General features: G+C 37.4%; 4 protein-coding genes across 7 annotated transcripts; 1 reads left to right on the plus strand and 3 right to left on the minus strand.

Moving 5' to 3' along the window:
• The first annotated feature begins 19402 nt into the window (after window positions 1-19402).
• On the plus strand, window positions 19403-39862 carry LOC110791605 (pentatricopeptide repeat-containing protein At4g16390, chloroplastic). 3 transcript variants are annotated; one of them, XR_008920594.1, is made up of 2 exons: window positions 19404-21648; window positions 39313-39862. XR_008920594.1 is itself a non-coding variant. In XM_056828024.1 (1 exon), exon 1 carries the CDS (start codon window positions 19523-19525, stop codon window positions 21590-21592), a length of 2070 nt encoding a protein of 689 aa, XP_056684002.1. In that variant the 5' UTR covers window positions 19403-19522; the 3' UTR covers window positions 21593-21830. The 3 variants fall into 3 exon arrangements, 1 of the variants encoding a protein (XP_056684002.1); XR_008920595.1 differs by lacking the exon at window positions 39313-39862 and adding an exon at window positions 36958-37094; XM_056828024.1 differs by lacking the exon at window positions 39313-39862 and having other exon boundaries at window positions 19403-21830.
• On the minus strand, window positions 34872-40139 carry LOC110791606 (microtubule-associated protein 70-5). The gene is made up of 10 exons (XM_021996360.2): window positions 39992-40139; window positions 37399-37484; window positions 37206-37271; window positions 36932-37102; window positions 36528-36854; window positions 36267-36413; window positions 36109-36180; window positions 35535-36038; window positions 35307-35455; window positions 34872-35209 (listed from the first exon to the last, which is right to left on the minus strand). The coding sequence occupies exons 1-10, from the start codon at window positions 40050-40052 to the stop codon at window positions 35194-35196; spliced, it is 1599 nt and encodes a 532-aa protein (XP_021852052.1). The 5' UTR covers window positions 40053-40139; the 3' UTR covers window positions 34872-35193.
• A 15516-nt stretch (window positions 40140-55655) lies between these two features.
• LOC110791604 (two-pore potassium channel 1) lies at window positions 55656-58384 on the minus strand. Of its 2 annotated transcripts, XM_056829272.1 has the most exons (4): window positions 58184-58384; window positions 56437-57119; window positions 56098-56319; window positions 55656-55996 (listed from the first exon to the last, which is right to left on the minus strand). In XM_056829272.1, exons 2-4 carry the CDS (start codon window positions 57024-57026, stop codon window positions 55852-55854), a joined length of 957 nt encoding a protein of 318 aa, XP_056685250.1. In that variant the 5' UTR covers window positions 57027-57119; window positions 58184-58384; the 3' UTR covers window positions 55656-55851. The 2 variants fall into 2 exon arrangements, with proteins under 2 accessions (XP_056685250.1, XP_021852050.2); XM_021996358.2 differs by having other exon boundaries at window positions 56098-57119; window positions 58184-58383.
• Window positions 58385-70083: 11699 nt separating this feature from the next.
• Window positions 70084-70692, minus strand: LOC130461650 (uncharacterized). The gene has a single exon (XM_056829809.1). It carries the CDS (start codon window positions 70690-70692, stop codon window positions 70084-70086), a length of 609 nt encoding a protein of 202 aa, XP_056685787.1.
• Between the last annotated feature and the right edge of the window lie 1397 nt (window positions 70693-72089).

Genomic DNA, 72089 nt, shown 5'->3' on the forward strand with positions numbered 1-72089 from the left:
TTTGGGGGTTTTGTTAATTGCTACATTTTAGAAAGAAAATTATAGTTTACTACCTTATAAGTTTGGTTTGTTTGACTAACACTACTATTTGACGTTTTTCGTTAATGTTTTCCATCTTTGAACTCCACTACAACAGTTATTAAATATGGCAAACGAACAAAACAACAAATGAACAGAGATATTTAAAAGAATAGAAGAAAAACACGACGAAAAACATTAACGGAAAACGTCAAATGGTAGTGTTAGTCAAACAACCAAACTTATAAGGTAGTTAAATTAAAAAAAGGTTTTTATAAGGTAGAAATTCACCAACAAGCGGATAGTGCAGGGGCGTGCACGTAGATCTACGTGCACCTGTACCAAAACGCAAAAACATTAAAACAAAATGCATAAAACAAAAATAACACAAAAATCGAAAAAGAACGTAATAAACTAAACAGAAAGAACATAATAGAGTAAACGAAAAGAACATTAACCAAAACCTGAAAAGAACACTAATGTTAAAAAACTAACGAAAAGGTACAAAAATGAAAAGAACACATTCTCTCTCCTGATAAACTAAAAAGAACAAATATTTTTCAAAAAGAACATCATGTAAAAAATGCAACAGAAAAGCAAAAAACATCAAGTATCGATAATATTATAAAAAATAAAAATAAAAAACGGTAAAAAAAGTTAAAAAGAGCACAAAATAATTAAAAAAAAGAACAACAACTTTTTTGTTAAAACACAAAGAAAAAAATAAAATTAAATAAAATAATAAAAACTCAAAATTAAAAAAAAAAACGACAACAAAAAAAGGAAAAAAGAACAACATTTTCTTTTTCCTTATCAAATAAAAGGACATAATGAAAATGACGAACATAACAACATCTTTATGTTCTTTTACTAGTTGTATTTGTTCTTTTTTAATCATTTAGCGTACTAATTAAAAAGACGAAAACGAAGATATTTGGATGCACTTAAAACTAGATTTATATTTTTATTTAAAGGTAGTTTTGTTCTTATCCCATGCACCAGATCTATGTTCTTTTATTAAGTGTTATTTGTTCTATTCAAACGATTTTATATTCTAATTAAAAAGAAGAAACGACAATTTTTTGATGCACTTAAAACTTAATCTTTATTTTTTTTAAAATTAATTTTGTTATTTTGCCACGAATCAGACTATGTTCTTTTTTAAGTGTTAATTAATTTATCTTTTCAAACCATTATATGTTCTAATTAAAATGAAACGACAAAATTTTGAAGAACTTTAAACCGAATCTATGGTACTTTTAATTTATTACTGTTCTTTTCCTATGCTTTACGCGTTCTTATTAAGAAAAGAAGACGAGAATGCAATGAAATTGTTGAACTTAAAACCAGATCTACAATGTTGCTATGTTCGTTTACAAGTGTAGTTTGTTCTTTTAATAAATTGTGTTTTAATGATTTTGGACTTAAAAAACATAAATTTGTTCCTTTTAATTATTTTTTTTATTCTTTTAATAAAAAAAGTACAATAATTGTGTTACGAGTTATTATAATATCTATGTTCTCAATCCTCAGAAAATATCATGCTCTCCTGTGATTCTACTGCTTCGAAAACTATTTTCAACTAAGGATAAACATTCAGAAGGAATTTCAGAGAGAGAATAGGGAGAAAATGTAATTTTTACTCTTTCACCCATTATGTTGAGAGAATATAAATCATCGATCTCCTATTTCACTCTCTAAAATGTATTTCTAAAATTCTTAAATGACTAATAGTTATGATTCATAAGTACGATTAATATATATATATATATATATATATATATATATATATATATATATATATATATATATATATATATATTTATATATATATATATATTTATATATATATATATATATGAAAAAATAGGAATTAGAATCAAAGAAGAACAAGAAAGGAGAAAGGAAAATTCTTAAAAAGTGCATAATGAGAACTGTACACGTGTTTTTATTTTGTTCTTTTAACGAGATATTATAAAAAGAACAAATGAAAGACTAAAAGAACAAATAGATAGATTAAAAGAACAAGTCAAGTACCTTGTCCCACAATAACATATGATTCTGAATCATCATTAGCATCATTCTGTTATGAATTATCGAGCACATTATTTATAATATCTAAAAAAATAATACGTTAACATGTATAATAACAAGAAAAAGAACGCAATCAAAAGAACAAAGGATAAATAAAAAGTAACACGAAAAATAACACAATAAAATAAAAAGAATTAATTATGAAAAGCAAATGAAATTGAAAATAATAAAAAAGAACACAATAAAATAAAAGAACAAATTATGAAACGCAAATGATATATTTTTCTACTATAATGAAATTGTTCTTTTAATACGAGCATATGTTCTTTAAATACGTTAAACTGTTCTTTTCTGGAAAACAAATCGTTATTACATATTCAAAATCTTAAAAATCTTCAAAATCAACGATTTCAACGATATCAGCGTGTTATTACATAATTTGATTCATTAAAATCATCAAAACACGATTATTACAAAATCAAAATCTTTAAAAACACGATTATTACAAAATCAAAATCATCAAAACATACATTTTATTATTACAAAATTGAAAAATTACCTCCCAAAATCTAATTATTATCTGCAAAATTCAGATCTAAAGAAGAAGAATCAATTTAATTGAAGTAGAAAAATCAACGAATTTTTGAGAATTTTCCTTACTTTCTCTCTCTAAAAACTATTTTACAAAACCTAGTTCACACATTCTCTCTCTTTTTCACAGTTTTAATTCAAAACATAAAATCCAGAAGAATATATATCGCAAGAATAATAGCGAATTAAATAAAAACGCGAAAAACATAGGTGAAAAGAACATAGCCTTTAATGTTCTTTTGTTCAAGGGATTGTTCTTTTGTTTTTAGGGAATTGCTCTTTTTTTTCTGGGGATTTAATAAAACATGCGCGTTTTGTGTTTTTTTTTTATTTCGTTTTGTTCCCAATGCACCTAGAGAACGGTGCACTCACCTGCACCATCAAATTTGCGGCAATTCAAAAAAACACTAAACTCAAAGATAGTGTTTCACAAAATTTCCATGCTAACGATAACAAAAAAAAGGAACATTTTGTAATATTAATCCAACCGTTGGCCGATTTTCTTTTGTTAATCCCACCTATGACATATTTTTTAATAATCTCACATTTACTACCCAACGACTTTTATTAGGCTTAAGTGATCGGTGAAAAAACCAACGAGATGGTGATGAATTGATGATAATGACTGAATATATCGAGGGAGAGTACTGCCACGTAGGGACATATTATCGACTACAACAAGTTTATGACCTGTTAGATCCAATAAAATTTACTGAATAGTAGATATAAGATTATTAAAAAATACTCTTCATAGGTAGGTTAAACGGATTTTTCATGAAATGACCACGAGGTTTGCAATAATGCACCAAACACCCCTAATGTTTCCCGAATGCACCAAACACCCCTGACGTAAGCAATAAATATAATAAATGCCCTTTTGGCTGACGGACGTTAACTCTCCGTTAGGCAGTTAATTAGTTAAAACTTAATGCACCAAATACCCCTAAGGTTTGATACAATGCACCAAATACCCCTGAGATTTGTTTTCATTTTTTCCAAAAAACTAGCCGTTAGTTTTGAATAATATAGCCGTTGCCAGCACTGATTTCCCTTACATATACCCCCCATTAACCCATTCCCCCCTTGCAGAACAGCAACAACAACAACAACTAAACCCCAGAACAACAACATCAACAACAAAACCCCCAACACTCCACCCCAATCCCCCACCAGCATCAACAGGACAACAGCAACAACATCAACAAGACAACAGCACAACATCAACAACACAGCAGCAACAACATCAACAATACAGCAGCAACAACATCAACAATACAACAGCAACAACATCAACAATACAACAGCAACAACATCAACAATACAACAGCAACAACAACCAACAGCAGCACCAACATCAACAAGACAACAGCAACAACAACCCCTGTGAACAACACCAACATCAACAAGAAAGCAACTGCACTGCAACAACAACCAAAAACAGCACCAACAATAGCCAGACAGCAACTGCAACTGCAACAACAACAACACAGCAGCAGCACCTCCCCCTCCCCTCCACATTCAACATGAGTTCCTCATCCAATACATCATCATCCTATCTATTTTCCTACATCATTGTTCCAAACAAATGTTGTCCTGTTTGTGCAAACAAATGTGCAATAAAAAGCTCGGAGACATCAAAAAATCCACAGAGGCTATATTACAAGTGTGATCCTTGTAACTATTTTCTGTGGTGCAAAGGCACAGTGGAGCAACCAAATCAACAACACCAGCAACAACAAAGCAACATGGAGTATGAAGGAACATCGGAAGACAACAACAATATGAGTGACGAACTCAAGAAACTGAAAAAGAGAGTGAAAGAGCTCAAAAAATTCAAAGCTAATGCAATTAAAATAGGAATTGCAATGTTTATGTTTCTAATATTTGTAATCAGGAAGTAATGAAGCCAAACCATGATAGTTGTAATGGCACGAGAACCTAAGTTTCATTTATCAATAATAGAGTAACTGATTGTTTCCAAAATAAACCGAACATCAAGTTGTCGGGAACTTTACAAAAACTACCAAAATGTGCCACAACTTAAGCTTGTTTCCAAAATGTGTCATAACTGAACATAAAAATAGAAATGTAAACTAAAACCTAAGCTTACTAGCAGTTAAGCAGCTCTGGCCTTCTTTCCCTTTGATGCAGCAGATGTGGAGCCCTTTCTCTTTCCAGCAGTAGATGTTGAAGCACCACCAGCAGCAGCAGCAGATTCCTTCCTCTGTTTGGCAGTGGAGCCTCCCTTACAGGTTCTTGAGTTGTGCCCAACTTGCTTGCACTTCCCACACTTCACAGCAGTGCTTCTCTTCCCCTTTTTCTTCTCATGAGCACCCCTTCTTCTCTGCTTGGCTGGTCTGCCAGCTGCTCTCTTCATTATTGGGGGAAGAATTCTAGGCAGGTCAAATGTGGGCCATTGTGATGAGTCAGGCATTGGGTGAATGTGTTCTGAGTATGTGAACTTATATGCTGCCCCTTTGAAGTATGGACTGACAAAGTCAGCATGCCTGAGTCTCTGATGGTATATGACCCTAAGAGCATGCTTGCAAGGTATGCCACACCCTTGCCATTTACCACAACCACACACCCCAGCAGTGAGCCTAATTGGGAACTTCACATGACCATCTGTAACCTCAAACTCACCCCCCCAGCATTACTTGCAGAGCAGAACCTTGAGTCAGCACTCCTCTCTTCCAACATCTTAACAGCATATGGTGTCAATTGATCGGGTGCAATATCAACAGCTTTATCAAATCTAGTCCCTATTTTCTTCATGCACCAAGACCTTATTTCTAACATAAAAGAATATAAACACTGAAATCAGACACTTATATCCAAAAAAAACTCGACTCGGACACTTGAACACAAACCCCACTCAGACACTTAACAAAAACTCGACTCGGACACTTGAACACAAACCTAAGTAAATAAGTTCCAATTAAAAAAAATTAGGATAAAATGAGATTGATTAACTTCAAGGAGTGTCATAATAGGAAGATCCCTAAAGGGTTTGGTGCACGTGTTGAAGGATTCCACAAAGTTGGTGGTGTTGTGATCACAACTGACCTCAACATCAAACTTGTGTCTGCACCACTATGATCAGGGACTTTGTCAAGATATGCCACTGCTTCTGGCATGATTTTGAGGATCTTTTCCATTGCTTTGTTGTATACATATGGATTATATGCATCAGCAGCAACCCAGAACAAGTCATGGAAGGGTGTGCCACTGTATCCAGCTTGTCTGCAATTCACATACAGATGCTGAGCACAAACCCTCCTGACTGCTCTTGGGAAAACTTCATAAAGAGCAGCTTCAACACCCTGCAGAACACAGAACACAACAGCATTTCAGTGAGCATGGAACAAAACTGCAAAAACAGGGGGAAAATGCAAAACCAACCAGAAAAGGGATGAGTAATTACCCTCATTCTATCACTAATAAATGTCCAATCATCCCTTTGGCATCCATGTTGAACAAATAAAGCCCTCAAACTTCTGAAGAAATAGGACCATGTGTCCATACTCTCCGTACTCACAATGCTATACGCAAATGGGAAAATCTCATTATTTCCATCAATAGCTACTGCAGTGAGAAGAATCCCCTTATAGTATCCACTCAAATGAGCACCATCAATGCCTATGATAGGCCTACAACCTCCTAAGAAACCCTTCACTTGTGCAGCGAAGGAGAAAAAACAAGCCTTGAAACGGGGCGTCACATTACCCGAATCTGCAGTCCAAGTGACCAAGGCATAGCTCCCGGGATTGGTAGACTTGATCATTTCTGCATATGATGGTAAAAGGGCATATGATTCATCAAACCCACCATAAATTTGCTGCCTCCCAAGGATTCTGACCTTGTACATCAATCGTGACTTCACCACTATCCTATAAGTCTCCAATGCTTTTATCTGAAGCGTCTTAATCGGGATCTCTGGATTCGCTTCAATATCAGGTAATAACTTCTTGCATAGCCATTCAGATGTAACAATGGGATTCTCCTCAAGCCTCCCACATGACTTGTGCTCACTAGATAGGGTTTTAATGGCCCAACTGACCCCATCCAACATCACACAAGCATGAATCTTCCAATTGCATGACTCAACCAGACACACTGCAGTGAATCTGGTTGTATCAGCCTTCTCTACACTCACAGCAAACCCCTCCTGGACACAGAAGTCTCTGAAAACCTCCATGAAATGTGCCTTGCTTTGGAAAATCATCCAAGGTTGTAACTTGATAGTCCCATATGGAATTTCTCCCACAACTTTCCCATTTGCATACAAGTTATCCATCTTGTTACTCCCATCCAAATGCTCCTCAAAGCTCCTCCCAGAATTAACCTCCCCAAGAACATCTAGTTCTTCTTCATCTTCAATTTCTTCATCAATGTAATCATCGGAGTTGAAATCAGCACTGCCACTGTCACTTTGACTCTCCACAAAGTCTCCATCATCACTCACATCATCATCCCACAACTCCTCTTCCTCATCATTGTATGCAGTGGGTGTTCTCACCCTAGAACCAGTAGACCTTACCCCCCCTCTTCCTAGGAACAAACGTACCCGTCTTCTTAGCATGACTTCTTGAATTTCTGAATCCCCTTGCTTTGTTTAACTCAGCCCTGTTAGGTTGTTGTGGTGGTGTCTGATCTGGTTGGTGAGGTGTTTGTTGAGGTGTCTGCTGAGGTGGTTGTTGTGTCTGTTGTGGTTGTGTTTGTGGTGAGACTGGTGGTGGTGATGGAGATCTTGGTGGTGGTGATGGAGATCTTGGTGGTGGTGTTGGCTGCCTTGGTGGAGGTGATGGCTGTCTTGGTGGGGGTGATGGCTGTCTTGGTGGGGGTGATGAAGCAGTTGGTGGTGGTGAGGCAGCATGTTGTTGTTCTGGTTGTGTACTAGGTGGTTGAGAACTTCCCGGGGAGAAGCAATCAGCATTTTGTGAAGTGAAAACCCGTACGTACTCCACACTTAAGTCCTCTACAGAATACACAGGCACCTCAACTGCCACTATGTTTTTCAATTGCTCCTCCATTTCCCTTTGAATCTCAGCCTCCTTTTCTAACCTTCTCCTTTCCTCTTCCCTTTCCCTCTCAAACTCCTCAGCTTTCCTTCTAAGTTCTGCAGCCTCCCTTTCCTTCCTATCCTTTCTTTTCTTAACTGCAAGCCTAAACTGAATTGAAGTTTCCTTCTCATTAGCCTTCTCTATCCATATCTCCACAGTATCCTTACGCAAAAAAACCCCCCAAATTCCCATCAAACCAACATCATTTACCAATTCCACTCTCTTCATCGTGTTAGGATTTTCATAAAACAATCTAAAAACCTCGGGAATCAAAACATCTTGCTTAATGGAATCATCAAATAGATCATCAACCAAATCCATGTAGTTGGTTTCATCAGTATCAACTACTCTCACATCAAAACTACGATCATTGTAGTGACATAACAACCAAATTGCACCCATCCTATACAAACGCAAAAAATACTTCAAAATCATGAACGAAAGCATAAGGAAAACAACAAAGCACAACCACATACAATGTTCTACCATTAACACCCCAAAATTCAACTTATCCCTTATCATGAAAAAATCCTGATTTTAGAAAAACCCTAACCCTAATTAAAGCAAAATTCGCAAAAAAAAAAGCACCCAAACAAGAAACAAATTGAAGGGATCTTACCTTGACACAATTTTGAAGAACGCCCAGCCACAAATTTCAGTACTTTGCTCCTTGCACCTGTTAGGTTATGATACATATGACATTACATAGATCATGCGGAAACAACCATTAACCCAGGACAACATATTATTTACACATAATCATATAGCATAATTTAGATGCATACTCTTTGTTGCGTGCCCTCCCTAGCTGCGCCCGAACCGAACAAGAACAAGTCTTTTAGGACTCCAAGTGTCGTCCCTCCGTAGATAGTCCACAGCACGTCCGGATCCGCCTTAAGATTGACCAACTAGGATCGCCCTTAAGGTACTAGAAAATTTCGGCACTTTATGAGCAAGATGTGTGTTTTAATTTTCTCTCAAAAACTCACTTTTTGAATACTTTGAAACTTGTGTATAAATTATGACCCCTAGGCCTTTATTTATAGAGTTATGGAAAATGAATCGTAATCCTAGTAGGATACGAATTAATTGAAATTAGAATCCTACATGAATTCTATTTAATTAATTTATCCAATTTAGGAATAGAAATTTAATCATACACTGACTCTTGTAGATTCAGGAATCACGCATGAGCACAAACTCACACACACACGGCAGCCACAAGGGCTGCCCATGCGCGTGCGAGCAGCAGCCCCGCGCAGCACGGCCCACGCATCCGTGGCCCTTGGCGCGCGCTGGGCCTGCCTTGCGGTAGGCCTGGGCGCTGCCTTGGCTGGGCTTGTGGCGCGCATGCTTGCTGGGCGATGGCCCCAGCTTCGTGCTGGGCCTTCGTCCGGCAAGCCTCGTCCGATGCTAATTCGTACGATACGCTTCCGTTTAAATTTCCATTTCCGGAATCTATTTCCGATACGAACAATATTTAATATTTCCGATTCCGGAATTAATTTCCGTTTCGAACAAATATTTAATATTTCCGTTTCCGGAATTATTTTCCGATTCCGGTAATATTTCCGATTCTGACAATATTTCCGTTTCCGGCAATATTTCCGATTCTGGTAATATTTCCATTTCCAATAATATTTTCCGATACGTACCATGTTTCCGTTTCCGGCAACATCTACGACTTGGATAATATTCATATTTCCGATACGATCCATATTTCCGTTTCCGGCAATATCATCGTTTCCGGAGTATTCATTTCTTGCCTGTGACGATCTTAGCTCCCACTGAAACCAAGATCCGTCGGTTCCGAATATTCATAGATGGAGTATTTAATGCCATTAAATACTTGATCCGTTTACGTACTATTTGTGTGACCCTACGGGTTCAGTCAAGAGTAAGCTGTGGATTAATATCATTAATTCCACTTGAACTGAAGCGGCCTCTAGCTAGGCATTCAGCTCACTTGATCTCACTGAATTATTAACTTGTTAATTAATACTGAACCGCATTTATTAGACTTTAACATAGAATGCATACTTGGACCAAGGGCATTATTTCCTTCAGTCTCCCACTTGTCCTTAGGGACAAGTGTGCATTTCCTAATTCCTTTGTCGCTCGATGCTTGCTCTTGAACATAAGGTAAGAGTTGTCATCCTTATTATGTCCAGAGGTGTTCCTCGGTTTCAGAGTTCAACTGATCAAATAAACAGATAATCATAGCCTATGATTCATCCGAGCACGGCCATGCATTTCACAGTTTCTAGCTCTCCGAGTGGCCTTGTACAACTTTTAAGCATCTCATCCCGATTTATGGGAGGACAATCCCAATCTTGCGATCTTGAGATTAGACTTCGTTTGATAGGTGATTACCTGAGCGTTGCCTTTATAGCCTCCTTTTACGGTGCGACGGTTGGTCAACGTCAAAGCAACCAGTTCTCAAACAAGTAATCTCAAATCACTCAGGTATTGAGGATTTAGTGTCTAATAATTTAATGAAATTTACTCATGACAGATTTTCATCTCTTACAGTAAAGTTTCATAGGTCTTGTCCGATACTAGTCTTCCCAAAGTAAGTATCTATGCAAATGATTATGACATTGCCATGTCCACATAGTTCAAGAAACAGAACTACTAGTCATCTTGCATTCTAATCGTCTAACGTTTTCTATGCGTCCAATTTTATAGAAAACTCCGATTAGGGACCATTTTCAACCTTTGACATTCAAGTTCACTTGATAGACATTTCTTAGTCACAGGACTGGTCCTGACAGTCTATCTTGAATATATCGTCAAGTTGAAGGGACTCATCATTTAATAAACCACAAATTAAATGGAAAAATGAATTTCTTTCATTTATTGTGAATGATTAACCAATAATGTTTTACAAAGATTTAAACTCTAAAACTTTAAAACATTAAACAGAGACATCAAAGCCATTCTCCAATATGCTTGATTCCCATAGCTGCAGTGTGCGAGTTGTGCTTCGCTTGCGGCAGAGGTTTAGTTAATGGATCTGATATGTTGTCATCAGTTCCAATTTTGCTTATCTCGACTTCTTTTCTTTCAACGAACTCTCGTAGAAGGTGAAATCTACGAAGTACATGCTTGACTCTCTGGTGGTGTCTAGGCTCTTTTGCCTGTGCAATAGCTCCGTTATTATCACAATACAGGGCTATTGGTCCTTTAATGGAGGGGACTACACCAAGTTCTCCTATGAACTTCCTTAGCCATATAGCTTCCTTTGCTGCTTCATGTGCAGCAATGTACTCCGCTTCAGTTGTAGAATCCGCAATGGTGCTTTGCTTAGCACTTTTCCAGCTTACTGCTCCTCCGTTGAGGCAGAAGACAAACCCAGACTGTGATCTGAAATCATCTTTGTCGGTTTGGAAACTTGCGTCCGTATAGCCTTTAACAATTAATTCATCATCTCCACCATAGACCAGGAAGTCATCTTTGTGCCTTTTCAGGTATTTCAGAATGTTCTTGGCAGCAGTCCAATGCGCCTTTCCTGGGTCTGACTGGTATCTGCTCGTAGCACTGAGTGCGTACGCAACATCCGGGCGTGTACATATCATAGCATACATTATTGAACCAATCAATGATGCATATGGAATCCCATTCATTCGTCTACGCTCATCAAGTGTTTTTGGGCACTGAGTCTTGCTTAGAGTCATTCCATGAGACATGGGTAGGTAGCCTCGCTTGGAGTCCGCCATCTTGAACCTATCAAGCACCTTATTGATATAAGTGCTTTGACTAAGTCCAATCATCTTTTTAGATCTATCCCTGTAAATCTTGATGCCCAATATGTACTGTGCTTCTCCTAGATCCTTCATCGAAAAACATTTCCCAAGCCAAATCTTGACAGAGTTCAACATAGGAATGTCATTTCCGATAAGCAATATGTCGTCGACATATAATACTAGGAAAGCAATTTTGCTCCCACTGACCTTCTTGTATACACAAGATTCGTCCGCGTTCTTGATGAAACCAAAGTCACTGACTGCTTCATCAAAACGTATATTCCAGCTCCTGGATGCCTGCTTCAATCCGTAGATTGACTTCTTTAGCTTGCATACCTTTTTAGCATTCTTTGGATCCTCAAAACCTTCAGGCTGTGTCATAAACACAGTTTCTGTTAAAACGCCGTTTAAGAAAGCAGTTTTGACATCCATCTGCCATATTTCGTAATCGTAATATGCAGCGATTGCTAACATTATTCGAATAGACTTTAGCATTGCAACTGGTGAAAAGGTTTCATCGTAATCCACACCGTGGACTTGCCTGTAACCTTTTGCAACCAATCTAGCTTTGAAAACTTCAAGTTTCCCATCCTTGTCCTTTTTCAGTTTGAAAACCTATTTGCTTCCAATGGCTTGGTAGCCATCTGGCAAATCGACCAAATCCCATACTTGGTTTTCAGACATGGAGTCTAATTCAGATTGCATGGCTTCTTGCCATTGCTTGGAGCTAGGGCTCGTCATAGCTTGCTTGTAAGTCGCAGGTTCATCACTTTCAAGTAATAGAACGTCATAGCTCTCGTTCGTCAAAATACCTAAGTACCTTTCCGGTTGAGATCTATATCTTTGCGATCTACGCGGGGTAACATTTCTAGATTGACCATGATTCTCACCAGATTCTTCTAAAGATCTCTGAGTTTCATCCTGAATGTCATCTTGAGCATTCTCTAGAGTTTGTTGTTCGACTCGAATTTCTTCGAGGTCTACTTTTCTCCCACTTGTCATTTTGGAAATGTGATCTTTCTCCAAAAAGACACCATCTCGAGCAACAAACACTTTGTTCTCAGATGTATTGTAGAAGTAATACCCCTTTGTTTCCTTTGGATAGCCCACAAGGATACATTTGTCAGATTTTGGATGAAGTTTGTCTGAAATTAATCGTTTGACGTATACTTCACATCCCCAAATCTTAAGAAAAGACACATTTGGAGGCTTTCCAAACCATAATTCGTATGGAGTCTTTTCGACAGCTTTAGACGGAGCTCTATTTATAGTGAGTGCAGCTGTATTTAGTGCATGTCCCCAAAATTCTAATGGAAGTTCGGCCTGACCCATCATTGACCTGACCATGTCTAGCAAGGTTCTGTTCCTCCGTTCTGACACACCGTTCCATTGTGGTGTTCCAGGAGGAGTCAATTCTGATAGAATTCCACATTCTTTCAGATGGTCATCAAATTCATAGCTCAGATATTCACCGCCTCTATCAGACCGCAGTGCCTTGATCTTCTTGCCTAATTGATTCTCTACTTCACTCTGAAATTCCTTGAATTTGTCAAAGGATTCAGACTTATGCTTCATTAGGTAGACATAACCATACCTACTGAAGTCATCAGTGAAAGTGATAAAGTAGCTGAAACCACCTCTAGCATTTGTACTCATTGGTCCACATACATCTGTATGGATTAAACCCAATAGTTCATTTGCTCTTTCTCCAACTTTAGAGAAAGGTTGCTTTGTCATTTTGCCAAGTAAACATGATTCGCATTTACCATAATCCTCTAAGTCAAATGGTTCTAGAATTCCTTCTCTTTGAAGTCTTTCTAAGCGTTTCAAGTTTATATGGCCTAATCGACAATGCCACAGATAGGTGAGATCTTGAATCATCCTTTTTGGCCTTTTTGGTATTTATGTTATATACTTGTTTGTCGTGATCTAATAAATAAAGTCCATTGACTAATCTAGCAGATCCATAAAACATCTCTTTAAAATAAAACGAACAACTATTGTCTTTTATTATAAAGGAAAATCCCTTAGCATCTAAGCAAGAAACTGAAATGATGTTTTTAGTAAGACTTGGAACATGGAAACATTCTTCCAGTTCCAAAACTAGCCCGGAGGGCAACGACAAATAGTAAGTTCCTACGGCTAATGCAGCAATCCGTGCTCCATTTCCCACTCGTAGGTCGACTTCACCCTTGCTTAACTTTCTACTTCTTCTTAGTCCCTGTGGATTGGAACATAAGTGTGAGCCACAACCTGTATCTAATACCCAAGAAGTTGAATTAGCAAGTATACAGTCTATAACGAAAATACCTGAAGATGGAACGACTGTTCCGTTCTTCTGATCTTCCTTTAGCTTTGGACATTCTCTTTTGTAATGGCCTATTCCATCACAATAAAGACAGCTTGATGTGGACTTGTCCTGCTTTGATTTAGCATTGCCCTTGGACTTTCCACCTTTCTTGAATGGTCTCTTTCTAGCCTTGAGTCAATCTTTGGCTTCACAGTCCAGTACTATTTCAGCCTTTCTGACAAGGTGAATAAATTCTGCAACTGTTTCTTCTCTTGGTTCACTTAGGTATTGTTGCTTGAAGCGACCAAACCCACTGTGTAGTGAATTGAGCAAGACAGAGACTGCCATCCTTTCGCTTATTGGTGTTCCTAGTAGACTTAGGCGATCAAAATATGAACACATAAGATCCACATGGAACCTCAGTGGGACGCCTACCCTCTGTTTAGTGCGAAGGAGCTGAACATGTGTTTCTTGGACCTCCATCCTATAACACCTGTTGGGAGAACTAACCTTTAGACCAGACATTGATTCAATCAACTCATGGACGTTCAGGTCCCTGTCCTCCGTACTTCCACGACAGATATCCCTCAGATTCTTGATGAGCGTAAAAGGTTCATAGGCTACAAACCTTCTAGCCCAATCATCAGGGATATTGTTCAGCATGAGACTCATAACCTTTTTGAGATCCGCATCCCAGGCGTAAAATCTCTAGGGGTCATGTCTCTGGCATAGTAGCTTGGCATGGGATGTGACAGTACATACTCAAGTCCATTGAGTTTGACTATTTCAACTAGCTTAGCTTCCCATTCAAGAAAATTTGTCAGGTTCAGCTTGACCATAAGCTCAGAACCCATGATGATGTTTTGATTGTTGTTTGCCATATTAAAACTACAATTGAAAAGAATAAACAAATAAATAACCATTCACAGTTTCTCTTAATAAACTTAAATTCTAGCATACATGCATAATTCAATGTTTATTAAGCATTTTATTCAAGTTATGTGTTCCGGCAGGTGTGAATAAAATGATTCCAAGATCCTAAAATCATTGAAGAACTAAGCACAGTTTGTCGACTTAATCCTAGAACATTTTAGGTAAGCAAAAGCCTTTTGCTAATAGTCTAGAAACTATTCTTGGTTGATAGGTACGTCTAAGAACTTATTAGGTAAACCTATCGAATTTGCCACGACATAAAAGGACTCCTTACTTATATCGTTGAGTTTCACCAAAACTAACATGTACTCACAATTATTTGTGTACCTTGCCCCTTTAGGACCAATAAGTAACACCTCGCTGAGCGAAAACTATTACTAGATTGATGTAAAGGATATCCAAGCAAGTGTATATTTTGGCATGGCACCTTTTAACTCAATTTTTAAGTTTGGAACTTAAGGCTCTTACTATGTTGGTTAGATTTTAAGTGAACTAAAATCCTTAATCATGCAACATAATCAAGCTTTTGATCTCATGCATTTTAAGACATATTTAAAACAGTAAATAACTTAAAACATGCATAAGATATTTGTGATCTAGTATGGCCCGACTTCATCTTGAAGCTTTGACTTCAAAGTCCGTCTTGAAAATCTCCGTGGGAGGCACCATTTTCTTCAAATAGGATAAGCTATAACTAATTACAACTATTTGATGGTTCGCAGACCATATTTGAATTGAAAAATAACTTTGGTACTTTAGACCAATTACATTCAAATTAATGGTACGCAGACCATATTTTCTATCCTATTTGGGCCATACTAGTCACTTCATAACCTGCAAAACAGTACATATTTAATATATACCATTCACCCATTCATTATCATGAATGGCCCACATAGCTGGTTAGTAAAACACATTATGCATCACGTAAACATTTGCAGCAATTAATCAAGGGCACCAATAATCTACCAATTATTCAGTCCTTATTAATTCTAATCAAGTTGTTTTAACCTTAAGGATTTGTAGACCTAATCAAGAGTTTATGACTAAAAAGCGCTCCCACTTAAACCAATAAATTCATATGCTTTACCAATTTTAAACATAAAAATGTATTTCTAGTCCAACCGGAAACATACAAATTTAATTAAAATTTAAAGCTCATATCAATTTATAATTGAATCCAAAAATTTAATTTAATTTCAGTCGTATTTAAATTAATTTATGATTTTAATTTTAGTAAAATAATTAGAATAAATTCCATTTATTATAATTATAATATTCAAAATTAAAATCCAAAAATTAATTCAAATTATTAATTTTAAAATTAATTAAAATTACGTGAACTGAAATTTTCAAATTAAACATTCAAAACGATCTAATCGTAACGCAAACACCCTACGCGTTGCACGCCCATGGGCCGTACGCACACAGCCATTGCTGGCCATGTGCGCGCAGCCCATGCGCTCGTCGCATAGCTGCTGCTGTCCTATCGCAAGCCTCCGCACAGCGCCCCATCGCACGCGAGCTATCGCTCGCAGTGCGCGCGCGCGAGATCGCTCGTTGGGCGCGCGACATCGCTCGCTGGGCGCGCTGGCTCGCTCGCTGTGCGCGTGAGACATCGCTCGCTGGGGCGCGACATCGCTCGCTGGGCGGGCGACATCGCGCGCTGTGCGCGCGAGCCATCGCTCGCTGGGGCGAGCCATCGCTCGCTGGCGCGCGACACCGCTCGCTGTGCGGGCGACATCGCGCGCTGTGCGCGCGAGTAATGCTGGGCGCAGCGCTCGTGGCACGCGAGCTTGCGCTCGCTGCGCGCGAGGCTGCGCGCCCTTGTGCGAGGCAGCGCGCGTTGTGGCGCAGCTCGCTTGCTGCCCACACGCGACTGCCTTGGCTGGCCCTTCGCCCATGCCCATTCGTTCATTGCTTGTGGCACACGACACAAGGCAGGGCTGCTGCCTTGTGCTCGTGCACTATGCCCTTGCTCATTGCATTCGTGCCGCACGGGCGACGAGCTCCCTTGCTCGTCGTCGCATGCCCGCATTATACAACACCCCTTAAGGGTAACACGAAGCGTCCATTGCTTCGTGCGTGCAAGTTATATGAACGAATCGCATAAAAATTTAAAATTTATATTTAAAATTAATGACAAATTAATAAATATTATTAATTTCATAATTTTAGGGCGAAAAAATCGAAAATTTATTATCCAATTGATTTCCGATTGTTATGGATTCAAGTCTAGGTCATAAAAATTTAAAATTTATCGTAAATTTACAATTTTTATGGTGGTTTTTAATCATAGGTTTCTAATTAAATTACAATTAATTATGAAAATCAAATTAATTCTAAATTATTCTAATTTTCAACAAATTAATCATAATTACAAATTAGATTGCATAATTAACAAGACTAGGCATTCAAACTTGTTAAACATATGCAGTAGGTCAATCAAAAATTCAAGATTTATCAACAAGAATCGCAAATATTTAATTTAACATCTTAAATTTACGAAATTTTGCATTCGAAAAACTAAAACCTTCGAAAAGTCATAGTTAGGCTTCGAATTTGAGAATTCTGGGTTCGGCAGAAAAAAACTATTTTTGTCAAAATTTTAGAATGCCTTTTACATGCGGAATTGACACAAAAATCACTCAATTCGGATGAGTAATGAAGAAACTGCCGAAAAACTGCGTACGTATAATTAAATAAACGCAATTTGCAATTAATTAACAATTACGAAAATTAATCACCCCTTTTAATTCTTGCAAATTTGTAATATTTAACCATGTTCATGCAATTTAGATTATGAAAATAATAAGGGGCTCGTGATACCACTGTTAGGTTATGATACATATGACATTACATAGATCATGCGGAAACAACCATTAACCCAGGACAACATATTATTTACACATAATCATATAGCATAATTTAGATGCATACTCTTTGTTGCGTGCCCTCCCTAGCTGCGCCCGAACCGAACAAGAACAAGTCTTTTAGGACTCCAAGTGTCGTCCCTCCGTAGATAGTCCACAGCACGTCCGGATCCGCCTTAAGATTGACCAACTAGGATCGCCCTTAAGGTACTAGAAAATTTCGGCACTTTATGAGCAAGATGTGTGTTTTAATTTTCTCTCAAAAACTCACTTTTTGAATACTTTGAAACTTGTGTATAAATTATGACCCCTAGGCCTTTATTTATAGAGTTATGGAAAAGGAATCGTAATCCTAGTAGGATACGAATTAATTGAAATTAGAATCCTACATGAATTCTATTTAATTAATTTATCCAATTTAGGAATAGAAATTTAATCATACACTGACTCTTGTAGATTCAGGAATCACGCATGAGCACAAACTCACACACACACGGCAGCCACAAGGGCTGCCCATGCGCGTGCGAGCAGCAGCCCCGCGCAGCACGGCCCACGCATCCGTGGCCCTTGGCGCGCGCTGGGCCTGCCTTGCGGTAGGCCTGGGCGCTGCCTTGGCTGGGCTTGTGGCGCGCATGCTTGCTGGGCGATGGCCCCAGCTTCGTGTTGGGCCTTCGTCCGGCAAGCCTCGTCCGATGCTAATTCGTACGATACGCTTCCGTTTAAATTTCCATTTCCGGAATCTATTTCCGATACGAACAATATTTAATATTTCCGATTCCGGAATTAATTTCCGTTTCGAACAAATATTTAATATTTCCGTTTCCGGAATTATTTTCCGATTCCGGTAATATTTCCGATTCTGACAATATTTCCGTTTCCGGCAATATTTCCGATTCTGGTAATATTTCCATTTCCAATAATATTTTCCGATACGTACCATGTTTCCGTTTCCGGCAACATCTACGACTTGGATAATATTCATATTTCCGATACGATCCATATTTCCGTTTCCGGCAATATCATCGTTTCCGGAGTATTCATTTCTTGCCTGTGACGATCTTAGCTCCCACTGAAACCAAGATCCGTCGGTTCCGAATATTCATAGATGGAGTATTTAATGCCATTAAATACTTGATCCGTTTACGTACTATTTGTGTGACCCTACGGGTTCAGTCAAGAGTAAGCTGTGGATTAATATCATTAATTCCACTTGAACTGAAGCGGCCTCTAGCTAGGCATTCAGCTCACTTGATCTCACTGAATTATTAACTTGTTAATTAATACTGAACCGCATTTATTAGACTTTAACATAGAATGCATACTTGGACCAAGGGCATTATTTCCTTCAGCACCCACTTTTGTAGAACTCGCAAAAATACCAGAATTTTGGACCAAATTGTCGAGCTTTGTGTGGGGATTAAGTTCGACTAACCCTCGCGACTTGGTTTACACAATTCTCTGCGAAAATCTCACTTTATCTCTCTAAGGTTTCTTCTTCAAGTTCACTCTAATGGTGTAAGAAGAACAGAGAAATGTCGAGGAAGGGGAAGTTGGAAAGTTAGGTTTTGATTTTTTTTTTTTCCTGTTATGACGCCATAAGGGGAGAGTAAGGGCAAAAAGGTAAAACATGCCTAACGGAGAGTTAACGTCCGTCAGCCAAAAGGGCATTTATTGTATTTATTGCTTACGTCAGGGGTGTTTGGTGCATTCGGGAAACATTAGGGGTATTTGGTGCATTATTGCAAACCTCGGGGTCATTTCATGAAAAATCCGTAGGTTAAAAGAAAATCGGTGAAAAATTGAATTAATATTATCAAATTTTCCCAAATAAAATGTGCAATAGAACAAAGTAGGTTGTGTACTCCGTAACTTGATAAGACCTCGACTGGGCACGGGCGCACGGCACGTCGGCACAGCAGTTGGTGTTGCAGAGTTGCAGTGGTTTTGAAGTGAGGCGAAGAACACTTCCCAGAAATGGCATCGCATTCATCATATTTGTGTGATTTTCCCTCCAAAATTCATCACCTCACTCCTTTCTCTTCTTCTTCGTCTTCTTCTTCCTTTCGCCTTCCTCTTACTCTGAAGCCCAATTCTACCTCCTCCCATTCCAGGCTCATCCTCGTCAAGTCCTCCCAACTCTCCATAAATGACCCAATTCAAATTCAAACAGGTTCTGTTAACCCAGATGCCCGAAAAAGCTACGTTTGGGTGAACCCCAACAGCCCCAGAGCCGCGCAGCTACGTAAACATTCCTATGAGTCAAGGTACTCTTCTCTCGTTGACATTGCTCATTCTTTAGATTTATGTGATGCTACTCATGAAGATGTGGTTAAAGTCTTGTTTGGTTTGGGAGATAATGTAGTGGAGCAAGACGCTGTCACTGTTCTTAATAATATGAAAAACCCAGACACGGCTTTGTTAGCGCTTCAATTTTTCCAGAGTAAGCTCAAATTAAGCAGAGAGGTCGTGTTATATAATGTTACTTTAAAGGTTTTGAGAAAAACGAGGGAATTAGACATGGCAGAGAAGCTGTTCGACGAAATGCTTCAGAGAGGTATTAAACCTGATAATGTTACTTTTTCTACTATTATTAGCTGTTGTAGGATGTGCAATATGCCACAAAAAGGTGTTGAGTGGTTTGAGAAGATGCCAGCTTTTGGTTGCAATCCTGATGATGTTACATATTCTGCTATGATTGATGCCTATGGAAGGGCTGGCAATGTGGATAGAGCCTTTGCTTTATACGACCGTGCTAGGACTGAGAGGTGGATTATTGATGTTGTGACATTCTCCACCTTGATTAAGATATATGGAAAGACCGGTAATTTTGATGGGTGTTTGAATGTTTATGAGGAGATGAAGGCTCTTGGGGCTAAGCCTAACTTGGTTATATATAATACATTGCTCGATGCTATGGGGCGCGCTAAAAGGCCCTGGCAAGCCAAGAATATTTTTAAGGAGATGACTAACAATGGGATTTCTCCGAGTTGGGGGACTTATGCTGCTCTTTTGCGGGCCTTTTGTCGAGCTCGTTACGGTGATGATGCCATCAAGGTCTATAAAGAAATGAAGGAAAAGGGACTAGAATTCAATGTTATTCTTTATAACTCACTTTTAGCAATGTGTGCTGATCTGGCATATGTTGATGATGCTGTAAAAATCTATGAAGAGATGAAGATTTCCGGGACTTTCCAACCAGATAGCTGGACATTTTCGTCGATGGTTACCATATATTCCTGCAGTGGACAAGTTGCGGAGGCAGAGAATGTGGTAAATGAGATGGTCGAAGCTGGTTTTGAGCCTAACATTTTTGTTTTAACCTCTCTTATCCAATGCTACGGGAAGGCCAATCAAACCGATGATGTAGTGAGGACATTTGACCGGGTGTTGGAATTGGGTATAATTCCGGATGATAGGTTTTGTGGTTGCCTTCTAAATGTTATGACACAAACACCCAAAGAAGAACTGAGTAAGCTCATAGGGTGCATTTTGATGTCTAATGAGAAGCTTGGTGCGGTGGTTCAAATTTTGTTGGAGGGTGAAAGCAGTGAAGGGCATTTCAAAGGAGCTGCATCTGAACTCTTTGGTACCATTAGCATGGATGTAAAGAAGGCTTATTGTAATTGCTTGATTGATTTATGTGTCAACCTTAATTTGTTGGAGAGAGCTTGTGAGCTTTTGGACCTGGGTCTGACTTCTCAAATATACAGTGATTTACAGTCTAGGACTTCCACTCAGTGGTCTTTGCACTTGAAATCCCTTTCCCTTGGAGCTGCTCTTACTTCATTACATGTTTGGACGAATGACTTAGAAAAGGCCATAGAAAAGGGTGAGGAACTTCCGCCACTCCTTGGTATTAACACAGGACATGGAAAGCACAAGTACTCTGAGAAAGGATTAGCAGGTGTATTTGTGGCACATCTGAAGGAACTTAATGCACCATTTCACGAGGCTCCAGACAAGGTTGGCTGGTTTCTGACAACAAAAGCTGCAGCACAATCATGGTTGGAGTCTCGAAAGTCCCCTGAAAATGTTTCTGGATAGGCCCCCTTTGTCCATTTCCAAATTTTGTGGAGGGATTCTTCATCTTTACTGTAATTGTAAGTGCTCTTCTTCGCATCCTTTTATTTATTAGATAAAATCTTTTATATAGAGCTGATATGTACTACTTTGGTTACAAGTCTTCAATAGTTGTGTGATTTAAGTTGCCTTTTTTGAATTCTTCAGAAAAAAGGTTAAAGTTGTCGTGGGAAGTAATAAAATGCTATAATTTTACGTTGCATGTGATGTGAGACTGATATTTGTTTGGCATATGTAGTATAACTGTGTTTTTTTAAGAACACTCTACACGAGAATTCTCTGAAATTTTCATGTCCTTGGAAAGAGGACATTGACTTGGAAAGAGATTATTCACTGCCATCTTGTAGGAGTAGATTTGCCATCTTGTAGGAGTAGATTTCAGGGACTATCACGGGTGCACGAGATGAGTCGATGTATTTTTAGAAGACATAAGTTAAAGACAACCTCTTGATCAGATTCATCTAAATGCCAAAGAGGCCAACCCTCTCCCTTTCCAATTGATGGCAACTGAATAGTATCCACTAGCAGGTTTCCTTTTTCTTGTTTTCCAGGTGTTCCTGTTGTAGCATGGTCCTTAACCTTGACTAAGGTCCTGGCTGGCTAGTTAAGCTAATTGTAATTACTGGAAAGAAATAATTCTGGTATACTAGATGCTCAAAAAAGGAATCCTTTGAATTTAATGGAAACTTTTTTTCTGTGTCAAAGTATGAAAAAAGATATATCTGAAAGTGGTTTAAACTGTTAAGAAATTATGCAATTTTCCTTACGAATCAGATTAGTAGGAATAACAATAATATTTAAACTAATACACACAAATAGATTGATTATCCGACAAGTGTTATTATCTCTAAATACGCTGCAAAACTTTTTCTGAAAAAGATAAATAATACACAAGTGTTAACTGCTAGAAAAAAAAAGAGCTCTGCAAAATCAGTAGAAAGTTAGAAATAAAATGGTTGACAATGTGGGCCAAATAGTTTATTGTATTTGTGAAGCTATGACGTGTTATGAGCACTGTCTTAGAAGCAAAATTCTCCCCGACTATGGTGCAATCGCAATGGTGCTGCCCCCAAGATTTCACACAGCTATCTCCCTTAATGTGCACTCAAATAAGGGAGATTAGGAACTCATAATCATGCTCAGAACTAGAGAGCAAATCAGTAAAGAAAAGGGAAGAAGATGGTTTTCTGTATGTATATATTTCTGGATAGCAAGAGTCTTCTTTTTAAAGCCATAAGAAAATGTAACTGAAGAATTTCTTTTATGACAAAAATCTGTCAGATTAAAACCAATGGAATAAATCATAAAATCTTTATGATATTAAGGAGGAAAATCAGCTCTAGGGGCGTAAAATAAGGGACTGTTACAGCACATTAAAAACAAAGTGGAATAGACTTGTAACTGATGAGTTTCATAGTTCTGAACTCTCAGTTACAACATGGCCCTTTTAGCCTATACCACGGTCCATTTGCATTATATCCAACAATCCCCCACAAATGCAAAGGGAAATAAATAAAGCAAAAACAAAAAAAGCAGTTCTGAGCATCTAAGTAAGCTTGATACTTAAGTATTGGTATCTTGCGATTGAACCAACACATAGTGAAAATTGGACAACTCCTTTATCAAGAAAGTGAACAAATCTGGAACTCTCTTAACTAAGAAATAACTCCCAATAACACATATCTCACCTTTAAAGATAGTTCCGCGATAACCAACCAACAACGACTATTATACTTGGGATGCTTATGAGTGCTCTAGAAAAACTTGCCAAAGTCTTTCATAGAAGGTGGCCAAACCTTCACACTCAAGTAGGTGATTTCATCAAGTCTATCACATAGACCACCCATACGCTGGGATATGAAATCATTAAGAGCATTTGCTCATCTTCTCAATATATAGGCGGTGAATTCATTAAGTCTGTCTCAATAGGACCACCCAAACCCTGGGATATGAATTCATTAAAAGCAAAGAGCTTAACCTCACAAAATGTACAAGTCATATAAATGGGAAGTGTACAATATATGAATCTTTCCATGGCTTCGCTAATCCACAAGAAACCTTGTGTGAACAAGGTCAGATGTCCACCATGAATTCCTCAACCAACGGGCTTAAGCCCCATTCGCCTCGACGTATCTAGGACAAATCTTCTGCTTAGTCCCTTAGTTAATAGATCTGCTATGTTCCTCTCAGACCTCACATACTCCATAGTGATTACACCACTCTCTATCAAAGTTCTCACAGATGCGTGTTTAACATGTATATGTCTCTTTTTGCCATTATAAGCATTGTTCTTGGCAACACAAATAGCAGCGTGTGAGTCACAATGTAGAGATACCTGGTGGAGCAGCTTGCCCCCACAATGGAATATCATCCAATAAGTTTCTCTACCTCTCCGCCTCTTGCCCGGCCAAGTCTAAAGCAATAAACCCGGACTCCATAGTGGACCGGGCAATACAAGTCTGAGTAGAAGACTTCCAAGAGAACGCTGCTCCACATAAAGTGAATACATATCCACATGTGGAACTCACCTCATCATTGACAGATACCCAATTTGCATCACAATAACCTTCTAACACTGCAGGAAATCCAACATAATGCAAACCCCAATCCATGGTACCTCTAAGGTATTTTAACAAACGCCTAAGAGCATTCCAGTGATCTCTACTAGGGTTATGAGTATACCTACTAAGCCTACTAACTGCATAGGCTATATCAGGCCGAGTGTAGTTCATTAGAAACATTAGACTCCCAATTATCTTAGCATACTCAGATTGAGACAAACTATTCCCTTAATTCTTTTTTAAGTGAATGCTAGGATCATACGGAGTTTTAACTGGCACCACATCAAAACTGTTAAATTTCTTTAACACTTTCTCTACATAATGAGCTTGAGACAAAGAGAAACCATTACTAGTTTTGGTAACTTTGATACCCAAAATCACACCAGTTTCACCTAAATCTTCCATTTCAAACCGAGAGGATAGAAACGATTTTAAGATCAATATGTGTACCAAAAATCAACATATCATCTACATATAAGCACACAATAACACAATTGGATCCAAACATCTTTGAATACACACAAGTATCAGCAAGGTTCACAATAAATCCAAAACTCAAAATGGTTTTATGAAACTTTTCGTACCACTGTTTTGGAGCTTGTTTCAACCCATACAAAGATTTCCTTAACTTACACACTTTATGTTCCTGTCCGGGAACTACAAAACCATGGGGTTGTACCATATAAATTTCCTCCTCTAAGTCGCCATTCAAGAAATTAGTCTTTACATCCATCTGATGTACATTCAACTTATAACTTGAAGCTAAAGCAAGTAAAGCACGAATAGTGGCGATCTGTCATAGGTGAGTAAGTGTAAAAGAAACCAATGCCAAATTTTTGAGTGAAACCTTTGATTACAAGCCTTGCCTTGTACCTATCAACTGCACCATCAGTTTTCCTTTTCCTTTTAAAGATCCATTTACAGCCAATAGCTTTGCTACCTTTAGGTAACTCAACAAGTTCCCATGTATGATTAGACATAATAAACTCTATTTCACTATTCACAGCTTCCTTTCAAAAACTAGCATCAACAAAACTCATAACCTTTTCAAAAATTTTAGGCTCATCATCATACAAATGTAAGCATACAACAAGTTCGTCTAATTCATCCATGTCATTAAGTTCAGTAAAAAAGGTAGTCAAATAATCAGAACCCAAGCTAGTTTCAATCCTACGTCTTTTACGCCTTTCACAAGTATTATTATCTCTAAATACGCTGCAAAAGTTTTTCTAAAAAAGATAAATAATACACAAGTGTTCACAACATTTCTTGTAACTCACAACCCATACGCACCCCAATTACACCCAAGAATGTTTTCCCTAAAAATTCTCTTAAAGCTTATATCTCTCTGCTTTGTGTTTTCTTTTGTTTTAGGATGATATTACAATGATCAATAGCATGTATATATATGTTTTTGTTTTTCCTAAAATAGTGGGTAAATTAAAGTAAATAACTTAGCACCTCAAATTGTTTTAGCATTTCTCTTGCGTTAAATCTTGCAAAGGATGATACTAATTGATTATTTTATTTTTAGCTAAAAATAAATAATGCTTTATATTCCTCCAACAATCTCCCACTTGAAGACTGATTTTTAATCTGTCTTTATACCTTACTCCCTGCAGAGGAACTTTTTAACTAAAGTTGAACACAACTTCAGTTTCTCAATAGTCATCGTCTTTGTTAACATATCTGCCGGATTCTTAGTTCCTTGAATTTTCTCGACCGTTAACACTTCATCTTCTAGTAGAGATAGTATGAAATGATATCGAAGTCCACTATGCTTTGTTCTAGAATGAAATGTTGAATTCTTTGCCAAGTGTATCGCACTCTGATTATCACTATAACATTATTCTCCTGTTTGAAACCTAACTCAGTTGACAAACCTTGAAGTCATATCATTTCTTTGCTAGCTTTGGTTACTGCTACATATTCAAATTTTGTAGTGGATAAAGCAATAATATTTTGTAACTGCGACATCCAACTACTCGTTGTATTTCCAACAGTGAATATATAACTGATGGTGCTTTTCCTGTGATCGACTTCACCTCCAAAGTCTGCATCTACATAACCTTGTATTTTGAATTCACCTTGACCAAAGTATAGACATTTGTCTATGGTACTTCGTAGATACTTCAAAATCCACTTCACTGCTTCCCAATGAACTTTTCCTGGATTTGCTAACAACTCCCACTGCATGTCCAATATATGGTCTTGTACAAACATTGTATACATCAAACTCCCAAAGGCATAAGGAACCTTAGCCATATAATCTTCATCCTCCTCCGTCTGACGAGACTGATCCTTGGATAATCGAAAGTGACTTGTCAAGGGTGTACTAACTGGCTTGGAGTCACTCATATTGAATCTCTGTAAAACACGTTTGATGTACTCTGATTGAGATAACTGCAAAGTACCTTTAAGCTTATCTCTTCTAATATGCATTTCAAGAATCTTTTATGCTGGACCTAAGTCCTTCATGTCAAACTCCATTGACAATTGCTACTCCAGCCTTATAATATCATCCATATTTGGACCTGCTACTAACATATCATCGACATAAAGTAGTAAGATGATGTAACTGGACTGGTATCTTTTAATAAAGCAATAGTGGTCAACGTTGCACTTCTCAAAATCTTCCTTGTGCATAAAGCTATTAAGTTTTTTGTACCACTGTCTTAGAGCTTGTTTTAGGCCATACAAACTTTTTTTAAGTTTGCACACCATATTTCTTTCCCACATTCTAAGAAACCTTCCTTTTGGTTGATGCATATATATCTCTTCATCCAGATCTCCATGAAGAAATGCAGTCTTCACATCTAACTGCTCAAGATGAACACCATATTTCGTTCCCACATTCTAAGAAACCTTCCTTCTGGTTGATGCATATATATCTCTTTATCCAGATCTCCATGAAGAAATGCAGTCTTCACATCTAATTGCTCAAGATGAAGATCTTCAATGGCAACTATACACAACATTGTTCAAATGGTTTTGAGTTTCACAACAGGTTCAAAAATCTCATTGTAGTCAATTCCTTCTAATCCTTTGACTACTAATCGAGCTTTGTATCTCTTGGAACCATCATGCTCATTTTTCACTCGATATACCCATTTATTGTGAAGGGTTTTGTTACCCATGGGTAACTCAACTAGTTCCCAGGTTTGGTTTGAGATAAAAAATATTGCATCTCATCTTTCATTGCAAGCGCCCACTTGCTAGCATCACTGGTATGACATGCTTCATTATAGCATTCAGATTCTCCTTCATCGGACAATAACAAATAATTTATATATTTTCTGTTTGGCACATGTGACGAGTGGTCCTCCTCAATATTGGTGTTGGACTAAAAGGTTGTGGCATGTTGGAATGTGGTGTAGTGATTTGTCCAATGGATTCAATTTGTTGAGATTCCTTTATAGTTGACTCTGTCATTGACATTGTAGTGTTTGGGACATAATCTTCATCAACAAACGTCGGCGCACTCTGCACTGAGTCGCTGTCGTCAGTTTTGTGTCTATCCTTGTACATAACTCTTTCATTGAAAATCACATCTCTAGTACCGATCACCTTTTTGTTTTCATCATCCCAAATGCGGTATCCAAACTCATCCTCGCCATAGCCAATGAAAGTACATTTCTTAGATTAGGATCAAGCTTATTCCTGGCGTCCTTGATCACTAATATTCACATATGCTACACAGCCGAATACCTTTAAGTGAGATAAACTTATCTTTTTTCCACTCCATATCTCTTATGGTATTTTGTATTCTAGTGGAGTTGATGGTCCTCAGTTGATCAAGTAAGATGTTGTGTTGACTGCTTCTGCCTAGAACTGCTTCGGTAAACCTGACTATATACGAATGATTCTGGCTCTTTCTGTCAACGTTCGGTTCACATGCTCAACTACACCATTATATTGAGGTGTACCAGGTATTCTCTCCATCCTGATTCCATGCTCATAGCAAAACTTCTTGAATTATTCACCACTATTGTCGCTTTTGAACTTTTTAATCTTTAGACCTGTCTCAGTTTCCACCATAGCTTTCCGTTTCTTGAAAGCTTCAAATACTTCGAATTTTGTTTTAGGAAGTAAACTTATACCTTCCGAGAGTGATCATCAATAAAAGTGACAAAGTAGTGTCTAACTCCGATGGATGAAGTAGTTGTTGGTCCCCAAACATCGGAGTGTACAAGCTCCAATTTTTCCTTCTTTGGGGTTCTACCACTAGTCTGAAAGCTTACCCTCTTCTGTTTTCCAAGTATACACTCCTCACACATGTCTACTTCAATAGACTGTAACTCTCTGGAACTTTTACTTTCAAATGCATAAGCTTCATCCCTTTCTCACTCATGTGGCCAAGTCTTTGGTGCCACAATTTGGAAATTTCATTTCCCGCTGCAACTGCAATTGAACAACATGCCCTTGCTGTCATATAAAGAGTACCACACTTTTTACCATGAGCAACTATCATTGCACCTTTTGATATCTTCCAATTATCACCTTGGAAGTTTGTAGTGTAGCCTTTGGTTGCCAACTGCCGGACAGAGATCAAGTTCTTTCTTAGGTCGGGAATATGCCTTACATCTTTCAGCTCCCTGACCCATTTAATTTAAACTTCACTATACATTTTTACCAATAATATCACAATGTTGATCATCACCAAGATATACTTTTCCAAGGTTTCAGGGACATACCTCTCGAAGAAATCTTTCTTCGAAGTGGCGTGGAATGATGCTCGAGAGTCTAACACCCAAGACTCTTCCTTGCTCTCCAGAGAGCATATCAATGCATCATCTCCTTCTAAGGCAAAAGTAATATTTGCTTCTGCCTTCGCTTTTGATTTTTCTGTGCAATCTTGCACTGATTTCTATAATGTCCGGTATTCCCACAATTCCAACACTCGATGATCTTCGAGCTCGTTGAATTATTGGGAGTCATTGATTTTGATCTCCAATTTCTGGATTTTCCTTGATAGCTTGATCTTCCACGTTCATTCCTCCTGGTTGTATTTCTTCCTCTTGACACTGTATTCAATACTGAAAGGTTGATGATTCACCCGACTCTCTCCGTCAGATCTCTTCACGGAGAACCTGATCACGAACGTCTTCAAATTTTAACTTATTACTTCCTGACGAGCTACTCAAAGCTGTGACTGTAGCATTCCACCTATCTGGTAATGAAGACAAAAGTATCAATGCTCGAACTTCATCTTCAAAATCTATTTCGACCGAACATAATTGAGTTGTGATTGAATTAAGTTCTTTGAGATATTGAGCTACAAATGCGCCTTCCTTCATCCGCAAATTGAATAATCGCTTCATAAAATGAACTTTATTAGAGGCTGATGGCTTCTCATACATATTTGAGAGAGCTTTCATAGACCAGCCGTGGTCTTTTCCTTTGCTATATTAAAAGCAACATTTTGCGATAACGTCAATCGGATAACTTCGAGGGCTTGTCTTTCGAGAAGATTCCAATCTTCATATTTCATTCCTTCTGGCTTAGTTTCCGAGAGAGGTTCATAAAGTTTTTTCTGGTATAGATAATCTTCGATCTGCATTTTCCAAAACCCGAAATCTGCACCTTCGAATTTCTCGAGTTTTACCTTTCCTTCGTCTACAACCATTGTTCCCACTTATATCTGACTTCTTTGGATCGTATTTGACGATTCGTCTATGGATACGAACAGAATTTATCAACTCGACTCTGATACCAGTTGTTAGGAAATTATTCAACTTTCCTTACGAATCAAATTAGTAGGAATAACAATAAATATTTAAAATAACACACACAAATAAATTGATTATCCGACAAGTGATATTATCTCTAAATATGCTGCAAATTTTTTTCTGAAAAAGATAAATAATACACAAGTGTTCACAATATTTATTGTAACTAACAACCCATACGCACCCCAATTACACCCAAGAATTTTTCCCTAAAAGTTCTCTTAAAGCTTCTTTCTCTGCTTTGTGTTTTCTTTTGTTTTGGGATGATATTACAATGACCAATAACATGTATATATATGCTTTTGTTTTTCCTAAAATAGTGGGTGAATTAAAGTAAATAACTTGGCACCTCAAATTGTTTTAGCATTTCTCTTACGCTACAATCTTGCAAAGGATGATACTAATTGATTAATTTATTTTTAGCTAAAAATAAATTATGCCTTATAGTCATCCAACATAAACATTGATCTAAAGATGGTTAATGTTACAATGGATCAAATTTGGAGTTACTTTTTTGGAGATGTGGCTCGTACATGGAAAGAAAAGAAATGATGGATGTCTGGGGGGAGATTAGTTGCACAGGCTTTTAACTTCTCCCTTCCAAGGTTTATGTATAAAGATTTTGAATCAATCTTAGTTTGAGAGCATGAATGTCTGTGTCTCTAGCTCTCCTCCGTGCTAGGTTGATTCTTTGAGTTTTTCCTGAGTCCTACTTCACCTTCCTTTTTCATTTTATTTGCATTAATGGTAATATATTAGGAGATTATTTCTCTATGAAAGTCATATCATATTGTTCTTAATGTCTCAGTGATACTATTTGTTCTTTCTGACTATTCGAACTTGTGTTTAGAGTATTACTCAAAGTTGTCAATCAGATGGAATATGAGGTTACACTTGTGACTTAACTGGATGAAATACTATACTACGATGAGCAGTCTAAAGTTGGAAGCTAGAATTTTGGAAATTGGTACTGGGAATCGTATTTTTGTTGGGAACTAGTTGGAATTTGGAATCATAGAAATGACTGGAAAGAGAAATCCCGAATCGGAAACCAAGCCTTTTCTCCCTGACCATATATAGAAAGGGGAATACTCAGAAGAAGAATCAGAGTAGTCAGTAGTGCATTTCATTTTTAAGGGATTCTTGTTATCGGGCCATGTCTGTAATTTAGCAACATTTAATGTCTCTAGGTCAGAACCTGTCAAAACCGTCGTTAATTACTTGAGTAGCTGAGCTTGAGTTGGATTGCCCTTCTTTTTTCCACATTATATAAGAATGAGGAATGGAGGGAAGATTGACTGTTGGTTTGATGTTCCACTTTACTGAACGGATGATGTTAGCAATTTAGCAAAGTGCAGAGCTTGTCTCTGCCATGCCAAAGGACAGTGACAATTCTGACAAACGACTCTTAATCAGAGTTCTTTCAATGATTTTTCTATTTGTGAAATTTAGGGCCTATTTGTTCCATGTCTAAAGACGGTTATAAAACAACCTCAGCTAGAGACCCCTCTGTGACTCCTTTTTATGCTTTCCTTGTTTCCTATGCCAAACGATAATGATAAATTGAACCTTAGTCAGCCTTAGTTTTGTACCCCAAGCATAATCCCACCCTGTTATTTGCTATGAGGTTGCCGTTGTGTTAGTCCCATAAACAAGGTGAGACATTGAATTAGTATAAACTATAAAGTAACCAGGACACAACCGGAAATGTTCGAGACATGTTCTTGAACATGGAAACTAGAACCAGATCTGGTACTGGGCAGTGAATGGAACAACTGTGCAAATGGGAACATGTCGCAGCATGTGTGGACTGTGGAGCTAGTTTTCTGTTAATTCACTTTGTACACAGCAGCCTCTACGTTCACAACTTAGAACCTTTACCTTAACCCCCCCCCCCCCCCCCACCCCCCGTGGCCGCCTGCCCGGTGGGGGCGGCTCCTCCGTTGTGGGTAAATGGGAAACCCGACTCTACGAACCCCCCCCTCTCACTGTTTGAGGCGGGTCTGGTGGTAATGGACCCAATGGTAAACAACGTTCTAAAAGCTAAGGTGCAGTACTGACATTTTTCTCCCTCAAAGAAAGAATGGGTTCCCTAAACTAAGTGTCTCTTCTTACTGTTCAGGGCTATCAGAACTGCAATTGTCTGCAATCAGTATCTTGGTCTAGTTTTAGTGTCCTATGCTTCAAACAGAAGTGGGTCCCTTGTTATATTCATCATCTAACCAAATCCAGGACAATTCCTGGACCCATTCACCACCTTGGGGGTTTAAGACTTGAAGTTGTCAACTTGTGATGTAATGGGTAATTTCTTAGGGTTCATAATGGAGTGGTAAATTAGCTGCGAGCATTGAATTACTGTCTTCTTGTGTGTGCTACGTATAATTTAAGAGTCTCCACAGAACATGAAAATAATCGGAGTCAGTAATTACAGAATGAGGATATGTTTGTTTAAGGGTGTTAGAGAATCAGGATGTTTGACAAAGTGTCAAAGGGTACCATTTGTTCACAGATAAACTTACTTCTAAAGACAGAATTGCAACATTTAGATTTGTTTTCAAGGTTAACATTCAAGATTATGGTTCAATTTTCTACCATTTCCGTGTTTTGTGATAGAAATGACTATTTCCTGTGGCTATTGAGGTGCTGTTGTCACTGAACGGTCTTCTCCATCTTTTTGTAATGACCAGTGGGTTGTAAAAATACGAGTATTTTGAAAAGGGGGTTGAAATTGTTATACTCTTGATTCTGAATTGGGAAAGTGATGAAGCACAATGCTTTAGACGTACGGGTTGAATATTCAGAGCAGTACCAGAGGTGTTAAGTAATATATTTCTGTAGGATTATGGCTGGCAGTTAACTGGATGGTATATGACTGGTTTTTATTTGTTATATATATATATATTTCCAATTTTTCTATTTTGTTTGATTTTATTTTATCTTAAGATGCCAGTTGAATGGATAGATTGGAAAAAGGACAGTGTATTTCCACCTTTTTTTTCGTTCAAAGAAAAAAAAAGGATTAAGATGTTATATTGTGGAAGCTATTTCAATCACGAGCCTTGGATTACAAAGAAGCAATTTCAAAAATTGCATGTTTAAGTGGTGCAAGGAAAATGAGATTGAGGGAGTACAGCCTAGGGGCTTTCTAAGACGTTCGTCAATGGTTCTATTCCGTATATCTTTGTTTTGGGAATCCACTACATACAAACAGTGGTGTCAAAACAACTGGTTTTTGTTGAGCCTGAACTGACCTACATCCCAGTTTTCTTTAATGTCATACCTCATTATTTGTGGGAATGTAACCGATTATCCATTACTCCAATGTTATCCTAGCTACATGAGACGTATAATCGTATATTAGGACCCCGTGCTATACGTCAGCTGTAATATGTTAGCCATAGTGAACTGCCTTTGCCGATTCCTAATGAAATGTAGAAATAATTTACCGATCTAAATAGCTTTTAGTTGAAATCGTGCCAGAAATGGGAAATTGCATACTAACATGATCTTTGGGTAGTTTTTAGTCCTTTCACCTGATACGAAATGTACATTAGTGTATATATACTCCGTAGCCTCCAATCCCAAGTATCCAAACACCTTTCTGGGTTTCAAATATTATTCAAATCCCATTTTTTTTCATCTCTCAACCGATTTTCCGGGTAATGTACAACGAATGTCATAGCTGCAGTTGACTATGTGAATTTTATGTAATTTAAAATTTTTCTTCCTCAATTTTCTTTTTGATTTTTTTAAGAAGTTGCTGCTACTTAGAGCTGCAATAGCCAATAATACTAAAGGGATGCTTTTTATAGCTGGAAGTGTTCACATCAAGAGGCCCTGTATTATAGGAAAGATATGTAGCAAGTGTGCTTAAACAAACCCCTTAGTTTATTGTCTGAACGTGCAAGCCCACTTAACTGAATTGACCTTCTCATCTCTGTAGAATGTTCAAAACCTAATATATTATACAGTAAGGTGGCCTGCACGTTATGTTGCCGCCCGACCTGCAGTAAACTAAGAGAAAATTCTATATAAGGCTGCTGTGTGTGTGTTGCTGTAATTTTATCATTCTCTCTCTAGCTAGTTAATCACCATGGGAAACTGCATTCAAGTTATATTGTCTCAAAAGGGCACATTTAGCTCTAACAAGATGATGGAATCAGATGAACTTAAGTGCTATGCAAAGGTTCATCCGATTTCTGTTTTCGCCTCATTACCACGGGAAGAAGGCAAGACAGAAAACATGGATAGTCCCCCAATCCCTCCAAAGATGTCGGAGGATGATATTTCCAAACGTAGAACTGTAAAGATTGTATTAACAAAGAAACAGTTGGAGGAGTTGTTGTTGAATATGAAGGAATTGGAAACTACTGGAACTGCTGTGCAGTTTGCTGAGAGCTTCTGGGAGAAGGAACAAAGATTGAAATGCAGGTGGCAGCCATCGCTTGCTACCATCCTGGAGTAGGGTACATTAGGGATACCTTTTTTGTAACTCTTTTTTTTTATCCATCTTTTTTAGTGTCAGATTGACCAGATGCTACCCAATTTTCCTTGGACCCCTGTGTTTTTACTTGGGTAAAATCCGTCCGGAAAATGAGAGGTGTTTTGTATTTCTAGGGATAATATCTCTGTTCTAGATTTTGATGATCTGTGGCTAGTTTATTCCTCCCTTTCCGTCTTTATCGAGTCAGTGACTTGAGAAGAGGTTGTACCATAGAATTCTACAGGAAACTTATACATCATCTTGTAACGTACTACACTCCTGAAATACTTATGCATTTGCATGAAGTGGTTTTTCTTGGAGATAGTCTTGTTTAAATATTTCTTTACTAGGATGTTCTCTGAGTAAGAGCCCGCTCGTCAGTACAAATTTGAGGTATGGTCTATCAGAACAAATAAAAACTCCTCTAACTTTTGACCATGTAAGGCCTTGCTTGGATAGGATCCTCGATGTTGCACCAAGTTTATCTTTTGCATTTCCCTGTTTCTTTCCCAATACATTATTTCACGGATTCTGGGAAATTAAAAATGGTAGGACGTATTTTTGATATCTAAAGTTCATAAATCAAAATTCACAAAATCATATTGTTTGAGTTGTTTCTCAGCTTTTCCGAACAAGAATTCTTTCTATTTTACACAAGTATCATGTGAGATGCAACTCAATGACATTCTTCACAAACATGTACACTCTGAGTGAAAAAAACGCAGGAAAACCCCCCCATCTCTTGACTTCTTGAGTTCAATGAAAGAGTTTCTAAACTGATTAAATCCCTGATTAAGATTTTGTGACCCTGCAGAACCATCAGTTATTTACGGGTTAATGACAAATTTTGCAACTACATAATCGTTAATTGAGTGATTAAGGGAAAGGTAGAGTTGAAGCATTACCGTTTAAGGAATGTTCTGCTCCAAGTTTTCTTGGTATCATCCTTTGCAACTGATAAAATTGCCTTTTGCCCGGCTGACGATTCTTTCTTTGCTTTTCTTGCTTCTGCTTCTATGGCTTTTGTCAGGGTGTCAACTTTCTTCATGAGAATCTGCCAAACAAATTTTAGTTGGTTTACTTATTCCCTTCACAGAAAAGAGGAAGGACAACGCTATTTGGCAAAATATTACCTTGATCTCGTCATCTTTGGAAAGTAATCCATCATCTTTTGCTTGACAAGTCTTCCTTAAATTGATTACTTCTTTCTGAAGCCTATCATACAAAAATCCTGAAACTGCATCTTCACTCCCTATTTCTTTGCTTTCCATTTCCCCTTGAACTGCAGAATTACTATCCTTTGAAATTTCAACATTCATGTCAGTATTTCCTACCAATTCTGAGTTTTCCTTCCCAGTGATGGTTTTAGATCCCCATAAGCTTCTCTTGGCTACGTCCTCTCTTGAAATATGGTTCTCCAAACTATTCACTTTCTCCAGCCATGGCTGGTGAATAGGAGAGCTTCTACTATTGATCACTGAACCTCTTGGTTGGGATGAAGATCTCTTCCTTGGTCCAGCATTGTTTGATACAAATCCTAGAATTCGATGAGAATTTGGGGTTTTTGGTGCGCTCTCATTGCTTGAAGCACGCTTCAGGCCTTCTTCCAGAATCTTCAGCCTCAGCTTGAATTTTTCCTGAGGTAATACTTCAGTCAAACACCTGATAATTAGTTAATTAATTAATTGTTAAGACAGGTATATTTACCTTGAGCTGTGCTTCTGCCTTTGCAGTTCTTTCAGTCACGGCTAGTTTGTCTTTTAAACGCTGCATCTCTGCCTGAAAATTGGCATACATGTGTCATTAATTGTTTGACTGGGAATATATGTACGGTAAGAGGAGTTCCATGTACAGGAGTTGCATACCTGCAAAACCCTACGTTCTTCCAGCCATTGCTTCACTGGCATTACCTTATCATGCCCGTCTTTCCATTCATTAGCAACAACAGTTGCCACTCTGTTTGCTGACACTTTAGCTCGTGCAAGCTCCCTCTCAAGAATTCTCTTCTCCTCCTAAAATATCACCAAAGATAATTTATGATCAGAAATTGAGATTATCAAACAAAAGCGAGAAACTGGATGCAATTTACAACCTTGCGTTCTGTTAGTCAGAGTATTAGATCTTACATTGAGCTCAGAGATTTTGCGTTTATATTCTCTAACAACATTAGCAGTAGCCCCACCAGCCAAAACGGCCTCCTCAAGTTCCTGAATGGTCTGGCTAAGCTTTTCAACCTCTATAACTTTCTGACGGTTGGTCTTTTCGAGTATTCTGTTCTCTTCTAGGCAGATTTCGATCTGTCTCCTTAATTCAAGGTTTTGGTTTTGTATATCCTCAACCAGCAAAGCCCTTTCAAGGGCACTTCCCAAGATTTTCTCTGTCTCGAGGAGAGCTGCTTCTTTTGACTTTGTAAGACGCTCCATAGCTTTCTTATCCTCTAGTAAAGTCGCTATCTGCCAAAGAAGACAGATCTTAGAATTCAATATAAGTATTACTTGATACTAAAATTATTTGTACTTGTAGTAAGTACCTCATTCTTGTACATTTTGATTTCAGCTTCAAGAGGAGCTATGATCGAATCAATTGGTAGAAAATCATCCTCCTTTTGGTTTGTGTGCAGCCTTCTAAGGGCTGCTTCAGCTGCAAACTGTGCAGCCAAAGCATCCTTCTTCTCATCAGCTAGTTTCTTCATCTCTAGATTCTGCATTTCATCAGTTCCCAAATACAAACACTGTCACTTTCTTTTGTTCCTTTCACTTGCATGAAACCTTAGTTAACATCTGAATATAAGCATATATAAATACCTTTTGTTGCAGGAAGTTTTCAGTGACTGTAAGTTTCTCATCTAACTTGTCGTAATTCATTTTGAGCTGTACAAGGGGGGAAGAATACAGAGAGTAATACACAATGTGTACAGACTTAGCTGAAGATCATGGAAAACTAACAAATGAAATTAAATAAAAAACATGACAAAAGTTTTTCAGACTATAACAATACCTCGTCTAAAGCCTTTTCCTTCAGTACTTGAGTTGCTCGTAAGGCCTTGATCTCATTCTGTGCAGCACCTAGCTCATTATCTTTCTCTGAAGCCATGTTTAAAACCCAAAAGAAATTGTTGGAAATCAGACATGGCTAACCAAATACATTGTCTTAAAGGAAGTATAGAATAGGTTCTTATATAATTTGTCGAGAGCTACAGTTAGTCATTGACAACTTCATCTGTTCTGTTGTTTATTCATTATCCATCTTTAAACAGCGATTTCTGAGTTTCTGAGATACTTACATCTTAACAGACTATTTCTGAGATAATATTTTGCTATGGTGCATTAAAAATGTAGGCTGCATGATTTAAGTTACAGATGATACTACGTACAATTCTTGGAAGAAGTCCTGACACTGATGTTCAGGTAATCAGGTGAATAATCAGAATCAGTTTGTTACATATTCTGGTATGTTTAGTGATTGAAAGATGTATTTGTGTTATGCTTCACCTAATTATGGTCACTAAAGTAGCCTTTTCTTTCATCTTCATTGGCAGAAATAATTACTTTTTGAATGAGAAAACCATTTTTCTTTTTTATCAAATTGATGTTGCACCTAAATTTTGACACCATATGCAGTGCAAACCATAGAGTATAATCTGACCCAACTTGTTAATCCAATGTAACCTAGCCCAAAATAAACGGGTTTTGGTTGGGATTTTCAACGCGTTTAAGTAATTCGTTCAGAACTTGACCTTCAACTTAAACGGGTTAAGTTAAGGTTGAACATCATTCTCAACCCCCGAAATAGCCTGCCTAATGTCATAAGCAAGTATGGTTCAGATTGACCAGTTTAAACAGCCAGGTTCAGGTTGAGATTTTGAGCTGTTTTTAAGTAAATAGGTCAGCTTCAGGTTGGGGGTTGTTGACCCGTTTATTGACCTGAACAACCCTAATCTCAACTCCAATCTAATACTTCGTACTTACGGAGTAGCAAATAGTATCAGGAACGAGAGAAGTGTTCCTCCCTACCGAAATCTCTATTATATGTCTAGAGACCGAGTCTTTTGAGAAGCACGGGGCAGTTGGGGAAAAGGTCAGACCCGTTAAACTTAACATATTCAACCCGCGTGTACCGACCCCGCGACCCGGAAGATAAAGTATGGCCAATGAAGTGTGAAGCAGGTTAGATGATGTATCAGATCATACTGGTAAAATCTCGATGGCCAGCTTACAATTCATTGTCACTTTGTGTCTGTTTTTTTTTTGGCAAATTCATTGTCAATTTGTTAAAGATGTACGTTGTAAGCAACTGTATGATTTTGTATCAACAACTAAACAAAAAATTAAAAAACTTAATCTTTTATTTTTCGGACGGGAAAAAAGTACTTCTTTAATCTTGAACTGTGCATTTTGCTACCAGGCCTAGCACAACAATTGTCTAATAGTGTTACTTGTGTACCACATCTCCTAAGTCCTAAATAGAGGATTTGGGCTGGAAAATATCTCCTTTCTGTTAACCCCTTTGTCATTGGTCACGTGCTGCTACTAAGTCCTAAATAGAGGATTTGGGCTGGAAAATATCTCCTTTCTGTTAACCCCTTTGTCATTGGTCACGCGCTGCTACTTATTTTCTCCAGGAACGCTGCCCACTAATATCACAGCCCCGTCGAATTAGTAATCAAGGTTATTCGATGTTTTTGTTAGACTAGTGTGCTACGAAAATTAAAAACTTGTTACAAGCAATAAAGTTTGCAATGGCACGTTCCAACTTGCAGCCCCACTGTGGGCTACGGCTCATATCGAGTTTACGATGGGTTGCGATTTGGGACAAACGTTTTGCGGGTTTAAATATGTAAACTTTTGTAGCGAGTCACTTAATTTTTGTGGAATTGTAGTCGTTTTGACAACTTTGCAAGTGCTCGTGCAGGTCCATTTTGCATGTACGGCAAGACACACTTCGAATCATCGATAACAAAAAAATACTCCATTAATTGCTTAAGGCGGCACGTTGACAAACATGCTTTTCATGGCCTGGCCCGTTATGAGTTGCACTTGTATGGCCTAAAAGCACTATATCGGGTCATCGGGCGATTACGGGTCGGATATAATCGGATAACGTAGTTGTAATGGGTTATTGTGCTTATGCGGATTGAATGTGTATATTATTTTTTTGGGTCACTTCAGTTTTTGTCAGAAATCAATTGGATCGGGTCAGTTTTTGATAGCCCTACTGATACCCATATAAGACCATATGCTGATCTAAAATGACTAGCCGAGAGTTGGTGGTATAGTAAATGATCAAATAGTACACATAGGGCTATGGGCGGATCTAAAATGACTTGCTACTTGAGAGTTGGTGGTATATATGAATATGATCAACGGTTATGTAGGGATTGAGAAATCATTTACTACATACGGAATATTCTAAAATAAAGTACTTGTATTCTTATAGTATTTTGATAAACACGAGGTAAAGTTGTGTATATCAAAACCAGTAGACATATCTCAAACACAAATACACAATTATACACAATCGAGGCATGGAACAAAGGACGCAAAACATAAACAAAAGAAAACAAAGTAATAAGATAAGAAAAACAACACACCTTTAAGCTGATTTTGCAAGTGATTAAGTTCCAACACAAAAGGGTCATCCATTGCTACCATTGTTTTGTAACGTAATGCAATAGAGAGGAAGTACGAAAGGTGTAAGGTGGGAAAAGGGGATTAATATAGTTGGGTAAGAAGGGTAGTCCATGCTTTTAAGGAATTAAAGTTGATCGTCTTCAAAACATCATTTTCCATTGATAAATCATAATCTTTCCTTAATCATAGTGTAAGCCGCCAAACCCGCCTTAACTCCTCCTTATATGATAGCAACCGTTACTACCCCCCGAATCCCTCAACATATGTCATTATATTCAATTTTCTGATCATATCGTATATACATATCTTTTCTATCAATTTCTCATTTTTATTCCTATTTGGACTCTTAAACTATGATTTTTTAGGCTAAATAAGTTTTCATGTTAGTTTTACCAAGTACGGAGTATCTAATAACTATAAGGCCCTAGGTTCTATCATAATTAAAAACTTTGTGTCACTAATTTCTTATGTAAATATGTAATACAATAGCTCATTTGATAGCTTTAAATATGTATTAAAACCCCCAGCCTTGTTATAGAAAGAAGGTTATATATACTTGTATAATATCATGCGTCCATGTTTTTTTTTTCGACGTTATTAATAACGGATCGAGTATCAAAAGTACCTTATATGGTGCGAGTTTTCATGTTTGATTTATGTATTTAGTTCATCATCATGTTATGCATAGTCTTTCGATACGAGTGAGACTCTAGTCCCCGTCTTAAACTTTTATATAATTAATTATAGCTCTATATAATTGCGTTTTTTTCTTGTAAGTTGTAATTCGTAAAAAGTAATATTGTAGTACTCTGTATGATATTTTATTTGATGATAGACTATTCATGAGCTATATTAGGAAACCTTAATTATTCTTCATTTTTCTTAATCAGAAGCAAAAGTTGCAAAATTGTGTTTTCTGTGTTACTATGACAAGATCGATGACTAGGATATATATTTTGCTTAAGCGCTAAACCCTCCTTAAACCATGTTCTGTTATTCAACCCGTTATAATCCAAGGAACAATTAACACCAACAAAAAATAATCCAAGTAATAATGATAGGGATGTCAGTGGGGCGGGTTTTGCGGGAGATCCGCCCCGTATCCGCCCCAAGTAGGCGGGGATGGAGGTAGGTTTGGCGGGTGATGGGGCGGGGATGGATATAAAAATCGTACCCACTATGGGTGATCGGGCGGGTGTGGATTTTGTGTTGAACCCGCCCCATCCCCACTCGCCCCGCTTCATGCCCACCATGAGTGATGGGTGAGTTTGAATTTATTTGCATCTTTAGGTGATAATATGAATTTAGGTAAGACTAAGTTTTTTGTTTGGATTTTTTTTGTTATGACGAGTATTATTTTCGATTATCTATGTTACTTTAGTTATAAGGTATTTTTTCAATAGTTAACTTTCATTACTCCGTATATATGGCAAATGTTTGCTAAATAAGAAAAGTTAGGCGGGTATTAGCGCGGGTATGAAGTGGGGATAAGATGGGGATGGATACCCAGTTGGGTAATGGGGAGGGGATGGATTTCAGCTTACACCCGTTGGGGCGGGGATGGGGATGAATTTTGTATCTGCCATGGGTGATGGGGCGGGGATGGGGATGAACATTTTAGGTGGAAATGGGGATGGAGGGACCTACATCCGCATCCGCCCCGCCCCATTGACATCCCTAAATAATGAGATTGTTAATTATAAGATTTTGTACTGAAGTGGCTTAAAAGTCAAACGAAGAAGAAAAACAAAAGTAACAAATTGTGTAAAATTAAAATTGCCTTGATCTTCACTTGAAAGTATAAGACATAAAATGATGATGTATTTTGATTAAAATTACATTCAAGATAAGAACAAATTCTGGAACGGACATTTGCTATATCTCAAAGAGAAGTTTCCATCTTACCAACATCCATTTGATTAAATTAATTATATGCAAAACTTTTCTAAGGGATCAAAAATTTATATTTCGACTTTGACTAAAAAATCGGGCTTAGAGCATTTCCAATGGTTGTAGCTAGGGACTTGCTTGCAATTTTTAGAAATTCCAAGCTACTAGCTTGACCATTGGAGTTGAAATAATAAATTAGCTTGGCCAAGTAAATAATAACTTGGCCAATGAAATAACATTAAATTAAAATATTGATTGACAAATATGACTACATTAAATATCAAGCTAGTAGCTAACCACTAGGGTACTAACTAGCTAGAAAGGAAAGTAGCTTAAAATATTATGTGACATGACAAGCTAATTTAGAAATTAGCTTACCATTGTAAATGATCTTAGATTTTCCACAGGCGAATTTGTTACAATTTAAAAATAGAGAGGAGAGATACAGACCTAAGACTTATTACACACATGTCTTTGGTCTTACCTTTATATCCATCGATTATCAAATTATATAAATTTACAAAACTTTTTTTAAAAATGGACATTGATTAAGAAATTGGGGTTATGTGGCTAAGTAATATTTGCAAACGGAATTTCAGGTGACGAAGATTTGAATATTAATGTTTGTGAGTGGTCTAGGTTAGGTAAAACTCGTGTCACATTGATTAGCAAAAGAATCTTGGTAAATTTCCGTGTTTAAATTGCATTACATAATATCATATTACGGAGTAGTAAACAATCCGAGATTGTCAACTAGATTGGTTGTACATGTTCAAAAACATATTGCTTGGTTTTAAAGCTTTTGGGATTGTATTTTTAACTTAATTAACACGAGTTGAGAAACCCGATCACGTTCTTGTTAGTGTAATTATTAAAGGCTAGCTACCTATTCACGTAACTCTATATGCACACTAGATGAAACGACGGCGTTTTTTATTAAAAATTCATGTCTAATACAGCAACCCGGACGTCATTCATTATATAGACCTATTTTTCTCCCTTCTCTAACCTTTCACCATTTTCTCTCTCATCAAACCCTATTTCTTCTCATCAAAACCTCCACTTTCTCTCTCATCAAACTAGTGTTTTCTCTCATCAAACCACATATTTCTCTCTCTTTAAACCTCCAATATCATTGTCATTTAACGAAATTGGTGAAATTATGTAGAATCCTACAAAAAGTAACGGATTTGCAACTTGTATAAACCCTAAAAATGGTTTTGCGTGAAGAACGACAACTTAATATCTCACATTTTGCAAATAAATGAAGAACGAAGAAAAAGTAAGTATAATGACAACATTTTCTTTGCACTACGTAATTTTTTCCGGAAAAAATATAATGTTCAAATTAATATATGTAGATGTTCATTTTTGTGAATAACAATTTTATGTTGCGAGCCATGGTGAGTGCACGATAAGGTTCACTGCTAACGTGCGCACCCCACTACAATGAGGAGGAAGAAGAAGATCCAGAAGCACGAAGTTCGCGAGGTTAATGAGGAAGCCTCTACCATTCTTCACACAGTGTTATCTCGCCCGAAGAATCAGCATCAGTTGCGAAATGTGACACCCATTAATGTCGATGAAGCTCGTGTGCCGTCGGTGAACATTTCACCATTTCCGTCGCATCCAAGCACTTGACCTCCTTCCCCACACACTCAGGAAGCTATTGCGGCCTATCATAAGGCGATTAACTTCACACCTGTCCAGCCCATGGAAACCCAGATGGAACCAATGCAGATTCCAAGATCTTTGGAGGAGGTGCAAGGGAGAGGTGTTTTGGGTGGTGCTGTGCTTGAGAAGATGCGTGAAATGATGAAAACTGCTAATGTTGTTCTGGGTTTGAGAAATGGTACGAAAACCCTTGGTGGGGGTGGTGACATCTCCATCCAGGAAACAAAGCATGCCCGAAATGTTGAACATGATGAAGGAGAGAGGGTGCAGCCTCAACAAACTCAAGCAGGTGTTAATGGTGTGCTAAAACCACCTTGGGTAAGTCTGTTTAAGCCTAAACCCCTTATTGCTAAAGGTATCTCTCTTTCATTCATTGCTCCTACAGTGTGTGATGGATCCCCTGTTGCTATGCTTGAACAATCTGATTTAGATGAAATGGCAGTAAAATGGGAATCTGCAGTCATTATGTATGTGGTGGGGGACAGACCTTCTATTGGGAATCTGCAGTCATTATGTATGTGGTGAGGGAAACTGTAATAAGCTACTGAAGAAGTTTGGTTCTGTGTGGCAGTGGGATTTCAACTATTCACATTCACCTAGGGGGAGAATTTGGCTAGGGTGGAAGCATGCTGTGGTGACAGTGCAGATTCTTCAGAAAACTGAGCAGATGATTCACACTTTTGTTACAGCAAAAAGTGGGCAGTTTAGTACTTTTTTCACTCCAATATATGGTCTGCATACAATTGATACTAGGAAATCTCTCTGGAATGATGTGAGTGTTCTTAGTTCAGTGATCACAAGTCCATGGCTGATTATGGGTGATTTCAACTCCATTCTTTACTCTGATGACAGACTTAATGGTAGTATTGTTACTGCCACTGAAACTAGAGATTTTGAAGATTGTATTGATGTTGTTGCTTTGGCTGAATTGAAAATTTGTGGTTACTTCTATTCTTGGAGTAATAAGGGGCAGGGTGATCTGAGAATTAGCTCTAGAATTGATAGAGCACTGGGAAATGCAAGCTGGCACCTCACTTTCACTGATGCAATTGTTGATTATTTGAATCCAGGTCTTTCAGACCATTCCCCTCTTTTATTGTCTTGCAATATCAATGTTAGTACATGAGGAAGACCATTTAAGTTTTTCAACTATATGGCAGAGCATCCTAAGTTCTTGCAGACTGTTCAAGATGGGTGGACCACTTATATTCATGGAAATGGGAATGGGCTTGCTCAGGTGTGGGCTAAGCTTAAGGTGATTAAGCAAAGCCTTAAACAGCTTCATCAGCAGGAGTTTGCAAAGTTGGAAGAAAGAATTGATCACATTAGAGCTGAGTTGAGTCTGGTTCAAACTCAGCTGGCTGATAATTTCACAGATGAAGTGTTGCAAAGGAAAGAGAAAGAGTGTACTGAAAAGTTGAAAAAGTTTCTTCATGCTGCTTATAGGCAGAAATCCCGAATTCAATGGTTGTAGGCTGGTGACTCCAATACAAAATTCTTCTTTAGTGCAATGAAGGAAAGACAATCAAGAAACAACATAGATGTGTTGTATGACAGTACTGGTAAAAAGCTAACAACTATGCATGAAATTAAGGGTGAGATTAGTCAGTTTTATAAAGGGTTGATTGGCACTGCTGCTGCTTTTTTAACTGGGATTGATGTGAATATAGTTAGGAAGGGTAAACAACTGTCTCCTAGTGATGCTGATGTTTTGATTCAACCTGTTACAGAAAGTGAAATTGATGATGCATTAAAAGGAATTGATCCTAATAAAGCTCCAGGAGTAGATGGCTTTAATAGTCTATTCTTTTTGAGGGCTTGGGGAGTGGTTAAAACTGATGTTTACAGGGCTGTGCAAGAGTTCTTTATTACTGGAGTTATGCCAAAACAGGTTAATAACACCTCTGTTACTCTTATTCCAAAAGTGCCATATGCTTCAAATATTAAAGATTTCAGGCTCATTGCTTGCTGTTCAGTTGTGTATAAAATTGTCTCTAAGATTATTACTTCTAGAATGCAGAAGGTGATTGGTGATGTTATCAGTCCATCTCAAGCTGGTTTCATTCCTGGTAGGAACATTTCAGATAATATCTTATTGGCTTGTGAGCTGGTAAAGTGTTACACCAGGAAGAATATTTCCCCTAGGTGTATGTTAAAAGTGGATATGAAGAAAGCTTATGATTCTCTGGAATGGTCTTTCTTACAGAGTATGCTTGCTGAGTTGGGATTTCCAACTAGATTTGTTGGTTGGGTTATGCAATGTTTGAATACAATTTCATATTCTATTTTGATCAATGGCATTCCTACTACCCCTATTCCTGCAAAAAAGGGATTAAGACAAGGAGATCCAATGTCTCCTTATCTTTTTGCTATAGGGATGGAATACCTGTCAAGATGCTTGGCTGATCTCACCAAGAACAAGGCCTTTGAATTTCATCCTAGATGTAAGAGAGTTGATTTAACCCACATGATGTTTGCAGATGATTTGTTGCTCTTCTCTAGAGATGATATGCCATCTGTGTCAGCTTTATTTTCTGCTTTCACTCAGTTCTCAAGAGCTTCAGGGCTGGAAGCTAATCTTCATAAAAGTGAAGTATATCTAGCAGGGATTAATGATCAGATGGGAGATCAGTTAGTTGGCCTTTTGGGGATTGCTAAAGGTGCTTTCCCAATTATATATTTGGGTGTGCCTCTCACAACCAGAAAGCTAAGTTACAATGAATGCAAGCCCCTCATTGAGAAAACAGTTACAAGAATTAAAGGGTGGTCTGCTAGATTTCTTTCTTATGCTGGTAGGCTTCAACTTATCAAGTCTGTATTGTTTGGTGTTCAGCTGTACTGGTGCCAAATTTTTGTGATGCCTAAAAAGGTTATGAAGGAAATTCAGAGGCTGTGTAGAAGTTTCTTATGGACAGGCAATGATGTTGGGTCCAAGAAGGCTCCTGTTGCTTGGGAAAATCTTTGTCTTCCCAAGACTTGTGGTGGCTGGAACTTGAAGGATCTCATTACTTGGATCAAAGCTGCTGTGCTGAAACACTGTTGGGCTTTATCTATGAAGCAGGATAGGCTCTGGGTTAAATGGATGCATACCTACTACATACAACAGAGGGATTTCTGGACCATGCCAGTTCCTAATGGCCTTACTTGGTCAATGAGGAAAATTTGGCATCAAAGGGAGTTGCTGTTGCAGGTTGGAAATGGGAGTCAGTTTGTGGTAGCTGGTAAGTTCAAGATCCATAAAGCTTACAAACAACTGCATCAGAGTGGTGTTCAGGTGCCTTGGAAAAGATTGGTCTGTAATAGCAAGGCTAGCCCTAAGAGTACATTTGTTGTGTGGTTAGCAGTCCAGAATAGGCTTGCTACCAAAGATAGGCTGATCAAATGGAACATTAATGTAGTTAGTACTTGTGAGCTGTGTAAACAGTATGATGATTGATGAGGATCTGTCTCATCTGTTCTTCTCTTGCAAGTATTCTTCTGAAGTCTGGCAGTTGGTTCTGAATGACATGGGAATACACAGGAGTGGATTACAGTGGCATGAAGAAGTTGCCTTGGCAGTTGAGAAAAGTAGGAGCTCAAGGAAGATTGATGCTACTTATGCTATGGCTTTCATTGAGACTGTTTATGGGATTTGGCTGCAAAGAAATTCCCAAATTTTCTCTAGCAAGGTTGATCCTCCTAAGGTTGTTGCTAACAGAATTCTTTTCTGTGTAGCTTGTAGACAGTAGTTTCCTCTTTGGTTTTGTTGCTTTTTGTTGATGTTTAGTTGTTGTAGTAAGGAGGTTTGTGGACTTGGTGTATTTGTCTCTTTTAGTAAATCAATAAAATCTTTATTTGCCAAAAAAAAAAATTCATGTTGCGATTTTAGATCTATCATCATGCATGTTTAATTTATAAAGTTTGATGTTCGGAATAGTAGAATAAACAACATTTTCTTTGCACTACGTAATTTATTTGCAAAAAATATAATGTTCAAAATAATATATGTAGATGTTCCTTTTGTGAACAACAATTTTATGATGCAATTTTAGATCCATTACCATGCATGTTGAATTTATAAAGTTCGATATCAGAATTATTGAATGAACAACATTTTCTTTGCACTACGTATTTTTGTCGCAAAAAATATGTTGTTCAAATTAATATATGTAGATGTTCATTTTTGCGAACAACAATTTTGTGCTGCGATTTTATCGATCACCATGCGTGATGAATTTATAAAGTTCGATGTTATGAATTATAGAATGAAATTAGGTGATAAACCACTATAATTAAATTTGTAATGTAATTTTACAAAAAATATTATATATTTTTTCGCAATAATAGCATAATTTTTCTAATTTAAACTTTGATACAACTATAGATGTAAAATTAATCATTGCCGCAAACTAAAGCTAAGGAAGATGATGCCGGTAATAATGAGTGTATTGTACGTTGTGGATCTCAAACCTTCACCGCAAATTGCCAAAGAAATTGAACAAAACCGGAATACTCCGGAGTATGTTGTTGTTCTTCTTTATGTTCACTATTATAATAGTTTATGTTTATCATTTATAGGAAATTTTGTGAAACACTATTTTAATGTTTGGACGTTTTGGGAATTACTACCTTATAACTTTTTTTATATGTTCCTACCTTATAAGTTTGATACTCCGTCCGTCCCAAAATAGTCGTTACACTCTCTTGGACACACAGTTTAATGTGATAAGTAGTAGTGCGGTTATCAATTATTATTTTATTGAAAAAGTAGATGTGATAGGAGTTAGTGGGGTATTTTTTTAATTGAATGAGAGAGGGTGTGGGGACAAAAAAAGTTAGTGGGAAGAGAGAAAAAATAAAATAATTGTGGGGTCATTCCTAATTTAGAAGTGTAACAACTAATCTGGGTCGAACGAAAAAGAAAAGTGTAACAACTAATCTGGGACAGAGGGAGTATGTTTTAGTAACACTCCCTTGTAACAGAAAACGTTAAATCTCTCCGTTTATGGGTCCCCCACCCAACGACTTTATTTCATTTCTCTTTCATCTTTATCAATCTTTGTTCTCTACTTCTTTTTCTCAATCTCAATTTCTATTCTATATTTCTCTGTCTCAATATTTGTCCTCTCATTTCTCAATCTCTGTTCTCTATCAACAAATCAGGAAAATAAATGCTCATACTCGTGCCGAGTTTACCATAAACCATACCAACTCTCAATAATAGAAAAAAGATAAACCCATCGAGAATATCATGACTCACAGTAATGTAAATAAGAAAAATTTCCTTTGAAGTACATACAACAAAGACACACCAGTGCATTGAAGGACAGGAGTACAATTGCTTCAGCTAACACTATCAATGATGCAATATGATTGAGTACAAAGTACCCAAGCTCACTTCACATGAAATAGGTATCGGTAACTTTTGTGTAAGACCGCCTTATCGGAAAGACCACTTTGATTGCGTAACTAATTGATTCCATTGCTTAACTAATTAGTTCGAGTGTTTTACTAATTAGTTTTATTGTTTAACTAATTGGTTTTAGTGCTTAACTAATTAGTTTCAATACTTAACTAATTGATTTTATTACTTAACTTATATGACATTAAGGTGGTCTTTTATGTAAGACCGCCTTATATAAAAGTTTGTAAATAAGTATCCAGTAAATCTCCTTTTTGTAGGTTTTGAGTGTCTTATGTTCTTATTAGAGGCTGATCACAGCGGAAATTATCATGAAATATATTTTCAACAAGTTTTTCAAAAATCTTGTTGATCCGGTTTATTTTCCTACGGGTTGTTTAAGTCCATGTTTGAACAAAAAACACACTCAGGCATCCTTACAAATGAGTTTTGAGTTTGAGAAATGAGAGGACAAATTAAGATTGAGAAAAAGAAGTAGAAAACAGAGATTGAGATTGAGAAAGAGAAGTAGAGAACAGAGATTGAGAAAGAGGAAAGAGAAATGGAATAAAATCTCGTTGGGGTTGGGCTCATAAACGGAGAGATTTAATGTTTTCTGTTAAAATGTAGTGTTATTAAAACATATCAAACTTATAAGGTAGGAAAATATAAAAAAGTTTTTTTAAGGTAATAATTCACAAAACGTCCAAACAATAAGGTAGTGTTTCACAAAATTTCCTAATTTATAAACTAATGTTCATGTTTATATGATGCAGAATAGTCGGTTGATTTTGATTATTTGAAATTTGGTAACATGTTCATTTTAAAGAGTGATGATGTCCATAATAATAAATAAGGATATATATGTTCAATTCTGATTTTGTAAATGTAGAATTGTTGTAATGGTTTATACGGTGTACTATGTTTGAATTAATTGTGATAAAAATGTGTTTATATTTCCCGAATGTATTTACAAAAATATTTTCTTAAAGAATCACCTGTATATTATTCTTAGTTATGTTCAATTTTAAAAACTCAATGTTGGATTTTAGAAGTTCAATGTTCATATTATGTTTGATATCCTATTCAAAAGTACAATACTTTTACCTGAATATGTTATTGTTTTTATTTAATAGTATATATACATAATTTAAAAGCTAATTTTCATTTTTTTATGATACTGAATAATCAATTGATTTTTATAATTTGTAAATTTGTAAAATGTTCATTTAAATATCGTTAAATAAGGATATATATGTTTGATTCAGATTTTGTAAATTTAAATTATTGTTAAAATATTAAAAACCTATAGGTTTAAACCAATTGTGATGAAAATGTGTTTATATGTATTTATTTCCTGAATAAATTTACAAAATTAGTTTCTAATTGGTTATGTTCAATTTTGAAAACTCAATGTCCAGTTTTAGAAATTCAATGTTCATCCCATGTTTGATATCCTAATCAAAACTGCATTTTTCATTCTAAAAGGTTCAATTTTCAATTTTCAGAATTCAACGAGGCCGGAGGAAAGAAAGACAAAGTTGAAGATGAAGCGAAGGAGAAGCTGGTGAATTCAACCCATTTGCATTTGGTGGTATAGAAAACATCGAAAAAGGGGGTGTGGGAAATGAGAAATGTTATAAAGGAGAAAAGTTGCAGAGGAGAGAAAAGAAACATAGAGGAAAGAAAAACATAGAAGAAGAAAAAGATTCATCAAACTTTGTTTTTTTTTTACTTGTATTTTTTTCGACTGACAATTTTCTCCCAAAATGTAGCGTAGTGATGAAAACTTGTGTGGACTAGAGTTTCTGATATATTAATTAATATTACTCAATTAGTGTAAATAATTATTTCACAAAAGAAAAATATAAAGAAAGATATTTATTTCCATTGTTCATTCTCCCAATACATCATGTTCAATTTTTTTTGTCATCGTGTTCAATTTCAATTGCTTCACGACGTCATTTTAGCTCATATGTATCCAACTTTACGTGCTTATGCGTGCAGCTAAAAATTTGGGCTTGTTAGTGCGTGTAAGATTGACACATGTAAAATGGCTTCACCTTAAGGAAAATTTTGAAATTGACGACTTATACCGTACACCCAAAATCATGTTCTTGTTAGTGCGTGTAAGATCGACACACGTAAAATGGCTTCACCTTAAGAAAATTGTGAAATCGACGATTTTGTTCATGAAATGTCCTAAACAAATAACCTCTATTTTAAAATTCTCTTATAACCCTTGTATTTTAAAAATCCACAAATACCCCTATTTTCACTTAATACACCAAGTATCTTAATAATGCCATAAATCCCTAATTAACTCAATCAATAACTAGTATTTAAAAAACATAACCAACTCAATTTCAAGGACACGTAAGCCACACCATTTTGAAGACACGTGACGGACACGTAAGCAACAATATTTTGAAGACACCTGGCCCAACATATATCTATACCTAATATTTATCTTCTATGAATTTGAGTTTTTTTCAATTTTGTTTTTGAAGAAGTTCTTCAGCTTCTCCTCGAATCTTCAATCCTCCCTTGCAGCTTCTATGACCTCCAAATTTAATTCAATGAATTAATGAATTATTTCTTCAATTCCAAATCTTCTCCTCTCCTCCCTCCACCTTCCCTTCCCCAATGTAACTTAAATGAGTTTGTCATTTAACTCATAACATCCTTACAAATTCAATATCCCTTATAAAGTACCTCGCTTTCAGATACTCACTTGGATTGCATTTCTCATCCCAGACTATCAAGGCGCAATTGAACTTTGCCGACTGCCTCAAGATCTCTTGTGACTTTCTATCTCTTTCACTATATTTTATGTTGAATTCCATTTATATGTATATATGAGCAGTTGATAGTTGATATTTTACTGTTGGCTCGTGATTATTATAGAAATCAATGTGCAGAATTCAAAAATAATATATTCTATCAAATGATTGAATTATAAGAAAAAAGGGATCAACATGAAGTATTGAAGTATGGAGCAACTATTTGGCCACCTCAAGGGTTCTCATCCTCCAAAAGAGTGACAAGTATCAAGTCCATGTCTCACCAAAGAAGAGATCATATTTTATATTCCTCTTCTTCCATTTAACTTTTGGACTAAGCATGTAGATATAGATTTATTAGCATAACTGATAATCGTGTTAAACGAGGGGGTGATAGGTAGGTGAACAATAGGATTACAAATTTAAATTTTTGGAAAATGGTTTTAGTTATGAGAGACTATTTTCTACAATTTTAGACAGCTAAATTATTAATCCATCTTAGATGAAACCATTCTTTTGCGTGCTTAAATTGGCATTCTCTTTGTAAATATATGCATTCGTAGGTAGATTACCGTAGTTATGGCTTTTGATTTTTAGACATTATAATGAAAGTTTGTGCAATTGTGCTTAATTTAACTTATCATTTGTTTGAAAAATGGTAGTTTCTCCCTCAAAAACAATAGTTTCAAGTGAGTAAAAGCCCGTGCAAAGAACGAGCACAAAAGCTAGTTAACATCTAAGCATTGGTTATACACGTATGACAATTTTAAGTCCACTTCTATACACGGAGTAGCTTGAATATGTTAATTATCTTGTCAAATTTTGTAGAAAAACTTTTTTTTTACTTATTTGAATGTTGTTAATGGATTTAATTACTTTTTGCCTATTATTTTAAGGTGTTTTTTTTGGTATTTACAGAAAATTTGGAAATATTAATGCAATATTTGGCCGATCTTCTTTTATTAAGTCTACATATGATATTTTTTTAATTAATCTCAAATTTACGACCTAACTACTCTAATTGGGCTTATGTAACCAGTAACCGGGTAAAAAGTCAATGTTTCTAATGTTGACAACTACAACTTAGTTTCCCTCCTAAAATGCTTGCGTCGTCAGTCATTTAATGGCAACTACACAGGTTGTCCATTTTTTTAAAAAAAGAACCCGAAAACCTTTCATTTCTCCCCTATCTCTCCCGCACTCCCTCTCTCCGCCATTCTGAAACTTCAACTACAATCAGACTTGTTCATCAGCGGCTTTCTTGTAGAAATAGGCGACTTCAACATAAAGAGCATTCAATTTTCACCCCAACAATCGTACAATTAAAGGTCAGGCCTATAAGCCATAACTTTTTCTTCAAAATTTTGGTAAATTTTGAAATTTGGGCTTGCTTGCTTGTTTGTTTGTTCCTCAATGTACAATCTTTTCTGACATATAAACATGAATGTGGTTTAGTTGAATTAATTCGTTAATTAAATTATTAAAGTTTGGTAATTGTGGTAATTCATGAATGTGGTTATGATTAATCTGGTCGTGAAGTTTATTTGTAGTTGTGGGAAGTTATACACCGAACTGGGAGGCAGACCCTTGTACCAACTACTTGCAACTTCAGTCAATGTGGAAGGGAATACCTTATACACCACATGGCGTCTGAGTCCATATACAACATCATATGTTGCTTGAAGGTAGTACGTATGATCCTCGGGATTAGTAGTACCATCGTATTTCACAGTAGGCATCTTTAATTTCGCTATGGGTTCTTCTAGTATCTCCTCACACAGGGGAGAATCCTTTGGCCGGATGGTTTGCCTAGTCGGCGGCTGAAAATATATTATGTCCCCCCTGACTGGCGTGCGGGTATGATTATTTGACTATTAGGCTGGCTGCAACTTGCTTCATGCTCTAGTTTTTCTAGCAGATTCCTGACTGGTAATCGAACTTTCTTACGGCCGGTTGTATTTGATGTTTGCTCCTCTTGCTCATTTAGCCTTTTCAGTGACTGCAATTCTGATAGGGCTTTAATTACCGTATTCGTAATTGTCAACTGTTGCGGCGTGAACTGGGATAGTTGGGGTTGTGGACAATGGCGGATTTAGGGGGGGGGGGGCAAGGGGTACAGTTGCCCCCCCCCATTCCCTGGAAATAAGGATACTAAAGAAAAGTTAAATATAAAATTTGGCAAAATGAATCAGTTACTAATGCTTGTCTCAGTGGCAAGCCCTATCCTTTAAGCGCGTGTCTACTGGCTCTGTGGCAGCTTATGGAATTGTGGAATACATTTGTACTTTTATTTTTCTGTTAATCATTCTTTGCCTATATGAGTTACACTTTCATTGATTTTGTTTGTGAATTTTATTTGTTATACATTACAAAATTCTAGGTCGGATAATGATTACAAATAAAATAAGATACTTCATATTTAAATTTTGTTAATTCTTGATTAACCAATTTTAACATAGTATATAAAGGCTTGTTATAAATCTTTCTTGGTAATAACACTTTACTTTTACCAAAAAAAAGAAAAACATAGTATATAAAGGTATTATGGTCTACTCATGACTCTATGGGATATTATTACCGTAGATATGTTTATTTCGTAACCTGTATAGAAAATGTACAACGAATAACTTGCAAAATTATACGTAAAAGTGTAATCATTAATTATCTAACTGTACAATACACTAAAGTGTTTCAACATAATAATTATTTAATCCAAAAAATGGACCAAAACACAAAAAGATTAATATTTCGTCTTACAACCCTATACATCATTATCAAAGAGTTGAGTACAACCACGACTAATACAATGATGGATGAATTTCCGATTATACAAAATTTGGTGCCAAAATATTGATTTAAATTAAATTTGCGCCGCAAAAGTCTTGGTTATGAGTTTACTGGAAGTTATACTGTATTGTTATTCACTCCGCACCCCCATCTCAAAATTCCTAGATCCGACCCTAGTTGTGGATTTTGAAGATTCTGGCTGATTTCTCTAGGCTTTCAGGTTTCTCTTGTTCCTCGCTTTCTACGAGAGAGTCTAGGTTTGCTTGTGACTTACTGGTTATTGGTGTGATTACCGACTCTACACGTGGGCCGAGTGAAGAGGTTATGATTGATTCAAGGCTGGGGATGAACTTATTGGCCGCTTGCAGGATATAAGTTTTACTGGCCGTCTCCGAAGTTATCGACTAATGGGTGTGTGTTTTTTGTTTTTCTTTCCCGCTTATGACTGTGGACTTTCCATAACTTTTCGAAGACTGTATTCAGGTTGGAGGCCCCTTCTTCTAGAGCCAATTGTTCCGGTTAAGGACTTGGAACGGTTGGAAGGTCTGATATTCTGTATTCTGGATCTAACTGTGACCTGCACAGTAAAATAGGTGAACTAGACTCAGGGGTGGTCCGAGTATCACCCACGCGATGCTTATGTAGTAATGTTGATTGCTCTGAATAAATGTATCTTAGAATGATTGTTGAATCGCGTTCCTTTGGCAATAAATGAGGACCCCATATATATGACGGGCGATCCATACGGATAACTTGGGCTATGATCCTTAGGATAGCGGCCCGTAGTAGCTGACATGGCCTGATTCCTTTAGTAGGTCGACTGTACCTAATAAAGCTTGTATGCCGACTGAGGCATAATGTCTCTGGGTGGTCTTTTAGATCATTCTGCCAGTGACGGGTGTACTGCCGGCCTGCCGGTAGGGCATCCCGTACAATTATATTTAATACGTATACTCTACAATCAAATAGTTATACCCTAGGATCAACTAGTTATATTTTTTAATAAACTAATTATAATTAATCACTGTACAGTTACTTTTTTTTAACTTTGACATCATCAGTCTTATTTGTATGACAGTCTCAAAAAGAACCTACCCACCTTAAGCGATATTGTGAAACTGACTGCTTCTTGAATATATAAATTTAGCTTCTTTTGCTTGCTTGAAACTTAACACCACATCGTAACAAAAACCAAAGGATCCAATTGTTCTGAAGATGCTACATTTTCTCACAAGTATAAAATATGAAAATAAAGACTGAGAATTCTCTAAGGTTGGGAATGTATAATGTTTCCATATCCTGCAGATTATTCCGTGTTTACTATGTCGGCTGCTGTCAATGTTCCTGAATCATCCGCATCTAAATTCCTGAAGCACTCCATCAACATAGTGACATCCTCGGCAGTGATCTTCTCCATCTCTTTTAGCTTCATTATAACAAACTCTGCAGCACTGTAACAAACAAATATACAATGGTCAAGTATAATATAAACTATATATACTTGACTGGGATCATCAATAAACAATGCTCTTGAGTTGAAGAACTCACGTACCTTACGACGTTATCATCATCAAGGTCAGCTGCCTCAATGTCAGCATGCGTAAGCTTCCTGGTAAGAACCCAATCCAAGAAGGATTTCTGCCTCCTTTCTGTATAGAGTTCAGTAAGGTAGAAAAAGAACTGAGCTAAACATATAGTGCTGCTCAATATCCAAAACACAGCAAAAAGCCGGCCTCTTGAGGTAGCAAAGCTCTCATCCCCATAACCAAGAGTGCTGATAGTGGCACAGACACAATAGAAGGCATCAATGAGATTGAGTCCTTCGTGAAATGTTAAGAACAATGTTCCGAAAGTCATAAGCAATAGGAGAAGGATGGAGGACATGACAAACTTGTATATAGTCTTACTGGTTCCAGCAGGCATGACTTGGAGTAACTCAGCAGGGGAGTTAACCTCATCTTGGAGGTTAAAAGCCTTGACAACAAGCGCTTCATTCTTTTCAACAATGTAGTCAGCTGCTTTGCTGAGAATCATACCGACAATAGCCATTCCGCTGAATACAAACATGCTGGAAAGGAGCTTGGCCAGAGTGGTAGCAGGGACGAGATCTCCGTATCCAACAGTGGTCATTGTAACAATGCAGAAATACAGAGCATCAACTACTTCATTTGTTTTCTTTCCCTTTAGCTGACCCCTGATGAAAACGAAGCAAAATGTCCCAACAACAAGGTACAAGGCCAATACTAAGAACACATGAAAAAGGACAGGTTTTTCACTGGGATTAGATGGGGATGGGGGAGGTTCTGGAGGATTATACCCCTGGGTTTTAATTTTAGGGGGCCTGTAGTGTATAGAAGGGTTGCTTTTGGTATGTCGAAATCTTATCCTTCTAAAATTGATGTCGTCTTCCTTCTGTTTCTTTTTAGCATCATTAATAGAGCCCCCGAGAAATGGGGTTTTCGCAGTGTCATGATTAGCCATCGGAAGACCAGTAGCACACAAGGTTCAGTAAGTGACTAACAATGTCTTCTGAAAGTACAGGTCAGTTAGAGCCTTATTTGGAAGTCATACTAACTGCATAAAATGGAACAAGATGTCATGAATGATTACAAGTTACAACCACATTTGCAGATAAACAACTCTGAAAAATGACCGGATTTAGCACCTTCTTCTTATGTTATTCTTGTCATGCACAAAATTTGAAGAGTAAAAACAGAATACGGTCATGGACCCATACATGAACATCATTTCTATGTACATGTGAAATCAGTTTCTTACAACCTTTTCTGATTTCACACTTGATATATATATACTCGTGTCACAAGTACCTCAGCTAATTGCGGTATGAAAAAGGGGAATTAATACATGAAGGTGGTACATTATTACCTAATTTGACAAAACTAGGTAGCCAATTGGATCCCATTCCCAAATAACCAATCTAGTACGGCGAATTCGGTAACAGTCCTCCATACTGTTATAATCCTTACAAGTAGTAAGGTAGTAAGAACTAAGAAGTACTACAACTCTACACAGATGCGCAAATGCACAATATGGAAATTTTAAAATACAACATTACAACAATTGACTCTTGTTTTGAAACGCAATGAGTGCTTAAGTATAATAAAATGTGGAACTTATAGTATAATTGTGTAGTATGAAACGTGAGAGAGTTTATCAAAGCTTGTTACATTGCTTAAAGTGTTAACTGAATCTTTGTGGTCAAGGACACATCGACATTAACCCACTTTTATAATTCGTGTATGACCAATTGACCATTAACTCAATAACTTATGAGTTATGAGTACTTGGATTAGTTGATAAGGGAACGCAACAAGATTTGATGAGAGAACTTTTTCCACAAGAATCTTAACCCAACTCGAATCTAGTTTAGGTAAACAAATATTAAGGTAGGTGTACGTCGGGTACTGATGCTATTTTATTGCTTATTATGTCTACATGGATGGTAATGGACTAATGGGTAAATGGATCCATTCCATTTAAATGTTATAATTCTCAACCCAGAAAACGACAAAAATAAGCAGAATATAATTGAGAATAAAGGATTGAAAGAAGCAATAACCTTCAATCAATACAACATTATTTAATAGTGTGCATAATTTGGGAAAGAAGATATTCACCTTTAAAATGCGATTTCGAGTCATGAACGAAGAACGTAAACCTTTGGTTGTTACCATTAAGATCTAGCCGCATGAAACATATATTGTTACATAAAAAAGAAAAAAAGCTGATTCTTTTATTCCCAGTTCTTCAGTGCAAATTAATGGCACAAGGATAGAGAGAGAAGAAATGTCTGTAGTCCAAGTGTTTCTGTTTTGTTCTTTATTATTCAATATTTAAATATATTTTGTGGGTATAAATTATCGGAGTTGTATTGCATATGAATAATTGAATCTAATTTTGTCAATTTTATGGGATACCTCGTTAAGTTTTAAGTCATCCCCACCAAATTCTGACACTCAATTTGTGAGTTGTGACCTTCAAGGCTTCAACTATATTTACGGAAGTATAATTTAATACGTAATATTCTGTTTCAAAATAAGTTTTACACTTTTACTTTTACTTTTAATTCGTTTTATAATGTTTTCTTATTGTGTTATATACTATTTTTTGTATCTGAATGTGATCAAAGCTAAGGCGATAGTCCTAGCCTTGAAGCTTGTTGTACAAAGTAATGCTAGGAAGTTAATAGTGGAAAGTGATTGTGAGCCAGTTGTGAAATTCATTAATAATAAGCAAAGTGGTGGCTCGTATCTAGGAAGGGTGGTTAGAGAAATTAGTTCACTTGCTAGTTTGTTTGATACCATTTTATTTCAACATATTTTTAGGAAGGTCAATATAGCGGCTCATACTCTCACCTCTCTCCGCTCGAGTTTTCTATTAGAGTATGGGTGGGGGTTGTCCTAGTTTGTTAAAAAATGTAATTGCTTCGAATTTTGTTTAATTTCTAATGAGAACTAGTGGCTTATGCCGTTCCCATCAAAAAAAAAATTATATTTTTTTTCGACATGAAATTTTATTATTTTACCCCTTTTATAATCTTATACTTCACGAAATACTATATCATTTACCACTTTCCATTCATTTTATTTTACTTCATTTTTTTTATTACATCTAACCACCTTTTAACACTTTTACTTTTACTTTATCCATACTTTTATTGAAAGCCATATTTTATTTATTTACACCCGTTTTTACACACTGTTCCACTTTTGTCTTTGTATTAATATTTGTGCAAATAATAACGAAAATGAATTTTAACTTGTGTAAATGTAAGCACTTAAGTGTTGGCACTCCTTTCGTTTTCTTGTAATTTGGTTTAGGTTTTTGGTTTACCTTTAGCTATTGTCAAAAAAAAAAAAAAAAAAAGGAAAAAGTGTTGGCACTCCTTTGTATGTGGACTAGTTACTAACCCTACTGTTATAACCATTAATTCAGGGGTTCGACCCCGGCAATTTAGAAGGTGGACCATGGTGCACAGAGAGCATGGTGCACCTTAAGAACACTAGTATATAATTGAAAGAACATCTGGTTATGAGAAAAGAAAATGAGTATTTTTTTATTTAGGTTTTTAATAAATAGTTAAATAATATATTATTTTTATAACAAAAAAGTGAAATATTATATCGCATGTTCTTTTGTCATAGTGTCATGTTCTTTTGCTTATGCACATATGTTCTTTTGGTGCACCATGTTTTATGTGCACCACGGTCCATAGTCCACGGATTGGTTCGACCCCATCTATTCCCCATTAAAATTTAGAACCGTAGTTAAATTAGTGTTGTAAGTTATGAATGCAATTTGACTAGCTTAAAAGGTGAGCATATATTTTTGTTTCTGCTTCAATTATTTTATTTATCATCAGTAGATTGACGGTTGGGCTTTTTCATGTGTGAAAATGGAACTTACCAAACTCCACCATGTGTTGATTTAGGAATTTGTAAAAACAAATTGCTGAATTATCTAACTATATTACAGAGTACTCTGTATTTAATATTACATTCGTCTCAATTTAGTCCCTACCATTTAACTTATTATACTCCTGATATGATTTGAATTGTGAACAGAATAATTTGAATTGTTAATAGAATATTTTTAAGAGACATGTGAATATATGCAGGTATATTTGAACCACTAAATTATAAGTATTATGATAATTGTCACACTCACAGTAAAGTGCAATTTTAATAATCCATCAATTATTATTATGTCATGAACTTCCTCAATTCTAGACAAAATGGCCAATTTTGAAATTGTGACTTGAAATTATTACAAATTTGCAATCAAATGGTTGTCTACTTTGGAGAATCTGTCGACATTTTCTACGATCGATAACCCAAAGACTACGGTATGTTTTATTTATTTTATCTATATATAAAATAAAGGGGTGAGAAGTGAGAGGTCTCATAGCCTCAATCCCTAACTCTGATTTACCGGCTAAATTTGAAAAAAAAAGTAATAAAAAAATTTAAAAATTATAATAAAGCTACTTTTTTTTTTTTTTTTTTTTTTTTTTTTTATAAGGTAAGAAAAAAGAACTTAGGTTCCCCTTCGCACAAGGGTGAAACCTAAGCGGTTACTGTGAACAATATTTTCTAAGTTTGGGCTAGAGTTCGGGGTAATACACATTGGTTCAACAATAAGATGACCTACATTAGCTATCCAATCTGCTGCTCTGTTTGCTTCTCTGAAGATATGCTTGATATGGGTAGAGTGAAATTGCTGAAGAAGAGTCCTGCTGTCTCGAATAATGTTTTGAAGCTTCCACGGGGGGTTCCAGGTTCCTTTTAGCGAGTTGATCACAAGTAGGTTGTCACCTTCAATGTAAATGTCTTTGATACTAAGTTTGATGGCCTCTTGGATGCCCTTATGAAGAGCAAGGGCTTCTGCCATGTAGACTTGAGAGTTCCCCAGGTTAAAAGATTTCGCAATGACCGCTTCCCCATTGTTGTTCCTGATGATGATGCCACCTGCTGCTGACGAATCTTTGCGTGACCCGTCGAAATTAAGCTTGAAGGCCCCCGGTGGGGGTGGGAACCACCGAACAAGGATGGGTTGTGAGGTGGTTGGTTGAGAGGTGGAAGGATGATGAGTGTTGAAAAGGTTACCTCTAAGTTGTTGTGAGTCAATCTGGAGTCTAAGCTCCCATTCTCTAAAGGTGTTAAGAGCTTTGAAATAGCAGCGACAAGGAGAAAGGTTGGTGTTGGAGAACACTAAGGCATTCCTTTCCTTCCAAATAGTCCAGCAAACGGTAATGAATTTTCGGAGAGCAACTTGATTACGTCTAAGGTAGTCTAAAGTTTTGAAAAAATCAGTCATAGGGAAAGAGAAATCGAGCCAATTTTTAGTTAGCCTATGAGTCCAAACATTCTTTGAGTGTTCACAAGTGAGAAAGATGTGATTAATGTTCTCACTGGCATGGTTACATCTAGGGAAACAACTTGAAGGAATAATTTTCCTATGAAAAAGAGTCTCTTTAGTTGGAATACTTTTGTGACAAATTTGCCATAGGAAATTTTTTAATTTTGGCGCTACATTGAGTTTTCAAATCCATCTAAACTCCCATTTTTCATTAGAAACTGGAAGCTCGTGGGCGAGCCAGGTAGCGGATTTAACTGAAAAGTCGCCCGAGTTTGTGCATCCCCAAATAGGGTTGTCAGGCACATCATTAACAGGGATAGGAATCCCTTTAATTTTTTGCACCAACTCAGGTGGAAGGATCAAGGACAGTTTCCTTATATCCCAATTTTTGGTATCATCAATGAACGAATTTACTTTGCAGTCTCCCATACAACTATTGGGAGAGCTACCCGGGAGATCAGATAGGGCATATTGACCAACCCAGTTATCTTTCCAAAATTGATGTGATTCCCATTACCTACCTTCCATCTTATTCCTTTCCGTAATATTTCTCGCTGATTTAAAATGCTAATCCAAATAGGAGAATCTTTGATTTTTTTCTTAGGTGAGAAAAAATTTGTGTTCTGAAGATATTTTTTCCTCATGATTTTTGCCCAGAGGTTATTGTTGTCTGTCAGGATTTTTCAGCCTAGCTTTGCATGTATGCTTTGTTCAAGGGGTAGGTTCTCCTTAAACCTAGCCCCTCTTGGTCCTTAGGTTGACAGACTTTATTCCAGGCAATGAGAGGGAGCGCATTACCTGACCTGGATTGGTTCCAAAAGAATTGTCGATGAACATTGTCCAATTTATGGCAAGTCTTCCGTGGGAGCAGGAAGGAAGAACATATGTAGGATGGGAGAGCTTCTAGGTTACTTTGAATAAGCGTTGTTCTACCCGCTTTGGAGAGAAAGTTGGCTTGCCAGGAATTTATACAGCGTTCATTTTTTTGTATGATACGTTGGTAGTCAGATCTTGTAGGTGTGTAATTCGAGAAGTGAGCTCCCAAATATCTACCTAGAGACCCTGATTTAGTCATATTAAAAATACTAGCCAAGGAGTCTCTTTTTGAGTGGTTGATATTTTTCGAGAAGATAATAGCTGATTTATGGAAATTCACTAGTTGACCTGAGAGTTTACAGAAGTCAGTGATAACTTTTAGTAAGTTATGGCAAGCGGAGTTAGTGGTTTTACATAAAAGGAGGCTATCGTCTGCAAACATTAAGCATGGGATTTTTGTAGTTTGTGGTGCTATCTTAAAACCGAGCCCCAGGCTAGGTCTCGCACTAGCATTATTAAGCATAATTATAAAAACTTCCATGCATAAAATAAAAAGGTAAGGAGATAGCGGGTCTCCTTGTCTTAGACCTCTAGTCGGGGTAAAAACACCCGTGGTTGAGTTGTTGACTTTGATAGAGTACTAGACTGTAGTCACGGTCGCTTTCACCCAGTTAATCCAGGTCGTAGGAAAGCCCATTTTAGCAAGAGTTGCCCAAAGGAAGTCCCATTCTATTCTGTCATAGGCCTTTTCCATGTCCAGCTTAAGAGCGCATCATCCAACTTTGGATTTTGATTTCTTAAACACATTGAGAATCTCCTGGACTAAAAGCAGATTATCATGAATGGACCTGCCAGGGGTGAAGGCGTTTTGAAAAGGGCTTATGTGATTTTGGAGAATAGGACTTAGTCTAGAAAATAGAAGTTTAGAGATAGCTTTATAAATCGTGCCGCAGAGGCTGATTGGTCTGAAGTGGTTAGGGTTTTCTGGGTTATCAGTTTTGGGAATAAGAGCTATAAGAGTGTGATTCAGGAAAGGCGGGATTTTTCCGTGCGAGAAAAAGCTCTTGATTGCTAACGTTACTTCAGGGCCGATTGTTTTCCAGTAGGTTTGAAAAAACTTTGGCCCAAATCCGTCTGATCCTGGTGCCTTAAGAGGGTTCATACTAAAGAAGCTATTTTTTATTTCCTCGTCTGAGAAGGGGGCGATGAGGCTAGTCCTCTCGGAATCAGAAATTAATTGTGGGAGAAAATCCAGATTAATGGTGCGACCAGGCTGAACGGAAGATTTGAATCTATCTTGAAAAGTGTCAAAAAGAATATTTTGAACGTTCTCTTGACCCTCTTCCCAATGGTTGTCCGCAATCTTTAGTCGATAAATGTGGTTTTTCGCGGCTCTATGTTTCATGAGTTGGTGGAAAAATCTAGTGTTTCTATCTTCTTGATTTAGCCAAGTTTTTTTAGCTGAATTTTTCCACAAGTGTTGCTTTTGTAAAAGGATTCTCTCTCTTTGTTTAAGCATCCTAAGCAGGTGATTTCGCCAGATAGGGTTGAAAGGTTGGGTTATAAGCTTATCTTCTAGTTCTTGGATTTTATCTGCATTAGTCTTCAGTTGCATGGTCGATCTTGTGTGAGAATTTTCCTTTGGCCCAAATTTTTAGATTGTCTTTTATGTTGGTTAGTTTGGATTTTATTCTAAAGAATCTTGAACCTTCTATATTGGAGTTCCATTTTTCTTTAATAATTTTAGATGGTTCTTCCTCAAGAGTCCAAGAATTTTGAAACCTAAATAATCTATTCACCATAATGGTCTTTGAGTTTGTATCAAAGAACATTGGAGCATGATCCGAGCTAGTGAAGGTACCATATTTAACAGTTTCATTGGGGAATTTATCGGTAAAGCTGCTGCTTGCGACGGCCCGATCGAGACGTTGATACAAGCTTGGGTGGGATTGGGATTTCTAGGAGAAAGATTGTTGTATGTAAGCAATGTCTGTAGCATTTGTACAAGTTAAAAACCGTGGAAATCTTTGGCATTGTCTTTGAGTGACTGGATTGCCTCCACATTTATCCAAAGGGTGTAGGAGCTCATTAAAGTCACCGACCAAGATCCAGGGAATATGGACGTTTTCGTAAAAAGTAGACATCAACTCCCAGAATTGATCTTTATCAATGTTTTGGGCTGGGAAATAAGCCCCTGAAACAAGGATTTGCTCATTGGTTGGTTTATAAAGGACGTTAAGGTGAGTGCATCTATCTACTAGAGTGTAATTTTGGACCAAGATCGAGTCATTATTCCAACAAACCCATAATCCTCCACTATGATTAATTGGATCGATGATTATGTGTTTTTGAAAACGAAAACCTTTAATTACATTTCTACTTGTGGCATTAGATGTCATAGTCTCAAGGACAAATAAGATATCAGGCTTGAAGGAATTAATATAGTGAGATATATCTCCAATAGCTTGGAGCTTTTTACCTCCTTGAATATTCCATGTAAGGATTCTCATAAGTAAAGAGTAGAAAACCACAAGGCCTTTAGCCAATAAGGTTCCATGCGGATCAAAGTCCGGTTCCAAATATTACAGACCAAAACAAGAAGGAGAGAGCCCAAAAAAATATAGGCTTTTAGCCCATTAAGTTCCATGCGGATCATAGTCCGGTTCCAAATTACACAAGTTAAAACTAGAAGGGTTAAACCCAGAACAAAATGCACAAGAACCCAGCTGTGTAAACTAATTAAAAAATGTAATTCAAAACAAAGGCAACTGAACAGCACCACATCGAGGTTTGGCCTGTACATACTCCATAAGTTCGAAGGCGTGTAGTGTAGTTTGTAGTGGTAAACACCCATCCAACTGAGTGCAAAAGCAAAGACAAGTTTAGTTAGCCAATCATGAAAAGTTACAGTAATCTTCTTTAGGTGGAGTAAAGAACATAAAAAAGAACAAAGTATGGATAACTGCAAGGTGGGAAAAGGAGAGAAGTCCTCAGGTAGGAAGCAGGGGTTGTTTCTTACAGCATCATAGGACAAAGGCCTTTGGTCCTTAGTGAACACAACAATAAGGTTCCAATCAAAGAGCTTCCAATCTCCCAGGTTCCTCCATTTGAGTTGGAACCAGTTAGTGATCTAAAGGAGACCCATAACTATGATCAAGGCAAGACAACTGTTCCACAGTTTATAATAAATGAAATAGCAGAGCCAAGCTAGGTACACAACAAACAAAATAGTACCAATCCAGGAAAGTAAAAGCTGAAACCACACTATCATTAATATGACAATTAGATACATTATTGGTGTGAGGATAAGTAACCACAACTACAGCGGTTACATGCCTAGCTAGGTTTTTGACTACAGGTTTACAAAAGGTGTAAAAAAGAAGCCTGTAGTGATACATTAAGATAGAACACAAGCTAGGAATATAACTACTAAACCCTAAAAGCATAAATACAATTAACAACTGGTCAAAAAGTGATAAGTGAACCACCATCCAAAAAATCAACAGTAAGAGGAGACAGATCATCCAGTAGAGGGTGAAGGAGAGAGATCACCATCATCTCTCTTCCTTCTCTTGGTGTTTTCAGCTTCCATGGGGGGCAGTCAGAGAACATTGGATCATTAACATCAAACCCATCACCATCATAGATTTCCAAGTCCATATCAAGTTCCTCATCCACCTGAACCTCATTGACACCTTGAGGAGCAAGCTCTAAAGGGTCAAAATCAGGCAGAATGTCCTCATAAGGTTAGACAGCAGGAGGGTTAAGAGTAATAGTATCACCAGTACATACTTGGAAATCCTGAAGGCCCTGAAAGCTATTAGCTAAAGGAATGACAGGCAACCCAGTATCAGGCCTTAGCTGAGGAGAAGCAACAGGTCTAGTATGAGGTGGTGAGGGGTGATGGTAAAGTTTAGCTTGGTTCTTCCTTGGGTTACCTCTAGGCTTAGCTCTCCTTCTTGGAACAACAACCAGCCAATCAGAAGGGGTAGCTTGCCCCCCACTTTCACCAGACACCCCCATAGTCAACTTGGCGTCATCCAGCTGGGCCACCACCAACTCAAGGCAAGGTGGAGGTCTCTTGGGACAGGCATTCAAGAAATGCTTAGGATCACCACATAGAGGACATACTTCCCAAACACCTTCATAAGAAAGAAAGTACTCCTGAATGTCATAGCCAAAGTTTAAGGTTATAGACCTAGGGACAGGCTTGGTAATGTCAAGGTTAAGGCATACTCTAGCAAATTGACCCTTCTCAGCATTCTCAGAAGTGAACTTATCTAGCTTAATTGGCTGACCCACACAACTAGCAATTTGGGTTAAATAGTGCCAAGTCCAATACTCAGTGGGAAGAAAAGGTATTTTTACCCATTGATCAACATGAGTAATGGAGTTGAACTGGGCTTTAAAAGAGGCTCTCCAGGGAATCAACACAAAATTCAGCCCTTGCACAAACTATGGTCTATTCTCCCACACATCATCCTTGTCCAGAGGATTAGAAAATTTGATGAGAAACCACCCATTCCCAATGAATCTAAAGGACACCTCCCCCCTCAAGAAACTCCAGTCTCTCTTCATTCTAGCTATAACAGCTGCCCGAGGAACAAATTCACCCCACACTTTACCAAACAGACAAGTGGCTTCCATAAGTTTAATTTGCTCATGCTCAAGTTTTGGGGCATCTAAGCTGATGGTGGCATTATTCGAACCAGGAACCTGTGGTGGAGAATTGTGTGAACTGTCCTTAGATGAGGTATTGGGATCAATAACAGAACTGCTACCTCCCAGGAGAAAGGAGCTATAGGAGGTGTGACTGAAGAAGCTGGTAGAACCTGGATTACTAGGTAAGCTGGCAAGTTTAGGTTCATTGGAAATTGCAGGAGGGTTCTTCTTAAGAAGTGAGGCATAGCTAGACTCTGAAGGATTGGTTGACATTAAAACACTAAGACTAAACAGATTAAGGAGAATAAGCACTAGGAAGCAGAACTTAGACTTAAACCACACTAGGCGAAGAAGGAGGGCAATAAGAGATTGGAGAAGATTGGTGTAAGGAGAGAAGTACCCACATACAAAAATTGGCCAGTATTTATAGATGTGTCTAGGAGGCTTAAGGAGATCAAAGGTCACACAGCAAAGGCAATTAACACAATTCATATACATAGAAAGATCTAGAAAAACACAATTAAATTGCATCAAAAAAGTAATCATCACCCAGCTTAAAACGAAACACAAAACAACAACCTGTAAGCATTGAAACAAAGCAAAAACAAGCAATAAATGACAGAAAAGAATCGAAAAGGCAAGGAAAAGCTTAGAGAAAAACTTCCCTGAGGAGATTTTCGAAAACAGGCGATATCTTATTTTTTTGCTAAGTAAGTGAGAGATAATATTAATGATCAAACAAGAATACAACTTAAGCTAACTTCAAGCAATAAGAACCAACTAGGTTGGACCCTATCAACAAGAAGCAGCAGAAAACCAGCTATACAAAACTGCCCCAACTACAGCTATACTCACAAAGACATAAACCAAGTACTATCCTTTCTACTGATACTCTTAGGCAAAACAGTTTGAATTCTCCCTCTCACCACTTGCTTCAACTTAGACACTGTGTGATTCACAGTAGGAACACTATTCTCCCAAAAGCTATTATTCCTACATTGCCAAATCAGATACACTGCTGCTACTATGGCTGCATAACAGACCTGTTTTCTGAACTTGGACATTCTGCTATGCCCAACATGTCTAACCAGCTGAGTCAAGGTGCTACTAGCAAAGGAAACACCTAGCCAGTCTTTAACTGCTCTGAGGCATTCTGCACTGTAAATGCACTGAAAAAACAAATGCTGATGGGTTTCATCACTCTGATCACAAATCAAACAATTAGCAGATTGACTGACTCCAATCCTGGCCAACTTTGAAGTGGTCTGCAGTCTTGATTGTATGGCTAACCAGCCAATGAATCTGTGCTTAGGGATATTCAATCTGTTCCACACCATCTTGTCTCAGTGCACTCTAGGTTTAGTCCCAACTAATTTCTCATAAACCTGTTTCACAGAGTAAACATGCATAGCCTCAAAATCTGGTTGAGTGTAAAACTGTTTCAGCTGTTCTTTTGTCTTACAAATTTGCTTCCAATACCAACTTGCAGAAACAGGAGCTTGATACTCCCACCAATCCCCATCTTTGAGATATACAGAGGTGATCCACTTGATCCACACATTATCTTGTTTGGTAACTATTGCCCAAACATATTTACCCATTGCAGCAATGTTCCATAAGAGGATATCTCTAAACCCCAAACCACCAGCTTGCTTCCCACAACAAGTGTTCTCCCAGGAAATATTGCTAGGCTTCTGGCTATAGGCTTGGCCACTCCACAGGAATGCCCTACAAATCTTAACAATTTCCTGCAACACACTCTTTGGCAACACATAAATCTGAGCCCAGTAAATGTGCAAACTCAGCAGTACAAAATTGATCAATTGCATTCTTGCTGAATAAGAGAGATTTTTGGAGCTCCATGTCTTGATTCTGGCTATGATTTTATCCACTAAATGGCTACACTGTGCAACTGAAATCTTTTTAGCACATATTGGAACACCCAGATACTTAAAGGGAAGCATACTTCTGGTAAAACCAGAAACATCTACTACTCTCTGAACATCTCTTTCTGGCATGCCATGACAGTAAATAGATGACTTCCTTTGGTTAGCTTTAAGACCAGAAGAATTGGAGAACAGCTTAAAGGCTTGTAAAAGTAACAAGATAGATGGATAATCACCCTTACAACAGAGAATCAGATCATCAGCAAAGCACAAGTGGGTGAGTTTAATCTCCTTACACCTTGGATGGAAGCTAAAAGAAGGCAAAGCACACATTCTATGCAAGATTCTGGACAGATATTCCATACAAATGACAAATAAGAGGGGGGAGATAGGATCACCTTGCCTCAAACCTCTCTTGGACTTAAAAAAGCCATGCATAGAGCCATTAAACATCAGAGAAAACATTGGGGTAGAAACACATTGCATAACAAGATCCACAAACTGTTGAGGGAACTCCAAATATTCTAACATTTCCTGGAGAAACTGCCAGTCTACAGTATCATATGCTTTTTGCAAGTCAATTTTCATGAGGCAACTAGGCTTCACACCCTTCCTTCCATACTGCCTCACCAAGTCTTGAACCACCATTATGTTGTGCATAATGAATCTTCCATGAACAAATCCACCTTGGTTTTCAAGAATAAGATCAGGCAGCACCTGCCTAAGCCTCCCACACAAAACCTTTGTGATACATTTATACAAAGTATTGCAGCAAGAAATAGGCCTAAATTCACTCACATCTTTAGGACATTTGGTTTTAGGAATTAAGGTGATGACTGTATGATTCAACTCTTTCAAAATTCTACCATGTTGCAGCATATCTAAAACAGCTTCTACAACTTCATTTCCAACAATATGCCATGAATCCTTGTAGAAATGAGAACCAAACCCATCTGGACCAGGGGCTTTGGCACCTGGAATAGAGAAAAGTGCAGCTTTAACTTCCTCTGCAGTATAAGGGGCATTAAGAATTGCTTTGTGATGAGTTTGACAAACAGGACCTAACTGCACCACTTGTTTGATAACTGGAGTTCTAGAATCATGCTGACTCCCCAATAACTTCTTATAATAATCCAGAAAAGCACCAGAAACCTCAACAGGATTATCCCTCCACACACCATCCATATCATGGATACTATAGATTTGATTTTTCACATTTCTACTTCTGATGCTCTGATGGAACAAAGCAGTGTTTTCATCACCATCCCTCAACCATGCCATCTTTGCTTTTTGTCTCAAAAACTCCAATAGATTTTGTGCTTAACTCTATAATCCTGAATGGCTCTTAATTCTGCATCAGCTAATTCCATATTAGTGGAATTCTTATGCATAGCTTCTTGAGCCTCAACTAGCTCATGATAAGCTTTCCAATCAGCAGCTTGAACATCAGAAAAACCAGTTTTATTCAGCTCTTTGAGTGCTAGCTTAAATCTCTTCAATTTGCTAACTACAATGAACATTTTGCTCCCTCTAATCTGGGTGTTCCAGGCTGACTGAACAGTGTCAGTAAAAACAGGAGAGGCTTTCCACATGGTAAAATACTTGAATGGTTTCTTTCCCCCATCAACTCCAGGATATACAGTGAGAAGACCAGGTGAGTGATAAAAATGTCCTTCAGGTAAGAAGCAAACTTCAGCTTCAGGGTAGCTATCTTGCCATGCCTGATTAGCTAAAATTCTATCTATCTTTGAGAACACTCTCTTATCACCTTGTTGTTTATTGTTCCATGTAAACAGATTACCAACACACTTTAGATCTTCCATTCCACAAGTGTGCATACAACTACAAATATCCAAAATTTCACTCTGTCTCACAGGAGCCCCAATCCTTTCCTCAATGGCCATTACACAGTTCAAATCACCACACAATATCCAAGGATCAGACACTTTCAGCAATCTTAAGTCTCTCCATAATTCTTGCCTCAGAGCAGGATCATTTTGAGCTTTTCTCTTCTTTTTTTTTGAAAGCTGCTTTTAGTTCTTCCTTTATCCCTATTTATTTAGACCGGATGGGCCAGAGGGAGGAGCATTCCAAAAGGAGGAGACGAAGATCGGCCGGCGAGAGGGGCATAGATGAATGTGCAATAGAAGCTATTCATACCACTAATAGGAGTGACATGACAGTGCAAAAACTGACTAGAAGCAGCAACAATATTAACATTAAAGCTCCCAGCCTTCCAAGCAACTACAATTCTACCACAAGCATGATAACTAGCATTACTAGTAAAACACCATTGTGCAAAAACTTTTTGGTACAGCTTACCCAAATTGGACAGCTTCACCTTGTGCTCCAGAAGTCCTATCAATCCCACCTCAAATTTCTGAATGAAGTGTTTAACTGCATTCTGTTTGTGAAGTGAGTTGAGACCTCTGACATTCCAAGCAGCTACTCTATCCATTAGGGTGAGAAGGGTCCCCCTTTCCAGTTGTTACATCCCTTTTTTCAAAACAGTTGTTTTCATCACCATCAGTACCTGAATATCCAACTAATCTGGTGTCCAATATCTAAAACACATTAGATGTTCTAACTGGACTTCTTGGAGATGTTCTCACCCTTATAGGCCTTAATGATCTCTGAAACCCTTCTGGATCCATCATTGGGCTTGTTGGTTTCTCAATAGGGGCTGCCTGAACTTGCTTAGATTTCTGCACCCATACTCTCTTAGACTTACCCTGCCTACAATCCTCCTGCAAATGCCCAATCATCTTGCACTTTGAACACCTTGTAGGCTTCCATTCATAGTACACTCCTACCCTCACCATCATTCCATTCTCATCCCTGAAATAAATCCATTCTGGGAACTCCTGTGACAATGGAACATCCACCAATATTCTGGCAAATTGGAGTTTATCCCTATTAATTGTAGCTTGATCCCTCTTAATGGGTTTCCGTAGCTGGCATACAATTTTGAACAAAGATTTTTCTCCCCAATATTTGAAGTTAAGTTTCAATTGTAACCAGATAGGCACAGATTTCACATCCTCCTTATCCATGTCCATATCAGAACTCCATGGTTTCATAATGAGTGGTTTATTATCAAAGAAAAAATTTCCAGCTAAAACCTTATCCCTAGCATCCATGGTTAAGAATCTAACCAGAAACACACCCCTCTTCACCATAACCACCTTGTCAACCTTCAAATGCTTCCAGATACGCCTAATGAATCCCTCCATAACATTAATAGGAGGATTAGCACCCACAACATAGCAGACTACATATGACATCCAAAAATCAACCTCTT

The sequence above is a fragment of the Spinacia oleracea genome, chromosome 5 (genome assembly GCF_020520425.1).
Source record: "Spinacia oleracea cultivar Varoflay chromosome 5, BTI_SOV_V1, whole genome shotgun sequence".
In the NCBI taxonomy this organism is placed as follows: Eukaryota; Viridiplantae; Streptophyta; class Magnoliopsida; order Caryophyllales; family Amaranthaceae; genus Spinacia; species Spinacia oleracea.

What these genes read in the sequence shown, in the direction of transcription:
- LOC110791606 (XM_021996360.2), bottom strand. Translation starts at nt 40,052, where the DNA reads ATGGTAGCAATGGATGACCCTTTTGTGTTGGAACTTAATCACTTGCAA. An exon ending in CTTGCAAAATCAGCTTAAAG is followed by an intron (nt 37,485 to 39,991) that starts GTGTGTTGTTTT and finishes ACATGGCTTCAG; the next exon opens with AGAAAGATAATGAGCTAGGT. An exon ending in TCAAAATGTACAAGAATGAG is followed by an intron (nt 36,855 to 36,931) that starts GTACTTACTACA and finishes CTTCTTTGGCAG; the next exon opens with ATAGCGACTTTACTAGAGGA.
- LOC110791604 (XM_021996358.2), bottom strand. Translation starts at nt 57,026, where the DNA reads ATGGCTAATCATGACACTGCGAAAACCCCATTTCTCGGGGGCTCTATT. An exon ending in GATGATGATAACGTCGTAAG is followed by an intron (nt 55,997 to 56,097) that starts GTACGTGAGTTC and finishes TGTTTGTTACAG; the next exon opens with TGCTGCAGAGTTTGTTATAA.
- LOC130461650 (XM_056829809.1), bottom strand. Translation starts at nt 70,692, where the DNA reads ATGGCCATTGAGGAAAGGATTGGGGCTCCTGTGAGACAGAGTGAAATT.
- LOC110791605 (XM_056828024.1), top strand. Translation starts at nt 19,523, where the DNA reads ATGGCATCGCATTCATCATATTTGTGTGATTTTCCCTCCAAAATTCAT.